This window comes from Triticum urartu, chromosome 4 (assembly GCF_003073215.2).
Source record: "Triticum urartu cultivar G1812 chromosome 4, Tu2.1, whole genome shotgun sequence".
Taxonomy (NCBI): Eukaryota; Viridiplantae; Streptophyta; class Magnoliopsida; order Poales; family Poaceae; genus Triticum; species Triticum urartu.
In genome coordinates, this window is record NC_053025.1 from 183,945,964 (window position 1) to 184,018,052 (window position 72,089).

Genomic DNA, 72,089 nt, shown 5'->3' on the forward strand with positions numbered 1-72,089 from the left:
GGTCCTCATGTAGCAGTAGCAGCAGCAGCATGAAGAATTGAAGACCGACCAACAGAGCCTGCAATGCGAACAGAGATGCACGAGGAAACTGAATCTAATCACATCAAATCAAATCGAGCTGCTGCACATTGACCTTGAGGAAAACAAACCTCATCCCATCTCAGGGAAGAATAAGAAGAAAAATATATGGCTGTTGCTCCATGACCATGACCTTGAATTGTTGCTGCTGCACCAGATCGAGGAAGAAGAAGACCTGCAAAAAAAGCAATAACTAGCAATGCACAAGTATGAATTCATGGAAGGACGGATGCAAGGACAAATATCTAGCATACTATTTCTTAATGCCCCAACTACTTAAAAACCCATGGTAGTTCTAACCATATTAAATTAAAGGACAAAGTGAAGTCATGATGAATTGATAGTTCCATCTTATAAAGCTTTCTGTTTAGCATATCCTAAATCACAGTCTATCTACCAATATATGAACTCTTTAGTTTTCAGAACCGAGGCTCGCATATTTGGGCTGATTTGTACACAGCCAAGAAAAACTTCTTACAAATAAATTCATGGAAGCATATCATCCTTTCGGTCCCTCACCCATATCTCATAGTAGTATTACAGACAAACTAAATTTTACATAGGGAGGTTCAGATTATCTTCACTGTATTTTTAGTATTTTTGTTTTACTTGAGACAAACTAAATGCTATCATCAATGACAAGACTTGAACAGAAATAGCTATTGAAGAAACACGTTTATAAGATAGAATGAAAATGATTTACACCACAACATATAGTTCACATGTACTGGAACTATCACAGCGACTACAGAACACACATAATCACACATATGCGAACATGGTACTACTCCATGGTTCCGGTTACACACTAATAAACAAAATTATACAAGCGACTAGACTAGTATCACAGATCTACAGAGTAGTACTAAACAGCTAAAAATAAGTAATAGAACTAACTAGTACAGGGAGCAAGTACTCTTAAAATCTGAATCTTACAGACTTATACAACACCGGGAAATTCAGAGAAGAAAGGGAGAAATAGAGATTGCAGGAGGAGGTCAAGGATTATGCAAATTAACTGCCATGTTCCTAATGGACCCCCGCCTGTCCCCAAATTCAGGACTCACTCACTTTCATATATACAAAAATGGGAGGTAGCTATCTATCCTGTTCCCAAGTTTGGGACTCGCTGTTCAGGCATCGTATAATACAACAATATATGCCCAGACAAGCAATTGAAAAAAAAACTTAGAAAGAACTTTCACTTAAAAAGACACCCTGCCTATAATACTAGCTATACAAGCCCAGACAATGTGTTAAAAAATTCAGAAAATGTGTTAAAAAAGACACCCTACACAGATAATGAGGCGAGAAAAAGGACGCCAACCAGCCCTTGATTTCTGAACAAGGCTCCAATGATCCCTGACTTGCACAAGTAAACTACTAGCAGCATGATGCTTGGAGATGCATGCAGTAGGCTGGTGTTGTACCTTCGAAAAGAAATGGCGCGGCGCGCATCATGCAGTAACTTTGAAAATTGAAATGCTAAGATAACAACTAGATCTGCAGGGTCGTAGTTAGGCAGCTAGCTACAGGTGGATAGATAGATCACATGCGATCGTTGTCTTTGCTGGCTGCTGCCATCTAGGCGCTGGGCGATGCATGCAATATGCATGGTGAGGGGAGGAGCAGCAGAGGCGGTAGCAGCCAGTGGGAGTCATGCGGGGCACCAGGCACGGCCGCCCCTCTGTCTGGTGGGAGGCGTGGTGTGAGGAGGCTGGTGTTGATGGCGGCGCTGGTGGAGTGGTGGGTGGAGGGGTGACGGAGGCGGGAGATGGTGGCGCTGGTGGAGTGGTTGATGGAGGGGTGACGGAGACGGCACACCTCTCCTGGCCGGAGCCGTCGTCCTCCTCAAGCATGGTGATGTGGAACTCCTTGGAGGTGAAGGGCAGCGGGCCAGTGGTGTACATGCTCTTGCGGCGCTACGGTAGACGGGTACGATGGGGCCATCGGGGAGAGGAGTTTGCGGAGGAGGACCGCTGCCATGGCGCAGAGCTCGGCGGGGGTGGCTGTCGTCGCGAGCGATGAGGAGAGGCGCAGCGCGCGGAGGCGGTGGGAGCGGCCGTCTGGTCGGCGTTGGAGGCCGACGGGTGAGCAGCGCGCCGGACGTCGTCGGGTCGCCGCCCAGTAGAACTGCATAGATGGCTCGACACGTGATGCGTCGGCCCACTCAGTGCGCCTCCAGCGCCTCTGAGGGATGGATGCGGTTGGGGGCATGCTGGATCTGATCTGGGACGGGGAAGAGGCGCGCCATGGCCGCCGGCGACAGAGCTCCCTCCCTTTCTTCTTCTCTTGTCTTGTGATGAGAGGAGGGGAGGGGAGGGTGTAGACGACTGCAGACCGGCGATGAGGGGAGAGGTGGGTGGCGGAGGCAAGGGGAGAGGTGGGCGGCGGAAGGAAGGGGAGGACGGGGCAGCAGCGGAGGGATCTGGATCGAGAAAGAGGAGTGGGGGCGGGGAGGGATCTGGATCGGCTAGGGTTCACGCGCGTGTGAGAGAGAGGCTGCAGTGGGTTGGATGGACAGATGGATGGATGTATGGGTGGACAGATGTATGGATGTTTGCCACGTCATCGATCCATGCCACAACGGATTCCACCAATCAGAATTCAGCTTATTTTTCTCTTATAGTTTTTATCCTCTTATTTAGGGTAAACATTCAACATATTAACCATGTATAGTTTGTTAAAATGAATGAATATTGTGCACGTGGGTGCATCTTGGAAATGACAAACAATGTTGTCTAAGTGAGTTTTCATTTTCTTTGGACGAAAAATCAATTTTCCATTTTTCAAGTGCCCAAAATGAGTTTTTTTGTGAAGGACCTACCATATATTTGTTGCCAAATTGGACCAACTAATTTTTCTAAAATATTAGGCCATATTTAAAGAACAATTCACCAAATGTTTGGGTGTCAAAAGATTCGATCCACCTCTGGTGAAAAAGACAAAAATTTGCCGATTCAGGTGGAAGCAGGTCAAATTTGAACTGCAGCTGCCTCATAGTTTGCTATTTATTTTCCCCAAAAATGATTTTTAGGTACAAAAGTATCTATTTAATTAGAGAAACATCAAAAGTTCTCCAAGATTCAACCACTAGCTAGGAACGGTCATGCCCGCCGTTTTGACCGCATTTTGAAACAGGCATAAAAAATTCAAAAAAATTCAAAAGATTGGAAAACCTTCGCATTGTGTCATTATATGTGACCAAGTTGCAAACAAAATTAATAAACTTGTAATACGCAATTATTTTTAAAAAGTGTTCTCAGAAATGTGCCATCATGCGTGAAGATGCATGGCTTTCAAGCCAAATGATCAATCTTATGGCCACATTCATGTTATAGTTTGTTCAAATGATCTCATATGGTGCACAAGGGTGCATCTTGGAATTCCAAACAATGTTGCCTAAGGGAGTTTTCATTTTCTTTGGACGGAAATTTCATTTTCCATTTTTTGAGTGCCCGAAATGAGTTTTTTTTGTGAAGGACCTACCATATATTTGTTGCAAAATTGGACGAAATAATATTTCTAAAATATTATGTCATATTTAATGCACAATTGACCAAATGGTTTGGTGTCAAAAGATTCGATCCACCTTTGGTGAAAAAGACAAATTTCTGCCGATTCAGTTGGAACCGGGTCAAATTTAAACTGCAGCTGCCTCATAGTTTGCTATTTATTTTTCCCAAAAATCATTTTTAGGTACAAAAGTATCTATTTAATCAGAGAAACGTCAAAAGTTCTCCAAGATTCAACCACTAGCTAGGAACGGTCATGCCCGCCGTTTTGACCGCATTCTGAAACGGACATAAAAATTCAAACAAAATAAAAAAATTGGAAAACCTCCGCATTGTGTCATTATATGTGACAAAGTTGCCAGAAAAAAATAATAAACTTGTAATACGGCAATTATTTTAAAAAAGTGTTCTCAGAAATGAGCTATCATGCGTGAAGATTCATGACTTTCAAGCCAAATGATCAATCTTATGGCCACATTCATGTTATAGTTTGTTCAAATGATCTCATATGGTGCACAAGGGTGCATCTTGGAATTACAAACAATGTTGCCTAAGGGAGTTTTCATTTTCTTTGGACATAAATTTCATTTTCCATTTTTTGAGTGCCCGAAATGAGTTTTTTTTTGTGAAGGACCTACCATATATTTGTTGCAAAATTGGAACAAGTAAATTTTTTTAAAATATTAGGCCATATTTAATGCACAATTGACCTAATGGTTGGGTGTCAAAAGATTCGATCCACCTCTGGTGAAGAAGGCAAATTTCTGCCGATTCAGATGGAAGCGGGTCAAATTTGAACTGTAGCTGCCTCATAGTTTGCTATTTACTTTTCCCAAAATTAATTTTTAGGTACGAAAGTATCTATTTAATCATAGAAACATCAAAAATTCTCCAAGATTCAACCACTAGCTAGGAACGGTCATGCCCGCCGTTTTGACCGCATTTTGAAACGGGCATAAAAAATTCCAAAAAAATCAAAAAATTGGAAAACCTTCGCATTGTGTCATTATATGTGACCAAGTTGCCAGAAAAAATAATGAACTTGTAATACGGCAAATATTTCAAAAAAGTGTTCTAAAAAATGAGCTATCATGCGTGAAGATTCATGGCTTTCAAGCCAAATGATCAATCTTATGGCCACATTCGTGTTATAGTTTGTTCAAATGATCTCATATGGTGCACAAGGGTGCATCTTGGAATTCCAAACAATGTTTCCTAAGGGAGTTTTCACTTTCTTTGGACGAAAATTTCATTTTCCATTTTTTGAGTGCCCGAAATGAGTTTTTTTTGTGAAGGACCTACCATATATTTGTTGCAAAATTGGACCAAATAATTTTTCTAAATCATAGGCCATATTTAATGCACAATTGACTTAATGGTTGGGTATCAAAAGATTCGATCCACCTCTGGTGAGAAAGACAAATTTCTGCCGATTCAGATGGAAACAGGTCAAATTTGAACTGCAGCTGCCTCATAGTTTGCTATTTATTTTTCCCAAAAATCATTTTTATGTAGGAAAGTATCTATTTAATCAGAAAAACATCAAAAATTCTCCAAGATTCAACCACTAGCTAGGAACGGTCATGCCTGTCGTTTTGACCGCATTTTGAAACGGGCATAAAAAATTTAAAAAAATCAAAAAATTGGTAAACCTTCACATTATGTCATTATATGTGACCAAGTTGCCAGAAAAAATAATAAACTTGTAATACGACAAATATTTCAAAAAAGTGTTCTCGGAAATGAGCTATAATGCGTGAAGATTCATGGCTTTCAAGCCAAATGATCAATCTTATGGCCACATTCAAGGCATAGTTTGTTCAAATGATCTCATATGGTGCACAAGGGTGCATCTTGGAATTCCATACAATGTTGCCTAAGGTAGTTTTCATTTTCTTTGCACGAATATTTCATTTTGCCCGAAATGAGTTTTTTTGTGAAGGACCTACCATATATTTGTTGCAAAATTGGACCAAATAATTTTTCTAAAATACTAGGCCATATTTAATGCACAATTGACCAAATGGTTGGGTGTCAAAAGCCTTGATCCACCTCTGGTGAAAAGACAAATTTCTGCCAATTCAGGAGGAAGCGGGTCAAATTTGAACTACAGCTGCCTCATAGTTTGTTTTTTATTTTTTCCAAAAATCATTTATAGATACATAAGGATCTATTTAATTAGAGAAACATCAAACATTTTCCAAGATTCAACCACTAGCTAGGAATGGTCAAGCCCGCCGTTTTGACCGCATTTTGAAATGGGCATAAAAAATCATGGCATAGTTTGTTCAAATGATCTCATATAGTGCACAAGGGTGCATCTTGCAATGGCGAATTCTCCTAAGGGAGTTTTTATTTTATTTGGACAAAAATCAATTTTCCATTTTTAGTGCCCAAAATGAGGTTTTTTGTGAAGAACCTACCATATATTTGTTGCAAAATTGGACCAAATCAAATTTCTAAAATACTAGGCCATATTTAATGTACAATTGACCAAATGGTTGGGTGTAAAAAGTTTTTGATCCACCTCTCATGAAAAAGACAAATTTCCCCATATTCATTTTTCCATTTTTCGAGTTCCCAAAATGAGTTTTTTTTGTGAAGAACCTAACAAATATTTTTTGTAAATAAAACTACTCCATTTTTCAAGAACATTATACCACATTTTATGAACAAATTTTTGTACACTAGAAACATTTTTTATAGATATTATACGGTTTTTAGTTAAATCATTAACATTTTTAATAAATATTTTTATGTCTAATATTTTGAACACATGTTTACAGTTTTTTAAGACACATTGTACATATTGTTTATATATGTTTAACTTTTTGCAAATACATGATTAACATATTCTCATATATTAATAACAAAAAAACATCTTTTCATACATACGTTTTGATGTCTATATTTGTTTTTACACATTGTACATTTTTGTATACATATAGAACATTGTTGATATTGGTTAGAAAAAATTAAATACATGAAAAACTTGTTATTTTCCCATTTTCGTTGGGCCAAATATTTTTTTAGTAACATGAGGGCATCCCACATTTCTTCCTGGATGGGTCGAGGCCTACATGGCACACAGATTATTTTTTAAAGAAGGTGGCCTCGTTCCACCGAGGCCCAAACCCACCTTGAGCGACACCTTAAGTACCAATGCATCCACGTTCACAACCTCGTGACCATTTATATTGGTCGTAATCACGTAGAAATAAGGTCGTTGACTACTCTTGTCTGCTTTATGACCATTTGGTGTAAAGCAGTTTCAGGGTTTGAGCCCTTCGAAGCGAAATAGCCATGGATTTATGACCAATTCAGCGGGGGTCACTGAGAGAAGTCACAAGTTGACATATTTCTTGTAGTGGACGTAGGAGTTCATGTCGTCATCTTGCCCTATGTAGAGTGGGTTGGTAGAAGTACTTGGCCTATCCATCATTCCAAGGGAAATATGTGAGTGGGAGAAAGATAAGAACATATACAAATGTACCTTGACCGATGTTGAAGATGGATCAAAGATCACTCCAATGTGGAACAAGGAAATAGCACAATTGGTACCAATTCTCGTCGGATTCTCACACCTACACAAGTAAAAGCTTATGGTGGAGCTCGGTTAGGATGGTGGCACAAAATTTGATGCAATTGTTAGTGAGCTTCAATAATGTTGGAAAAGATTCACAAATTTGCAATGCAACAAGTATACCAAACAAAATATGGTACATAGAAACACACACGTAAAGAGATAAGTGGGGTCATGCAACCAAGGATGAGCCAAAATGTGGAATCCACAAAAATGCTCTTGTTGCACAACACTAGAGAGACGCTAGCACGATTGCACAATAGGCGGATACGAAGACTTGTGCACAACCTACTAAGAAAAAATGCAACGACTTCTATCCCAATTATGCTCTATGTATGGTATTCCGAAGATATGATCCAAGGTGATCTAGTATGACAATCTTAATGTTGTATGATGCTATGGTTCTTGCTTAAAAGCTCTTTGTTTATCTTTCCCTTTTGCTTAAAAGCTTGTTTGAGCTCTTTTCTCATGCAATTCTTCATGAACCAAGATAGCAATTGTGTATGCAAGAACAACCTTGTGACACAAGAGATGATACCAAGATATGCACCAATGATATGTGTGTATGCTACGGGAAGTATGATCACTAATGTGCACAAGTCATGTTGTCGGCAATACTCAATGGCTAGTCTCAATGGGTAAGATGCGCAAAATTGGGCTATGATGGTTATCAATGTAATGGCAAGAATGATGTATCACTATACCAAAGATGAGGTTACCGTTCTTGCTTACGGTATGGTGTCAAAATGGTGGAGTGGTTGTTGTCGATGACACGTCCATGGCGAAGGTGAGCGGCGGTGATTTTGATGTCGAACCGTACCTAAATAGCCAAAACACAATAGGACACGGAACTGCAACTCAAATTCTCAAAGAAAAACGTGACAAAATTGTTGGAGTTGGTAGTGGTAAGCAATGGTGGTGTATTGGCGGTGCTATGTGGAAGTGGTGGTGGTATGCGGAAGTGTATGTGGGCACTGGAACAAAATTTGGCAAAATTTGGACAGAAAATGGGGCGGTGCATGGAAGTGATGCTGCCAGGGGCCGGATGTCCGGGCTTGATGGCCGGATGTCCGGGGTGGCCGGATGTATGGGCTGTCAGGCCGGATGTCCGGGCTCTAGATCCGTGGATGAACTCGATGAACTTCGCGTGGAGAGGTCGAATCCGGGGCAAAATTCAAGGGAATTTGTGGATGGAAATTGGGGAAAAGATGATGGAAAGCTATATCTACCCGCAACACATGAAATTCGCGGATCAGATCCAACAAAACTTCATCACACCAACAAATCACAAAAAAATTGGGCGCTATTTTTTTGGGGAATTTTTGAATTAGGGATGAAATCAACAAAACAAGGCTAGAAAACACAACAGGGAGGCTCCGAAATCGTGATCAACGTGGCTCTAGATACCAATATGATGTCGGGTGGAACCCTAGATGACCGATCTTTCATGAAAGGAGCCGATCCTGCGAAGAACACGAGGGGAAATCACAAAGGGGAACACAAGAGAAACACTCAAACCAAAAGTATGATCACACGTGTGCTAGATCCATGAACACAAAAGGAGATACAAGATCCACGATCAACAAGGGACAATACACGGTAACCGGTTCTTCTCCAAAGGAGGTCTTGATGGGGCCACCCAAAAGGGGGTCTTGAATCCAAGGGTATCTTCTCCGAAGAGGGGCCGCGGTCTCTCTCGTGGAGTAGATCCATAATGGATGAGCAAAGATCTATCTCTAATGAGCTACTACTTTGCTAACCCTAAAACATAGGTAGGAGAAGAGTATATATAGTCTAGGTGGGTGAAGGGGTACACGGGCCTCGGGCCCTTACACTGTGTGCAGACTGGGGAGGCCGGATGTCCAGGCTAGAGGGGCCGGATGTCCGGGCTGGCGGGGATGGTCTTGCTGCCTTCTGGATCGGGGGTGTCCAGATTTCCGGGCTGGTGGCCAGATTTCCGGGTCGGGGCCGGATGTCCGGGCCCTATAGACTTGGCCGCGGGTCCGTTGCTGGAGGTGACACCTCCAGGGGCCGGATGTCCGAGGTCCTGGCCGGATGTCCGGGTCCTGGGGGCTGTTCTTGGCTCCTTCCATTGGATCTCTTCATCCGTGGACTCGGGGACTTGTGCATCTTCGGGAGGGTCCTCTTGGTACCTGATCATGCACAACATCTCGGATTTAGGTAGTAGGCATGTCTTGAGAGGATCATATGTAATATCACTAAGGAAAGAAGTCACCTCGGTCTCGAGAGCTCTAGCTCTAGCTCGTGTCATAGGTCCTCTTGGGTCTTGATGAGACGATGGTAGTTCCATGGGGATGACCGTAGGATGCTCCGCATCACCAAAGTTGCTGGGGGGGATCCCCGGGAGGAAAACACCTCGTGGCAGTGGACCATCACAGAAAATGATTTTAGGCGATGTTTCATGTTTCTTCACCAGGGTCTTTGACACTGAATAGAGCGAATTTTGTAGAGTTGATGTTGGTTGCATACCACTTAGGCGTTGAAGTGGGTTGTGGGCCGTATGCACGGGTGGGCTGAGTGGCTAGTGCTTGGCCTCCGATGACTTTCCTTTTTCTAATTAAAACCGAATTTTTCCTATTTTATAAATACACCTGGAGGAAAATGCTAAAATAAAACACCTTCAATTCTAGAAAAAACAAGAAAAATTCACACTAATATATGGGCATATATAGATCCATGTGAACTTTTTCTCTGGCCTAAATGCTAGTTTTGAAAATAAACATTTTCACAATTGAGTTAATTTGAGAATTAAAGTAATTTCTCAAAAACTTTAAAAATAAAAAATCATATTCAGATGTTTTTCAACTCTTTTTATACTGAAGAAGTCATGTTATCCTCTCTCTCTCTTATTATTTTTCTTGAGTGGAAAAATTATTTGAACACTACAAAAATAAAATCCAAAAATTCACAGAAAATATGATATGCATATGAATGAATAGTAAAACATCCAAAATAAAAACTTGGATGTTGCATTTGATAAAAAGACAACAAGGTAGAATAAGGTAAATAACACTCCCTCTATAACTTTTTATAAGACGTTTTTGTAGTCTATCACAGTGTCAAAAAAATGTCTTATATTAAGTTACAAAGGGAGTAGCTTAACAATTGAACTAACAATGGTAACTAATACATCAAGCTCTGTGAGCCATCCATCTCTTATTGCTTCAATCAGGGTTGTTGCTTGTCTGAATATAAATGAACCTTTGACCGAACTTGTCACCTGGGCCTGACACATGAGACCACCGGCCGCGAGATCAGTTGTGTAAGAGAGAACAATGCAATTGCTTCTTCAAAAAAAGAAAAGGAACACTTATTCAAAAAGAGGCGACGGTGCAACCTTATCACGGACCATTGCCACAGTAAAAATTGTACCCTATGCAGGTCCAATCATGTACTGCTCGCATTTATGGTTCTTTCATTCTCGCACGACTTGTGGATGTGAATCTGAGCCTTATCGCTGTCTCAGCTTTGATACTGGGGGCTCTAGGGAAGTCAAAGAAGAGAGCACTCATCCTATGGTGGGCTTACTACTTATATGCTCTCAGCAATTATCCTCTCTGCACTTGGCGTAGCATTGAAACTGCTATATAGACTTGTTTACCGATAGTTCGAATCACTTTCTTTTCGAATTGAATAGATTATATTATGGAATTTTTAAATTATATATGCATTAGGAAGGGTGGAGTCATGCTAGATTTCAATTTTTTTTATTTATGAATATGAACAGAGTAAAATCATTATACTGTTGGGTCAGAGCGGAGGTTTGGTCTAGAAAAATTAATACATAATCGATCAAAATAATGGGCATTCCTTTGTGATGAGGATACTAAATCTGTTCGTTAACTGAATTCTCACTAGAAACATTAAAAGGAAATTAAATATTGAAAAGACAGAAATACACAATATCTTGCAAGAACAAGCAGCAGCAACAACAGCCATCGCCGCCTTTAGTCCCAAGCAAGTTGGGGTAGGCTAAACATGAAACCCATAAGATCTCGCGACCAACTCATGGTTCTGGTACATGGAGAGCAAGCTTCCACGCACTTCTATCCATGGCTAGTTCTTTTGACTTTGTTCCTTCATATCTCTCTTTACAGACTTCTCCTATGTCAAGTTCGGTCTACCTAGCCCTCTCTTGACATTATCAGCATGATTTAGCCATCCGCTATGCACTGGAGCTTCTGGAGGCCTAGGTTGAATATGTCCAAACCATCTAAGATGGTGTTGGACAAGCTTCTATTCAATTGGTGCTACCCCAACTTTATCTCGTATATCACCATTTCGGACTCGGTCCTTCGTCATGTGGCCACACATCAATCTCAGCATGTGCATCTCTACCACACCTAACTGTTGAACATGTCACCATTTAGTTGGCCAACACTCAGCGCCATACAATACCTCGAGTCGAATCATCGTCCTATAGAACTTTCCTTTTAGCTTTTGTGGCACTCTCTTGTCACAGAGAATGCCAGAAGCTTGATGCCACTTCATCCATTCAGCTTTGATTCCATGGTTCACATCTTCATTAATATCCCCATCCTTCTTCAGCATTGACCCCAAATATCGAAATGTGTCCTTCTGAGGCACCACCTGTCCATCAAGGCTAACCTCCTCCTCCTCATGCCTACTAGTACTGAAACCGCACCTCATGTACTCAATTTTAGTTCTAGTAAGTCTAAAATCTTTCGATTCCAAGGTTTGTCTCAAAAGCTCTAAATTCCTATTGACCCCCGTCCTACTATCATCGACTAGCACCACATCAGCTGCAAAGAGCATACACCATGGGATATCTCCTTGTATATTCATTTGATCACATCCATCACCAAAGCAAAAAGATAAGGACTCAAAGCTGACCCTTGGTGCAGTCCTATTTCAATCGGGAAGTCATCAGTGCTGCCATCACTTGTTTGAACACTTGTCACAACATTATTGTACATGTCCTTGATGAGGGTAAAGTACTTTGCTAGGACTTTGTGTTTCTCCAAGGCCCACCACATGACCTTTCACGGTATCTTATCATAGGCCTTCTCCAAGTCAATGAACACCATGTGCAGGTCCTTCTTTTGCTCATTGTATCTCTCCATAAGTTGCCATACCAAGAAAATGGCTTTCCTGGTCGACCTCCCAAGCATGAAACCGAACTGAGTTTTTGTCACGCTTGTCATTCTTCTTAAGCGGTGCTCAATGACTCTCTCCCATAGCTTCAGTGTATGACTCGTCATCTTAATACCATGGTAGTTAGTACAACTCTGAACATCCCCTTGTTCTTGAAGATTGGTACTAACCTACTCCATCTCCATAATTCTGGCATGTTGTTTGCCCAAAAAATGAGGTTAAAAAGCTTGGTTAGTGATAACCCACAAGTATAGGGGATCTGTAACATCCCAAATTTTAATTTGGAATGTTATACATTAGGTCATGATTGCATATCATATTTTACTGCATTTTGGCTTGATACTAGAAATTCTACGCAACTCAAGGACCCACGGAGAGAGTTGGGGATTTCGTTAATTTCATATTTGAGTTTTCTCAAATTTTGAAAAGAGGATCATTTGGTTTTTATTATTTTTCCTTCCTAATATTTCTAAAAAAAAATATATGAGAGGAGATAAAATGACTTCTCCAAGATAGATGAAATATTAGAGAAAAAAAATATTAAAATCAAATAAATGTTTTATTTGGATTTTATTGCAATTTTTTGCATTAGAAAAATTGCACGTTTTCAAAATTGCATTTTAGGGCCAAGAAAATGTTCATCTTGTTCTAAATATTTTATTTAGACGGTGAAAATTTGTTTTGGCATTTTTAGATTTTTATTTATTTTTTCTAGGATTTATTTTCGTCGAAACGTAATTAAAAATAGAAGCCCGCCGGACCAAACTGGGCCGAGGCCCAGTTGGCCCAGCCTCCCCGCGCCGCCGTCTCCCTCGCGGAAACCGCGACCGCCACGCCGCCGCTCGCCGTGGCCGAGTCGGCCACGCCTCCCCGCCCCCTCCCGCAAGCCACCTCTCCCCCTCCCTTTAAAAGCCGACCCGGGGCCCCCCTGGAGCCCCAAGCCGCAGCCGCCGCCCTGTGCCGCAGCTGCACGCCGCCGCTCGCTGATGCTGCTGCACCGCCGCCGCCGAGCCGCCCCGCGCCGCCCTCCGCCACCCCACGCCACATCCCGCCGTCGCCCGTGCCGCCGCCCCGCTCGCCGGAAGCCGCCGGAGCCGCGCCGGAGTTCACAAATCCCACCGTCCGCTTTTTCGGTTTAGGTAAAAACCGTCGATTTTCTTTAAAACCCTAGTTTCGGTTTTTTCTTAGATCGGTTCGCCGGTTTTCTCGGTTTAGTTACTTAGCGGACGTTCGTCCGTACGTTCGCTTTAACGAATGGTGTTCACTCATTAGCCGCAGACAGCGAACGTTCGTTCGTTAGCTTATTCATCAGTTTTTCTTTTTCCAGGGTTTTTCCGCGATTATTTTTGATCGTGATTTCTGATCCAATTTTCGTTTTAGTTTATCTTTTCGCTCGTTTTTCGGAATCAGACGATTCAAGCGCCTAGATCTTCGTCTCGAAGTCCTCTTTCCGTTTAACCAACTTGAACATGATTTTGGTACTGTAAAATTTGACTTCAGTCCAGTTTAGTAATCGGATCTTGTCTCTTTCGCAGTTTGGGTTTCGTTGCATAGTTTGATTTGATTCTTTTTGCAAACCGGAGTTCTTAAGTTGAACTTTTTGGTTAGATCTTCTTATTCGTGTTTTACCCGTGCTTCTTTGCTTGTTTGCTTATGTGCATTATTATTTGTTTGTGATAGAACACCCGGAGTGCGAAGCATGCTACCACGAGTCTCTAGGTTTTGCGGATCATCAGCAAGGCAAGTAACACTTTGATCATACCCCTTTATCACCCAGTTTTTATGCATTAGTTCCAATCCTCAAACATTGCATGATTAGGTTGTGATATAACATGTGGGTTTGGGAAGTAGTTGATGAGGTAGAACCTATCGCCCTGTTATTATCAAACCCTTGGGAGTTACTTCTACGTAGTGCTTATATTGCTATGCTATGCTCGTAGACGTGGTTTGGGTGAGTGAATCCATGACAGATATGAGATTGTTAATTAATGGTTCAACATAAGGTGGCAACTTTAATACACATCTGGGTGGATTGCTTGGCGGGCACCTGGAGAATCCAGTGTTGTCCTATGATATCCTAGAGTACCCGTGTGATAATCCTAAGGTTCGCCACCCAGGCTCAAAGGGAACTGACATATTTCATGCTAGAAACTTACGTGTGCAGCCACAAGCTATTATGGGTTCTAGCATAGTTGAGTAAGTTGCATGACCTCTTCAAGTGGTGGGCTATCAGATGTAGAGGGATGTAGGTTGGTACTGTCTACCCGGGGTTAGAGTTAATGCTTCTGAAAGACTGTGTCTCGGTCATCCATTTCTCAAGCACCATGTAGTGCAAGAAATCCAAGAGAGGAGATCGAGTCTTGTGGGGAAAAGTGCGCAAACCTCTGCAGAGTGTATAAACTAATCATGGTTAGTCGTGTCCCCGGTTATGGACATCTTGAGTATCTAGTACTTGGATTATCATATGTATCTCATCACTCAAATTTAATATTGTTGGGTTGATAATTACTTTTAATTGGGATTGAGTTGGAGGAACCTTCTCAATGATGTTTCAACTACCATGATAGTTAAATAAAATCTATTCCTTTATTATAGGGAAAAATTGGCTTTTCGCAAAACTTTAACCATAGAGCTTTTCCACCAGCCAAATATGCATGTAGTGATAGCATTATTCGGTTCTTGCTCTACTGTGTTATATTGCCAGCATATTCCATGTGCTGACCCGTTTTCGAGCTGCGACGTATTATGTTGCAGACTTTTCAGACGAGGAGTAAGGTTCGTTAGGTCGTTGGCGTGCAGCCCAGCTATGCTGTTGGAGTTGATGGACTCACTTTATCTTCCAAGCCTTCCGCTGTTATCGTATTAGATGGCTTTATGCCATATTTATTGTAATAAGTTCTCTTTTGAGATATTCGATGTAATAAGTGTGTGATTGCTACTCTGTTATAAATCCTTTGAGCACTATGTGTGTCAGCATTACCAATCCAGGGATGACACTGAAGCATAGAGACTTGACCATTTGAGGTCGGGTCGCTACAAGATGGTATCAGAGCACATGCTGAGTGTAGGACACGACCACTAAGCTAAAGCACTAGATCACTACTCTCTTCTCATTTCTGACTCCTCTCCATTTTCTACTCTTTAGGATGGCGGACGCAAGGAACAAGTTTGCACAACCTGATGAAGAAGCACCTTTTGGACGACACTTGAAGGAAGTCACTAAGTACCTGAACATTGGAATACCAAGCTTCACAGGGACTTACAATGCCACTTTACCATAAGAGGAGCGATGGATGATTCAAGTTCAAGTTCCAGGAAGGACATTCGCGCTAGTCACTAAGCCCATAGAGTTTTCCTTTGATGCACCAACCTGGAGTCTAGGAAAGAGTATGGCGGCTCACATCACCATGGGACGCATTGGAGAAGTTTACCATAAGGAGCTTAAGGATACTATCTATCAGATTTGTGGGCACCGAGATGAGCAATGGGAGGTGATCAACACCAGGAAGGATAGATCAATCGCAGCTTTCATCCAGGAGTTAAACCAGCACATTCGTCGCCAGGAGAACCAGCTGTGCGCAGGCATGATATATCTGAAGAAGGCGATGACAAGGATCACGGAACCGGAGGAAGAACTCAAGGCTACTCACGAAGATTATGAGGAGGAAATTGTCGTACTAGTGGAGAAGAGTGACGATCTGGAAAGGAAGCTAGGAGTCTTCATGGGAGACCCCGCCCTAGGAGGAGAAGACAATGAACCCAAGGAGATTCGTTCGGAGGACTACATCATCATCGACAACACCGACTCAGACCCCGACGATAGCGATGATGACTATGAAGACGAAGCTGGAGCAGACATCATGGAGTCTTCGACCGATCAATATTTCTAGTAGACCACCACATCAGTAGTAGTATTCCACCATGTATATAGTATAGTCCGAGCACTTTTGTAACGATAGTTAGATCGATTGTATGCCCTTGCTTGATTTATTGAGTGATATGATTGTGTTTGTCTCATGTGCATATGGTTAGTGTTTCTCTCACTAGACCTCATTCTATTCTATTCTCTTCCCTCTAAAACCCTCAGATGCCTCTGAGACGTGACCCCGGATTTACCTTTCCACCGGAGCTCACTCAGTTGATCCAGCAGCAGAATACACTGATGCAGTTGTTAGTTCAGAACCAAGGCAACAACAACAACAACCCACCGCCGCCGCCACCAGTTGATAACTTAGCCCATTTTTTGAGGTTGTAACCGCCGGTGTTTTCTAGTATCACTGAGCCGATAGTGGCAGATGATTGGCTCCGCAGGATTGGAAGGGAGTTAACCACTGCAGGATGTACAGATGCTGAGAAGGTGCGTTTTGCCACACATCAGTTGGATGGACCAGCAGCCTCATGGTGGGAGAATTACACTGTCACCTTCCCTATAGCCAATGTTACATGGGATCAGTTCCAGCAAGCATTCCACACCGCCCATGTCTCAACGGGAGCTATGAGCATGAAGAAGCGTGAGTTTCGCAACTTGCGCCAAGGGAACCGTACTGTGGGGCAGTACGCAGATGAATTTAGTAAGTTGTCTCGTTATGCCCCTGACGATGTGGCCAAAGATGCCGCGAAGCAGGAGAAGTTTATGGAAGGGCTGAATGATGAAATGAGCATGCAATTGATGGTGGAAACATTTAACAACTACCATGAGTTGGTAGACAAGGCTCTTATGATTGAAGGGAAGCAGCAGCAAATTGAGAGCCGGAAAAGGAAGTATGGACAAGGAAGGTACAACTCAGGAGCTCAGCAGAAGCCTCGTCTAACCCCGAACTCGGGAGGACTTGTTCATAACCATGGAGGTCATAACCACAACGGAGGAAGTTCGCATAACCACAATGGTTCCAAGAATGGGACTGGGAATGGAACAAGCAACAATCAGAACCGTTCCAATCCAGCCACACCCGCCAAGAGAGACCTAAGTCACATTACTTGCTTCAAGTGCGGGAAGACTGGACACTATGCCACGGAGTGCCCTGAAGCGAAGAATGGAAACGGTAATGGGAGCACTGGGAAGAAGCCCAATCCATTCAACAAAGGACAAGTGAACCACGTTAACATGGAGGAGGTTGAAGGGCAGCCAGACGCAGTTATCGGTAAGTTTTTGGTTAAGTCTTTTACCGCCCTTGTTCTTTTTGATACGGGTGCATCACATTCATACATATCAAGGGGATTCGTGGATAAGTTTAAACTACCAACCCAAGCCCTTAGGACCCCTCTGTTAGTAAGTTCACCTGGAGCAGAGTATATGGCTAGCCGATGGTGCGACTGGGTACCCTTAACCATTGGTAGCCATGTTTTTCTGTCAGACCTAATAATTTTGGAGTCACAAGGATTGGGTGTGATATTAGGCATGGACTGGATGTCAAAGTATGGAGGAAGCATTGACTGTTCTAGTAATCGATTTATCTCACCACCCCGGAGGGAAAAAGGATCAAGTATGTATCTAGGCATGCGCCTAGGAGGAGCCAAGTAAATACCCTCACGGGAGCTGTTCAGGAGGAAGTGCCTGTAGTGAAGGATTACCCAGATGTTTTTCCAGAGGAGCTACCAGGCATGCCACCGGATCGAGACATCGAGTTTTTGATAGAGCTATTGCCAGGTACAGGGCCAATATCAAAGAGACCCTACCGGATGCCTGCAAATGATCTGGAGGAGATTAAGAAGCAGATCAAGGATTTATTGGAGAAAGGTTACATCCGACGGAGTTCATCACCATGGGGAGCCTAGTGCTTTTGGTTGAGAAGAAGGATAAGTCTCTAAGAAATGGTTGTTGATTATCGTGCGTTGGATGAGGTGACGATCAAGAACAAATACCCACTGCCAATGATCAATGATTTGTTTGACCAGTTGCAAGGAGCTAAGGTGTTTTTGAAGATCGATCTGCGATCAGGATATCACCAGCTGAAGATCCGGGAGAAGGATATACCTAAAACCGCATTTACCACAAGGTACGGGTTATATGAGTATACGGTCATGTCATTTGGACTGACTAACGCCCCTGCTTATTTCATGAGCGTGATGAACAAGGTGTTCATGGAATATTTGGATAAGTTTGTTGTGGTGTTCATTGATGATATAATGGTATACTCAAAGAATGAAGAGGAGCACAAGGAGCATTTGCGTTTAGTTCTCGAGAAACTCAGGGAACATCAGTTGTATGCCAAGTTCAGCAAATGTGAGTTTTGGTTGAAGGAAGTTGGATTCCTTGGACATGTTATATCAGGAGAAGGTATAGCAGTAGACCCCACCAAGGTTCAGTCAGTCACTGAATGGTTGGCACCCACTTCATTAGCGAGATCCGCAGTTTTCTTGGACTCGCGGGATACTATCAGAGATTCATTGAGAATTTTTCCAAGATTGCGAAGCCAATGACGGAGTTAATGAAGAAGGATGCCAAATTTAAATGGATGGAAGAATGTGAGGCGAGTTTTCAGGAGTTAAAGAAACGTCTGACTACAGCCCAGTGCTGATTCTGCCGAATATACGCAAGGATTTCCAAGTGTATTGCGACGCCTCTCGCTTAGGACTTGGAGGAGTACTGATGCAGGACGGAAGAGTTGTTTCGTATGCCTCGCGACAACTAAAACCGCATGAGTTAAATTATGCCACGCATGATTTGGAGTTTGCTGCTGTAGTGCATGCGTTGAAGACTTGGAGACATTACCTTATTGGAAACCGTTGTGATGTGTACACTGATCATAAGAGTTTGAAGTACATCTTCACACATAAGGAGCTGAACCTTAGGCAGAGGAGATGGTTGGAGCTTATAAAGGATTATGACATGAAGCTTCACTATCATCCAGGCAAGGCCAATATCGTAGCAGACGCTTTGAGCCGGAAGAGTTATGCTAACACCCTCGTAAGCACATGATTGCCAAAGGAGTTAGCGGAGGATCTCAGGGAACTTCGATTGGAGATTGTCCCTAGAGGTTTTGTTGCAACAATGGAAATTTAGTCTACATTGTTAGGAAATATTCGAGAAGCTCAGAAGGATGACAAAGAGATTGCCGAGATAAAAGAGAGGATGAGCAAAGGAAAGGCCAAAGGTTTTCATGAGGATGAACACGACACCTTGTGGTTTGAGGACCGTGTTTATGTGCCCAATAACACAGAGATCGGGAAGTTAATACTTCAGGAGGCTCATGACTCACCATACTCGATACACTCCGGAAACACCAAGATGTATTTGGATTTAAAGGAGCGTTTCTGGTGGACTGGTATGAAGAAGGATATTGCCGAGTATGTAGCCGTATGTGATGTATGTCAGAGAGTGAAGGCAGAACACCAAAAGCCAGCAGGATTGTTACAGCCTATGCCGATACCCGAATGGAAGTGGGATAAGCTTGGCATGGATTTCATCACCGGATTTCCCAGGACCAAATCAGGGTATGATTCTATATGGGTAGTAGTTGATCGCTTGACCAAAGTGGATCACTTTATCCCAGTGAAAACCACCTATACAAGTGTGAAGTTGGCCAAGATATACATGACCAGGATCGTATGTTTGCATGGAGTTCCGAGGACCATTGTATAATATAGAGGAACCCAGTTTACCTCAAAGTTTTGGAATCAGTTGCATGAAACTTTGGGAACCAGACTGGATTTCAGTACAGCTTTTCACCGGCAAATAGATGGACAGACCGAGAGAGTCAACCAGATTCTAGAGGATATGTTGAGAGCTTGTGCACTAGATTATGGATCTAGTTGGGATGACAACCTGCCCTATGCGGAGTTCTCATACAGCAACAGTTACCAGGCCAGTTTGAAGATGGCACCATTCGAAGCCTTGTACGGAAGGAGGTGCAGGACACCGTTGTTGTGGGATGAAGTTGGAGATCATCAGTTGTTTGGACCAGATTTGATTAAGGAATCAGAAGAGAAGGTTAAACTGATTCGAGATAGACTGAAGGTAGCTCAATCCCGATAGAAGAGTTATGCAGATCAAAACGCAAGGAGGTAGTCTATGAAATTGGAGACATAGTGTATCTTCGAGTATCACCACTTCGAGGAGTAAAGCGCTTTGGAGTTAAGGGAAAGTTAGCGCCACGTTTTGTGGGACCATACAATGTTTTGGAACGTATGGGAGAAGTTGCTTACAAGTTGGAATGTAACACCCCGGATGTAACTTACCATATTTGTACTCCGACTCTTGCCATTTTCGGCTCTAAGTTATGAGATTTCCCTGTGGATGGGTTTTGTCTTCGTTTTGCTTTTTGTCCATGTCATGCATTGCATATCATGTCATCATGTGCATCTCATTTGCATACGTGTTCGTCTCATGCATCTGAGCATTTTCCTCGTTGTCCGTTTTGCGATCCGACACTCCTACGTCCTCCGGTGCCCCCTTTTGCCTCTTTTCGTGAGTGGGTGTTAAACATTCTCGAAATGGACCGAGACTTTCCAAGCGGCCTTGGTACACCACCGATAGACCGCTTGTCAAGTTTCGTGCCATTTGGAGTCTGTTTGATACTCCAACGGTTAACCAGGGAACCGTAAAGGCCTCATGTGTGTTGCAGCCCAACACCCCTCCAAAGTGCCCCAATAACCCATCCAAACCCCATCCATCCTCTCGGTCGTTCGATCACGATCGCGTGGCCGAAAACCGCACCCCATTTGGACTCTCCTAGCTCCCTCTACCTATAAATATGTCCTCCCAGTCCAATTTTCAGGTGCAAAAACCTTAGCCTCGCTCCTCCTGCGCCGCCAGACACGTCCGCATCCACCGAACACATGCGACCGCCGCCGCCCGGCCAATCAGGGAGCACCAAGTGGTGCCGCGCCCACTTCCCCGCCGAAGCCCGCCGGCGCGCCACCGCCTCCTCACCGAGCCCGCGGCTCCTCCCGCCGGCGCCGCCCTTCTTCCCGCCGCCGACCACCGCGTCTCCGCCCGTCGGCCGCTTCTCCTCCGTCCCCGTCGACCCCGGCAAGTCCCGCCGTCGCCCGAGACCTCCAGCTCCGGCCGGAACCCCGACAATCGTAGGAGTCTGTGCCCGAGTCCAGATCCAGATCCAACAAACCCTAGGGTTGACCTCTCTTTTTCCTCTTAAGTCATTTTCTGCAGTATTTTGAGCCCCTGTTCATCGCATCATAACTCTGTCATCCTAGCTCCGTTTCTTGAGCATAATATATCAATTTGTTCATTTGGATGTGCTCTTCATTTTATTCCATTGTGACCGGCTCATTTGAGTCCATCTTGATGCCCAAATAGTTGATGCAAGAGTGCTATAAAATGTTAGGTGCGGATTCTTAGCAGATCTTGAGCATTTGTCATTTTTGCTACATTTATTGTGTGCTGCATATGAACATGAGCTCTACATGTGTTTTGGGCTATGCCATGCCATCTTTACAGGGGTGTATGCCATGTATTTTTGTGATAAATGTGGTGACTAGCACATGCATGCAAAGTAGCTCTCGTAATATTGCTGTTTTCAGGGACTTAGAATTTCACCAAGTCATTGCTCTGCTGTTATTTTTATGCCATGTGTTCATGTTGCTACAGAGAGATCCATGCTTCTTTTGAGTATGTTCAGTAAGGATGATTTGGGCATATGGTTGTGCTCTATCCAACCATGTACCTGTTTGCATTTATGGAGTGCCCTAGAATGACTCAATCTTGCTCTACTTTTGCTATAAAATGTTCCTGGCAGATTGTTTACGTGTTAATCAAGTTTACCAAGGTTGTTGTAGTTGATCCATGCATGCTATGAGATGGTTCTTGCCATGGTTAGCTTTTTGAACATGTCTTCTTGCTGGTAGTATGCTTATCTTGTCATGCAATGCCTTGTGTTGAGTGCATCGAGCTCGCAAACATGCCTTCATAATTCTGTTTTGCCATGTCCAGTTTTCTGCTAAGTCTGAATCTGTTAACGAAACTTGCTATGTTTACATGGCACTACTAGGAAAAGGCCTACTAATGGCGCACCGTTTGCCTACTAATGGCGCATCACTGGTGCGCCATTAGTAGCACGCCACTAGTAATTTTTACTAATGGCGCACCACTGGTGCGCCATTAGTATCTGGTATACTAATGGCGCACCAACTAGTGCGCCATTAGTATGTAACAGCATGCGCCATTAGTGTGCCTCCCGGGGGGCCATACGTAAGCATGGCTTTGTCATACTAATGGCGCATTCTCTGTTGATGCGCCATTAGTATCCTTTGGCATACTAATGGCGCACCTGGTGGTGATGCGCCATTAGTATGAATATTTGGTTTTTTTTCCTTTTCTGATTTTTGCGCAGGTTATAAAAATATATTATTAGACAGAATATAAAATATATTATTAGACAGAATATAGACAGCAACATCAGATTCATCGAATACAATAGAAGATTAGTCTCCGAATACAATTCATCATATTAGTCTCCGAATTCAAAAGACCGAACAAAGATAAAACATTACAAGTCTCAAGACCGCGAGTATCGAGTTTGTCTTCACATTACAAGTCGATATCGATCATCTAAACTACCATCACATAGAAGAGAGCTGTGGTCATCACGATGAGCATCATCGCGATCAAACTGGTCTTCATCCGGTTCCTCCAACGCTCCCTCCTCTCTCCCGCTAGATAGCGGGCGTATCTAGATTCGGCCTCCGCCCTAGTGGTGTACCCTTTGTAACTATTACCGCTGAAACGGTGAACCTGTCTCCGACACTCCTCCCAGTCGTCGTAGACTCCGGGAACCTTACCCTTGTACACGACATACGACGGCATCTCTATGCACAAGCCAAACAACAGACAATACATAAGCAATATGTAAGTATGCAACAAAAGGATCGGAAGAGAAAAGCAAGACATTAATAGCACGATTCATGGTCCTACTAATAAATAGCATCGATTACATCTAAGTTGAACGACTGTCCAAACCAAAGAGACATACGAATTCATTAAAGTATAATTACAACATGAGCCAATCAATGTTTCAGAACTACACATCACTACTTTCGACTCGACTCATCGGACAGGAACGTGGATGAAGCCGCCGTCTGTCGTGATGGTCATGAAATCGCGGTCGTTGTCACCCTGCATTTGTAGCATTTCATCTATCTCACTGTTGGACGGTTGATATCTGAGGAAGAACTGCCCCGAGGTATGAAGGACATCTTGATGGATGATGTCCGCAAACTCCGACTGGATGCGAAAGAATTCTTGTCTGAGGTCCGCGTCCTGGACTGCCGACAAGCTCGCGGCCCAATCTTTGAGATTATCTGGTAGCAGAAGTTGATGATGGTCCCTTACGATCGCCCGCATGTGATGGAGGGCGTAGTAGGCATCCTTCTGACCGCCAGGCGGCTGCTTGACGCAGCAGAACTTCGTATTGTGTGAGAACATGTGCTTGCCGTACTTACGAACTGCCCTGGTGAAGGTGCCTCCAGATTTGGCGTAGGCGGGGAGAACATCATCAAGAACTTTCTTGACATTTGTGTAGTCTATCTTGGAGTTACGGTTCGGGTCTAAATACGTGGCCATGGAATATTTCGGGCTTAAGAGGATGAGTGTGCAATGTGTGTCACTGCACAGAACACGGAATGTTAGAAAAAAAGATCGAAATCTAAGAAATCATATGTTACGGGGCGGTTAAGGGATGACTTACTCGGGAAAGTAAGCCACAAGGAAGTTATCCTTATCTGGGTTTGCCAGAATGACGCCTTCGAGGTGTGAACTCGCAACTTGGCGGTCCCCAGCGCTGCTCAAGTGCTTGGCACGCATGTAGAAGGGGTCGACTATCACGATGTCCGGGGTCTTGTCTCTAATGATCCGCATCTCCATACTCAGCGAAAACAGCCGAACGAAGGTGTAGTGCAGCGGATGAAGGTTAAACATAGCAAAGATGTCATCAAACCGCAGGACGATCGTACCCCCGATGTCGCCATCCACAAAGCCCTTGCCCTCTGGCACCTTGGCCACGAAAACCGGGTATGCCACATCCTTCTCTCTGAGACGCCGCTTCTCCAAAGAAAGAACACTGTCGTGCAGACTCCGCATAGCACCGGTTGCAGCATTCAGCATATTTGGCGGTAGCATCGCCCTACCCGCCACATGCACCCTCCTCGAGATATCCTTAGGTGAAGGTGGCCCGTCCTGAGCACGGATCGAACTCGGTGCCGGCTGGCTCGCACCGGCGCCCTTGTTAGTCTTTCGTTTCCGTCCCTTCTTCTTGATCTCCTGTAATGGGACCGAGTTCTGCTCACAGACCGCCTTCTTGAGCGTGTTGGGGCTGATAATATTTCGCACCTCAGCTATCTGAGGCTCGGTGAAGGCGGGAGCTGGAGGCGTGTCCTGAGAACTGAACGCCAGACGACGCCTGTTGCAATTGGATTTCTCCGCCGTACCAGCTAGATCGCGGTCGTCTTGGTTGGGTTCTTGAGAAAGAGGCCCGCAGAACTCGTCAGCGTACCCATGTTCGGCAAAGTACTTATCAACTTTGGTAAATGTACCGTCGTCGTTGTCGTCGCCGTCCGGATCCTGTGCCATAGGGCTGTCCGGATCCTGTGCCATAGGGATGTCCGGCAGGTCCGGTAGCGTTGCGGCGTTCTTGCCATGGCTTGGCGCCGGCACGACTGGCGGTCTTGTCTGTGGGGTGGTGTCCCCCGCCCCCAAACGAATCTGGCTCTTCGGCCAAAGCAGGGGCCAGTTTACGCAGGTGCTGAGGGTCATCTCATCTTCTTCGTCGGCCCCAGCGGGTCGAATCGGAGGTAACAGCTCGTCGCAGCCTGGCAGCACCCGAACCACTTCAACCCTATACATTGTGGGTGGCATCGGATTACCGTGGAACATGGGGTTGCCCGGTTGAACGATTCTGCCCTTGGCGACATCGACCAACTCGGCGCCCACGAAGTGCAGAAGAGTGCAAGGAACGTCGGCGGTGCCCTGCGAAAACATGTACAGGGCGTCAGGGATGCCCAGTCAAAGGCAAGGAGATGAAGTCATCGGCCGAGAGGCTTGGTTACCGTGATGCCGTCGAGCTCGGCTAATGTCGAGGCACCGCCAACGGCGGGCGTGCAACTGACGGAGGGGGCGCTTGCTGGCGAGGTGCCGGCCGGCGTACACCCGGGTGCATTAAGCTCCAATGCCCGTGCCGGCGCCGGAGACACGAATACCGCCTCCGCCGGAGACACCAATGGCGCCGCCGCCGGAGACACCAATGGCGCCGCCTGCGCGCTGTGCGAGTTGCTGGCCGTGAAGCTGGGAACCGGGGGAGGCCCCTGTTGGCCGCCCGCAATCCACGTCGTCAGCCCATGAATCAACGTAGGCACCATGGCGTTGAGCGTCGTTCCAAGTTGTTGTTGCACTTGCTCTTGGACAAGCTCCGGAATCCGCGCCACTTGTGCCTTGAGTTCTTCAACCTCGCGCGTCTGGCTTTCCGAGCTGGTCTTTTTCTCCTTCCGCACACCAGCGGTATAGTATGACCCCCATTTTGTGGACAAGCCTTTGCCGGCCACACGACCAGCTGATGTCGGCTTAGTGAGCTTATCCTTGTTTTTCATTACGTTCAACGCCCTATTTAAAGGGGTGTCGAAAGGGGAGCTCTTAGACGACCCCGCGCTACTGCTTTCAGTGTCCTGCGAAAGGAACGTGAACCATTTAGAAATATTGGGGATTAATTAGAGTGCAACCATATGGAGCTAATTACGCGGGGGTGTATTCCTTACCAGAAGAAGCTCAAGCGCCCTGGTCTTCGGATCCGTGGTAAGCTCCTTTGTTATCGGGTCCTCCTTGTACCGGGCCCTGACATAGTTCCTGGTCTGCTTGTCACCGCTGTATTTCTCGAAGCGGGGCGGTAGGCCTTGCTCGGCACGCTCCGCGTCCTCCTTGTCCCATATAGGCTCCGCCACTCTGTAACCGCCGGGACCGAGTTTGTGTTCCCCTAAGTTCAACTCCCGCATTTCTTTCCCCCACTGACTTGATTCGGAGGTTGCACTGCTCTCGCACTTGATCTTGAACTCCTTGTACTCATCTTCGCTCATCAAAGGATATTTCGCCTTGATCTTCTCATAACTATCACCTTTATCAATCATTCTCTTCACCGCGCTTTTCCAAGTAGACAGGGCCGTGCTCATCTTCGTGAGGGCGGCACTGTTCACTTTATTCCCTGAGAGGCGTGTGTTTTCAAATTCGGCGGGGAACTTGTATCGTTCGTGCAGCTTCGTGAAGAGGAGGTTGCGCAAATTCCCTCGGTCCTTATGCCTAAGGTTCTCGGTGTTGATCGAGACGGTGCTCCGGAGAATGCACCCGAGCTGAAGCGAGTACCCCTTGACTATATGTTTGGGCTCCGTTGGATTCCCGTCGGAGTCCACTTGAGTGAATTCCTCCTTGAGGGTGCGGAGCGCATTCGGGCGCCGGTCCTTCCTTTGCTTCTTCGGTTGGCTGCCATCTGTGTGTGCGCCGCCATCATCAGTGGTGGCATCCTCGGCGGCACCATCAGTGGTGTCATCCCCGACGCCACTAGGGGTTGTGTAATCAGGATCGGTGTCTTCCGCGGCGTCCTCATAGCGGTGAGGTTGTTCCTCCATCTCCTGGGACAGCTCCCAGAATTTCTTGCCGCCCGAACCACCGGCCTCATCGTTGTGGGCCATGTTTCGCTCTAAATAGGAAAAAAGTTTGGTCAAAAAGTTGGTTATTGTCAAGGAACAAGATCATGGTCTCATCATTTAGGGTTTGTCGACACCGAGGCACCCTAAAAGCCTAAGCTTTCATCATTTAGGGTTTGTCGACGCCGAGGCACCCTAAAAGCCTAAGCGTACATCATTTAGGTTCTCATCGACACCGAGGCATCCGGGGCAGCCAAGTTAAGTTTTCATCATTTAGGGTTTATCGATGCGAGGCACCCTAGGTTGGGCCTAATCACTTGGCACTAATCACTTGGCTCTATTGCCACCTATGGTTTAATGCAGCAAGAATAAAGGGGCAGTTGATCCTACTTAACTAAGTACTAAGATACCCCGGCCCATGCATTAGTAGCAAGTACCTCATATGTCCGATTTTTAGCAAAGTCATGCTAAAATTCACGGAAAATTTCAGCATGACCTTTGCTGAAAATAGGACATATGGAGTACCCGAATTTGCCGGAACGGAAGTTAATCGACATTCCGGCAAACTCAAGGGCCTCTCGGGGTACCTGCAAAATCATCACGACACAATGGTCGGAGACAAAACCCAGCCACAGACCATATGGTCCTCTGCTTTCATATGGAAAAAAATCAGCTCAACTTATGTGAGCTTCCATTCCAGATATAATATGTCACCCAACAAAAAATTATAGTGTATGGATCATGGCATTTTTTATTCTACATTTTTATTCTATGGATCATGCCAGGAAATTATAGTCTATGTCATTTTCTGAAACATATTTTTGCCATGGCAATTTTGAATCAATAGACATACTTCTCAAAAGAGGCATGATCAAATTCTGGTGCCCTTGACTTACTAGTATTTATCTCTTATGACTGATGAATGTGCATTGAGTCCAGAAGCAAAGACTCTACAGTGAAATGAAAAAAACCTTGGAAATATATTTATGATAACTCTAAATGGATCAGAAGGTGCAGATGCACTTGTAAAAAAAGTATGCATTTGCAGCAGCTTTGTTCTGATTATGACACCATTCTGTTAAGAAGGAAAAATAACATTATCATCCCAATTCATGGTTGACCAGTTCAGAACTAATGCACATTGACCACATAATATTATTTTGCAACCACTCAGTTTGTCCTTGACTGGGACACTTGAAGCACAAAACAACTAATGCAGAGCTAGGTCTACTTTGGTTCTGATGCATAGGTCTACTCCTGGTGCATATGTGGGGTTTTTTACTTAGAAAATACAAAACTTCTATTATTGTTTTTATTTTTAACCAGAGCCTAACCACCTCTACAGTTTACAAACTAATTCAGATAATCACTAATCAAGAAGATTGGTGATACATATGATGGAATTGTCAGTTTAGTGTTCCACTATGATGCATTGGTTCACCTGTGATTTCCTGATGGCACTGGCCATACCTTTGGTCATTTTCGTTGTAAATATTCCAGAGTTTGACTGCAACGATGCTTAAACAGCAAGCTATTATCTTACTGATCTTGTACATATCTCCAAGTCTCTTGGGATCTTGTCCAATATTTTCTAAATGAGGCGATAGCTAAGGAAAACTAGTTCAGGCTTCTTGCTCCAGCTGGCAGACAAGTTAATGTAGAACTCTATTTTTTTCTTAGCTGGCACAAGTTTGTCTAGTGTGAACCTCAACTAATAAAATTGTTGTGTGTTAGGACCATACACTAGAAAGCCTCACTGTCTGGCTTTCAAACTGTTAACCTGTTGTACTGTAAGTATAAAAGATAACAAACTAACATATGGAGATTGTGAGAGAACCTAGAAAAATGCACTCCTCTTATAGTGATGCACAAACTAGAAACTGTATACCAAACACACAAATAGAAACCCAGCTCCGGGAACTAGAGTAGCATATTCAGTAAATCAACTTGTAGTGGGAAGTACAGCAAGTTAAATCAAGTAGTCAAAGACAATAGGATTAGTGTACTGAACCACGGAGCAGAGGTGGAGCGGAGACCGGAGTTGAGGTGGCCGGAGTTGAGGAAGACGACGGCGACCCGAGGAAGAGGACGAGGTGGATCCGGTGCTGTGCGGCTCCTCGGCGATGGCGGATCCGGTGCAGTCCCCCTCCTGGATCGGCTGCGACGCGAACAAGGACACTGTTACTGCTCTGCTCTGCTCTGCTCTATGTAGCAAATCGACAGTAGCCAAGAACAGACCTTGGGGATGGCTGCAAGGGGAGCCGGAGTGGGTGTGGAGCGGGCGCGGGGGTCGTTGGAGCGGGCGCAGGGGAGCCGGAGCGGGTGTGGAGCGGGCGCGGGGGTCGTCGGAGCGGGCGCGGGGGAGACGGAGCGGGTGTGGAGCGGGCGCGGGGGTCGTTGGAGCGGGCCGGGGCCGGCAGCGGTGGCGGCGGCTAGGAACCCTAGCTGTCGCGCTCGGGAGGGAGGTTGACGCAGGCGGGGGCGCGGGGGGAGGGGGACGGCGAGGGCGCGGGCGCAGGCGGAGGGGGGACGGTGAGGGAGGTGGTCGGGTGCGGCGAGGGAAGCGAGCACGGCCGGGGACGGCGAGCACGAGTGAAGTGGTGGGCGGTGGTGGTCAGGCACGGGTGAGACGAGGCAGGGGAGGGATTAGAGAGAAATGGAGTTTGGTGATTTTAGTGCGGGGGAGGCTTAGCAATGGCGCACCACCCAGGGGTGCGCCATAAGTAACTATTTTTTTTGTATATCAATGGCGCACCACCCAGCGGTGCGCCATTAGTAATTATTATTATTTATTTTTTTTGCATCGAATAAGTTTTTAGAAAATGAATATGAATATGAAACAGTAATAATTTTTTATAAAAATAGTAATAATTTTTAAAAAATATCATCAAATTTGTTATTTGAAAATATTTATGAATATGAAAAAATACAATCAAATTTGTTATTTGAAAATATCATCAAATTTGTTTTTTTTGGATTTTTAGTTGCATTCATTTGTGAATTGGTAAAAACATTTATGAGTATGAAAAAATATCATCAAATTTGAAAAAATATTCATGAATTCAAAACGTGCCCATGAAATTAAAAAATATTCATGCATGAGTTCAAAAAATATTACTGTTTTGCAAAAAAGTAAAAAATATAAATATATATACTAATGGCGCACCGTCTAATAGTGCGCCATTACTAGTTTAAACTAGTAATGGCGCACTGTGAAACGGTGCGCCATTAGTAGTTTTGCAAAAAAAAAGAATAAGAAAAAAATTACAGTAATGGCGCACTCTCTGCCAGGTGCGCCATTACTAGTTAGAACTAGTAATGGCGCATTGTCTACCTGATGCGCCATTAGTATGTATGGAAAAATGGAAAAAATTAATACTAGTGGCGCACCCTGTTTCTGGTGCGCCATTAGTGTCTTCCACACTAATGGCGTATCACCAACAGGTGCGCCATTAGTATATAGTAGTGGCGCACTGCTTCCCTGGTGCGCCATTAGTATCAATCCTATCTATAGCCCTCCTAGTAGTGTGGGTGCCATCATATCTTCTAATCCTTGTTGCTACAGAGTGATCCATGCCTCTTTTGAGCATGTTCAGTAAGGATGATTTTGAGATATTGTTATGCTCTATCCATCCATGTCTTCGTTTGCAATTATGGAGTATCCTAGCATGACCCAATCTTGCTCTACTTTTGCTATAAAATGTTCCTGGCAGATTGTTTACATGTTAATCAATTTTGCCGAGGTTGTTATAGTTTATCCATGCATGCTATGAGGTTGTTCTTGCCATGGTTAGCTTATTTATCAAGTCTTCTTGCTGGGTGTATGCTTAGTTTGTCATGCAATGCCTTGTGGTGAGTGCATCGAGCTCGCAAACATGCCTATGTAACTCTGTTTTTGCCATGTTCCAGTTTTCGGCTAAGTCTGAATCTGTTAACGAAACTTGCTATGTTCACATGGTTGCCATTGTATTTTCCAATCCCTTTTGGCTTATGGTCAGTAAGGGACTTTTATTATATGCTTTGTGTAGTTACATGCCATGCCTTGCTTTGCCATGATATGTCCCTGTAGCATGTTGTTATCTTGCTCTAAACATTGCTTCCTGATGTTATTTCCTGACATGTTATTTTCACCAAGTCTGTGAACCTGATATCTTTTGCACTTCTGCCATGCTTGTTTGAACCTTCTATTGTGTGTTTTAGCCGTAGCTCAGTGTTCATCTTTTATTAAGCATCTTGAGTGGATCACGACCATGTGCTTTGTTGTTATGTTAGTGCAGTAGCTTATTTTTCTTGATGCATTTAGATGGCATCGCGCTGTTACTCGCAGCTTTGTGCCATTATTGTTTTGCTTGCCATTTGCAAACCGTGCATCCGATTCCGGTGATCTTTATATCGATTTCAACCGAAATCAACTCATCTTTCCAGTGGCACTCTTGGTTTGCCAAGTTGAGGCCTGGTTCAATCTTTTCCTTCCGGAGCATGCATATGCATTGCATATCACATCCCGCATATCATGCCATGTTTTGCATCATGTTGCTTGCGCATTGCACCGTGGTTGATCGTGGTTCCCTTTGCTTGTATTCTTGCTTTGGGTAGAGCCGGGAGACGAGTACGTGATCGAGGAACCCGCTGAGTACGTTTACGAGGATCAAGCTTACATCAACTCGGAGAACTTTGCAGGCAAGATGACCATACCCTCGAAATCACTTCTATCTTCGCTTGCTAGATGCTCGCTCTATTGCTATGCCTATGCTACGATACCTACCACATGCTTTATCATGCCTCCCATATTGCCATGTCAAACCTCTAACCCACCTTGTCCTAGCAAACCGTTGTTTGGCTATGTTTCCGCTTTGCTCAACCCCTCTTATAGAGTTGCTAGTTGCAGGTGAAGATTGGAGTTTGTTCCTTGTTGGAAAATGTTTATTGTTGGGATATCATTATTATATCTTGTTTACTTTAATGCATCTATACACTTGGTAAAGGGTGGAAGGCTCGGCCTTATGCCTGGTGTTTTGTTGGACTCTTGCCGCCCTAGTTTCCGTCATACCGGTGTTATGTTCCTTGATTTTGCGTTCCTTACACGGTTGGGTTATAATGGGAACCCCTTGACAGTTCGCCTTGAATAAAACTCCTCTAGCAAGGCCCAACCTTGGTTTTACCATTTGCCACCTAGCCTTTTTCCCTTGGGTTCCGCGGACTCAAGGGTCATCTTTATTTTAAACCCCCCGGGCCAATGCTCCTCTGAGTGTTGGTCCGAAATGAGTTGACTACGGGGCCACCTCGGGGCAACTTGAGGGTTGGTTTTACTTGTAGGATGTCTCATCCGGTGTGCCCTGAGAACGAGATACGTGCGACTCCTATCGGGATTTGTCGACACATCGGGTGGCTTTGCTGGTTTAGTTTTACCATTGTCGAGATGTCTTGTAACCGGGATTCCGAGTCTGATCGGGTCGTCCTAGGAGAAGGAATATCCTTCGTTGACCATAAGAGCTTGTGATGGGCTAAGTTGGGACACCCCTGCAGGGATTTGAACTTTCGAAAGCCGTGCCCGCGGTTATGGGCAGATGGGAATTTGTTAATGTCCGGTTGTAGAAAACCTGAAACTTAACTTAATTAAAATGGATCAACATCGTGTGTAGCCGTGATGGTCTCTTTTCGGCGGAGTCCGGGAAGAGAACACGGTCTCGTGTTATGATTGTACGTAAGTATTTCTAGGATCACTTCTTGATCATAGTTTCTCGACCGTGCCTTGCCTTCTCTTCTCGCTCTCATTTGCGTATGTTAGCCACCATATATGCTAGTGCTTACTGCAGCTCCACCTCATACCTTTTACCTACCCATAAGCTTAAATAGTCTTGATCGCGAGGGTGTGAGATTGCTGAGTCCCCGTGACTCACAGATTACTTCCAAAACTAGATGCAGGTGCCGATGATACCGTTCCAGGAGATGCGACTGAGCTCAAGTGGGAGTTCGATGAGGACTCAGGACGATACTATGTTTCCTTTCCAGACGATCAATAGTGGAGCCCAGTTGGGGCGATCGGGGATCTTATGCATTTGGGGTTGTCTTTATTTTTGGTTCCGTAGTCGGACCTTTGATTGTATCTAGATGATTGTAATGCTATATTTATGTTTTTGTGTGAAGTGGCGATTGTAAGCCAACTATGTATCTCTTTCTTATTCAGTACATGGGATGTGTAAATATTACCCCTCTTGCGACATTGCCTACAATGCGGTTATGCCTCTAAGTCGTGCTCCGACATGTGGGAGATATAGCCGCATCATGGGTGTTACACCATTCATATAAGCCAAACTTGGTATTAAATGCGGTTTTCCATTCATCACTTCTATGGATGCGTATTTGATAGTAGCCACTCTTAAGATCAATCTTAGAGAAAATGGTAGCTCTGCTAAGCTCATCAAGCATATCATCTAGTCGTGGAATAGGGTAACGATAACACACGGTAATAGCATTGATAGGGCGACAATCGAAACACATGCGATATGTACCATCTTTCTTGGGAACAAGGATTACCGGTACGACACAAGGGCTCAAACTTTCTCTTACGTGGCCGTTGTCGATGAGTTGTTGTACTTGCCGTTGGATCTCCTTAGTTTCCTCGGGGTTGACGCGGTAGGGAGCCTTGTTAGGAAGAGGAGCTCTGGGGATAAGGTCGATTCGATGCTCGATGCCTTGTAGAGGAGGTAGACCCAGTGGTAGCTCGTCGGGGAAAACATCTTGGAATTCCTTCAAAAGAGAAGATAGCACTAAAGGTAGATTGTGAGAGGTGTTAGCTTTTGGTGCCTCGTCCTTGCACAAAAGGACATAGTGCATGACACTTGATGGGTTCTCGCACACTTCTCTTATCTCACTTTTGGTGGCAAATAGAACTAAGTTCTTCTTGTCGCTCATCCTGGAGGCACTCGATTTGGTCTTGTGGCGCTCACTCTCTTATTGGTGGTTCGCTCTCTCTCACTATTCTCTCCACGATGGGTGGTTTGCTTGTCGGCGATCACTTGGCTTGGAGACATAGGGAGAAGTACATACTCCTTTCCTTTCATCTTGAAGATATAGTGACTCGTACGGCCGTTGTGGATGACACCTTGATCAAATTGCCATGGTCGTCCAAGAAGAAGGTGGCAAACGGTCATTGGAACGACATCACACTCCAAAGTGTCTTCGTAAGCTCTGATTTTGAAGGAGACTTGCACTCTATGCTCAACTTGGATGGTGCCGGAGTCGCTAAGCCATTGAACTTTGTAGGGATGTGGGTGCTTAATCTTGACCAATTTGAGCTTGGAGCATAGTTCTTCACTTGCTAAGTTATACCAACTCCCTTCATCGATGATGACCTTGACGGACCTTCCATTGATGCCGACCTTGGTATGAAAGATATGGCATCTTTGGTCTTCTTATGTTGATGTTGAAGAGTCAAGACCTTGGAGACAATGAGAGCTGGGCTTGAATCTTCGTCACAAAAGACTTGTTCTTCTTCATCTTTGTTCACTTGCCGGTGCATGGCCACTTGCTCAAGGGCTTCCATTTCTCCTTCACTCATGGAGTCGTATGTGCCATCATCGTTGAGGATCATGGTGCGCTTGTTAGTACACTCAAAGGACCTGTGGCCTCGGTCTCCGCATGTGAAGCATTTAAAGGAACTTGTCTTGACGGTCTCATCGGTTGGGGTAGAGGATGATGAAGCTCTCGGCTTGAAGTTGCTTGTAGTATGAGGATGACTTGAGGTTGTCTAAGTTTTCTTGTAACTCGTCTTGTCGGCGTTGCTCATCGATGTCTTGGTAGAGGTAGAAGGTGTTGGAGTCGTTGAAGCTTGGGTGTTGGAGAAGCCATAGGACTTGGATGAGAACTTGGCATACTTGAAGACATCTTGCACTTGACGTTCCGCTTTGATAGCTTGATGCACTAGCTCGATTAGGTTCGAGTATGGTTGGAAGTCGGCGATCTTCTTGATAGGATGATTGAGTCCATTCAAGAAATGTGCCATAGTTTGCTCATCATCTTCCGTGACATTAGCTTGTATCATGGCAATCTACATTTCCTTGTAGTATTCTTCAATGCTCTTGGTTCCTTGCTTGAGGAGTTGGAGTTTCTTGAAGAGGCCGCGGTTGTAGTAGGTTGGCACGAAGCGTGCTCTCATGACATCCTTCATCTGCGCCCAAGTAGTGATGGGTGGTTCACCTCTTGCCTCTCGACGCTTAATGACTTGTTCCCACCAAATGAGGATGTAGTCTTGGAACTCAAGGGATGCCATAGCGATCTTCTTCTCTTCCTCATAGTTGTGCAAGAGGAAGATTTTGTCAACCTTCAATGCCCATGATAGGTACTCTTTGGGATCATTGCTTCCATTGAACTTGGGCATGGTGAACTTAAGCTTGACATATCTTTGCTCTTCATTGTGTTGGGGTCGGGGATGATGACGTCCTTGATGAGAAGGATCGTCTCTCTCAACTTGCTCTTGTCATGGAGGATTTCCATTGCCCTCTTGCTCTTGGTGAACTTGGGTTTCTCGACGAGGAGGTCGTGGAACTTGACAATGCTCTCGGGCTGGCAGTTCCTCTCTTGAACTTCTTCGTGAAGCGCTTCTTGTTGTTCACGAGCTTGTCGGTTGCGCGTGGCTATGGATCGACTTGATTCTCGGAGGGCTTGTCATGCCTCAAGTGCTTGAGCTTCTCGCAATTGTTGTTCTTGACGTTGTGCTTCGGCATCTTGTGCATCTTGGTGTAGTCGCGCTCGCTCTTCCTCTTCGTGTTGGCGTTGGCGTTGCCGTTCTCTGTAGCGACCAGACCTCAAACAGTCTGATCTCTGTGCTCCGTTGTCATCCCTGGATCAGTAATGCTGACACCACACAGTACTCGGAGGATTTATAGCAGAGTAGCAATCACACACTTATTACATCAAGTGTCTCAAAACAGAACTTATTACAATAAATACGGCTTAAGGCCATCTAATAACGATAACAGCGGAAGGCTTGGAAGATAAGTCAGTCCATCAACTCCAACAACATCACTGAGTATAGAACCACGACCTAAAAACTCCTCAATCATCGTCTGAAAAGTCTGCAACATTAACGTTGCAGCCCGAAAACGGGTCAGCACATGGAATATGCTGGCAAGGTAACACATAGAGAGTAATGGAATGAAACAGCTATACTACATGCATATTTGGCTGGTGGAAAGCTCTATGGTTATAGTTTTGCGCAAAGCCAATTTTTCCCTACTACAAAGGAATAAAATTTAATTACTATCATGGTGGTTGTTAAACATTGAGAATGGTTGACAGCATTCTCAATCCCAATTAAGCATCATCATTAAACATAACCCAACAAAATTAATTTAGAGTAAGATGTTGAGATTCACATGATAATCCAAGTACTAGATACTCAAGATGTCCATAACCGGGGACACGGCTAACCATGATTAGTTTATTACACTCTGTAGAGGTTTGCACACTTTTCCCCACAAGACTCGATCGCCTCCGTTTGGTTTCTCGCACTACAGGGTGTTTGAGAAAACGGATGACCGACACATAGTCTTTCAGAAGTGCTAGCACCTTACGATCGGGTAGACCGTACCACCTACATCCCCTACATCTGCTAGTCTACCATTGTAAGAGTTCGCACGACTTAGTCAACTATGCTAGAGCCCATAATAGCTTGTGGCTGCACATGGAAGTTTCTAGTATGAATAGTCTCATGATCCCTTTGAGCCTGGGTGGTGGTCCAAAAGAAAACAAGCAAGTCCTGGAATACCCAGGTGCCTCAATCCACCTAGATGTGTGTTTAAGTTGCCACCTTAGATAAACCATTAATTAACAATCTCACATCTGTCATGGATATCACTCACCCAATCCACGTCTACTAGCATAGCATGGCATAATAAGCAAACGTAGAAGTAACTCCCAAAGGTTTGATAATAAACAGGTAATAGGTACTACCTCATCTACTTCCCATCCCACAATTTAATTAGATCCTAATCATGCAATGTGTGAGGATTGATCTAATGCAATAAAACTGGGTAGTAGAAAAGGTATGATCAAAGTGTTACTTGCCTTGCTGATGATCCACGAAACCTAACGATTTGAAGTAACAGGCGGCGCACTCCGGGTATACTATCGCAGATAAACAAACAAGCATACAATAATTACTCATCTAATGCACAGGTAAAACTCAAATCAGAGATCTAACCAGAAGTTTCAACTTAAGAACTCTGGTTGGCAAAAAGAATTAAATCAAACGAAGCAACGAAAATCCAACGGCGAAAGAAAAAAACTTCGTTCTAGTAATCTGGATCTAGGGCAAATTTTACAATAGCAAAATCTTGTTTAAGTTGGTTAAACGGATAGAGGGTTTCGATATGAATCCCTAGGCGCTTGAATCGCCCGATTCCAATAAACGAGCGAAAAGTTATACTAAAACGAAAATCGGATCAGGAATCGCGATCAGAAAAATCGCGGATTTAATCCGAGAAAAAGAAAAACGACGAACGCCAATTTTTTCCTCTCTTTTTTTTACGACGGCACGGAAAACAAGGCGCGACGAACCTCAGCGGCGGCATCCGGCGGCGGACGACGGCGGCGGCGGCGGCTAGGGCGGGGCGGCGGCTGGGTTGGGGGCTGGCTAGGGTTTCCCTCGGGGTGGGCTGCCCCGGCTTATAAAGGCCCCCCCTCGGGCCGGAGTCCTAGTCGGACACGGCCCGTAGGTCGGTTCGTTTTTTTATTCCGCTCAGAAGAAAAATAAAAAGAAATACTAAACGGACTCCAAAAATTCCGAAATAAATTTTCACGGGCTTCTAAAATCAAGCCGCACAAGGTGAACATTTATTTGGGACCTAAATGCAATTTTGAAAAACGCACTTTTTTCCTAAATTCAAATAAAACACCGAGAAACTCCGAAGTAAAATCTTATTCGATTTTATTATTAAATCCTCAATATTTCTTTATTTTGGGAAAGTCATTTTATTCCCTCTCTCATATTTTTTGTAATAGAAATAATTGATGATAAAATAAATAAAATCAAATGATCCTATTCTCAAAATTTGAGAAAACTCAAATATGAAAATAACGAAATCCCCAACTCTCTCCGCGGGTCATTGAGTTGCGTAGAATTTCTAGGATCAACCAAAATGCAAAATAAAATATGATATGCATGATGCTCTAATGTATAACATTCCAAATTGAAAATTTGGGATGTTACAAACCTACCCCCCTTAAGATGAATCTCGCCCTCGAGATTCGGGTTGGCTAGAAAATAGGTGAGGGTGGTCTTTGAGCAAATCTTCCTCTCACTCCCAGGTGGCTTCATCCTCCGTGTGGTGGCTCCATTGAACTTTGCAAAACTTAATAACCTTGCTGCGAGTAACTCGGTTGGCAAACTCGAGAATCTTGACTGGTTTCTCATCGTAGGTCAAATTGTTATCCAACTGAATAGTTTCCAAAGGCACTGTGTCTCTCAACGGTATATCAGCCAACTCCGCGTGACATTTCTTTAACTGAGAAACGTGGAACACATCATGAACTCCTGACAATCCTTCGGGCAATTCCAACTTGTAGGCCACTTCTCCCATACGCTCCAAAACTCGACATGGTCCTACAAATCGTGGTGCTAACTTCCCTTTAACTCCAAAATGCTTTGTTCCTCGAAGTGGAGATACTCGAAGATAAGCTCTATCACCCACTTCGTAAACTGTCTCCTTCCGTTTAGAATCCGCATAACTCTTCTGTCTGGACTGGGCTACCTTGAGCCTATCGCGAATCAACTTCACCTTCTGTTCATACTCTTTAATCAAGTCAGGTCCAAACAACTGGCGGTCTCCAACTTCGTCCCACGACAACGGTGTCCTGCACCTCCTTCTGTACAAAGCTTCGAAAGGGGCCATCTTTAAACTGGTTTGATAATTGTTGTTGTAAGAGAACTCTGCATATGGAAAATTATCGTCCCAACTAGATCTATAATCTAGCGCACAAGCTCTCAGCATATCCTCCAAAATCTGATTGACTCTCTCGGTCTGTCCATCTGTCTGTGGATGAAAAGCTGTACTGAATTCTAGCCTGGTACCCAAAGTTTCGTGCAACTACTTCCAGAACTTTGAGGTAAACTAGGTTCCTCTATCTGATACGATACTCCTTGGAACTCCATGCAGACATACGATCCTGGTCTTGTATATCTTTGCCAACTTAGCACTGGTATAAGTGGTCTTTACTGGGATGAAATGAGCTACTTTCGTCAATCGATCAACTACAACCCAAATCGAGTCATAGCCTGAACGAGTCCTGGGCAATCCCGTGATAAAATCCATGCCTAACTTATCCCACTTCCATTCGGGTATCGGCAATGGTTGTAACAATCCTGCTGGCTTCTGATGCTCTGCCTTTACTCTCTGGCATACATCACAAACTGCTACATACTCCGCAATATCCTTCTTCATTCCGGTCCACCAGAAAATATCCTTCAAATCCAAATACATCTTGGTGTTTCCTGGGTGAATCGAATATGGTGAGTCGTGTGCCTCTTGCAGTATCAACTTCCTGATCTCCGGGTCATTGGGCACGTAAACACGGTCTTCAAACCATAGGGTGTCGTGCTCATCCTCACGAAATCCTTTAGCGTTTCCTTTGCTCAGTTTCTCCTTTATAGTGGCAATCTCTTTGTCAGCTTTCTGAGCTTCCCTGATTTTATCCATCAAAGTTGACTGAATTTCCAATGCTGCTACATAACCTCTCGGAACTATTTCCAAACATAGTTCACGAAGATTTTCGGCTAACTCCCTTGGTATTTCTCCCGTCATTAACGTATTGACATGGCTCTTGCAGCTTAATGCATCTGCTACTACATTAGCCTTTCCAGGGTGATAATGCAATTTCATATCATAATCCTTGATAAGCTCCAACCATCTCCTTTGTCTGAGATTTAACTCCTTCTGGGTGAAAATGTACTTCAAACTCTTATGATCCGTGTACACCTCACAATGATTTCCAATGAGAAAATGTCTCCATGTATTCAATGCATGCACTACAGCTGCTAACTCCAAATCATGCATGGCATAATTCAACTCATGAGGTTTCAGTTGTCTTGAGGCATATGAAACAACTCTCCCTTCCTGCATAAGCACTGCTCCAAGTCCTCGACGTGAAGCATCGCAATACACCTCATAATCCTTGGTCTGGTCTGGCAAGATCAATACTGGTGAGGTAACTAAGCGTTTCTTCAACTCCTGGAAACTAGCCTCACATTCCTCTGTCCATATGAACTTGGTATCCTTCTTCAACAACTCAGTCATAGGCTTCGCAATCTTTGAGAAATTCTCAATAAATCTTCGGTAGTATCCTGCGAGTCCAAGAAAACTCCGGATCTCTCCAACTGTTGTTGGGGCTTCCCACTTGGTCACGGTTTCAACTTTAGCGGGATCTACTGCTATACCTTCTCTAGATATAACATGTCCGAGGAATCCTACTTCCTTCAACCAAAACTCACATTTGCTGAACTTGGCATATGATTGATGTTCTCTGAGCTTTCGTAGTACCAAACGCAAATGCTCCTTATGCTCCTCTTCATTCTTTGAATAAACCAGGATATCATCAATGAACACTACAACGAACTTATCCAAAAACTCCATAAACACTTTGTTCATCATGTTCATAAAATAGGCAGGTGCGTTAGTCAGGCCAAATGACATAACAGTGTACTCATACAGCCCATACCTGGTGGTAAAAGCTGCCTTCAGAATATCCTGTTCTCGAATTTTCAACTGGTGGTATCCTGATCGCAGATCGATCTTGGAAAATACCTTAGCTCCTTGCAATCGATCAAACAGATCATTGATCATTGGTAGTGGGTACTTGTTTTTGATCATTACTTCATTCAATCCTCGATAATCAACAACCATCCTTAACGATCCATCCTTCTTCTCCACTAGAAGTACTGGCGATCCCCAAGGTGAAGAACTTGGGCGAATATATCCCTTATCCAGTAACTCCTTAATCTGCTTCTTAATTTCCACCAAATCCTTTGCTGGCATCCTATATGGTCTCTTTGATATTGGCCCTGTGCCTGGCAATAGCTCAATCAAAAACTCAATATCTCTATCCGGTGGCATGCCTGGCAACTCCTCTGGAAATACATCAGGGAAATCCCTTACCACTGGTACTTCCTCCTGCACAACTCCTGTTAAGCAATTTACTTGTGTCCTCTTTGGCACATGTCGGGATACATACTTGATCCTTCTCCCTTCTGGTGTGGTAAGAAAAATTGACTTACTAGCACATTCAATATTCCCTTCATACTTTGATAACCAACCCATGCCTAATATCAAATCCAATCCTTGAGATTCCAATACTATTAGGTCTGAGGGAAAAACATAGTTACCAATCCTTAATGGTAACCGATCACACCATAGACTAGCCACATACTCTGCTCCGGGCGAGGTTACTAACATGGGTGACCTAAGGGCTTGGGTTGATAGGTTATACTTATCCACAAATCCCCTTGAGATGTATGAATGCGATGCGCCAGTATCAAAAAGAACGAGTGCAGTAAATGACTTAACCAAAAACTTACCTATTACTGCATCGGGCTGAGCTTCAACCTCCTCCACGCCAACGTGGTTCACTTGTCCCCTGTTGAAAGGGTTCGACTTCTTCCCAGAACTTCCATTGCCATTTTGGCCTTCAGGACATTCATTGGCATAATGTCCGGTCTTTGAACACTTAAAGCAAGTGACTTGGCTCAAGTCCTTCTTGGCTGGGGTTGAGGGGTTGGTGCGGTTCTGGCCGTTGCTTCCTCCATTGCCATTACCATTCTTGGTGCCATTGTGATTGTGTGAGCTACCTCCTCCATGGGTATGCTGAAAATGTCCTCCCGGTCTAGGGGTAAAACGTGGCTTCTGCTGAGCTCCTGAATTGTACTTTCCTTGTCCATACTTCCTCTTGCGATTCTCAATTTGCTGCTGCTTCCCTTCAATCATAAGAGCATGATCTACCAACTCCTGGTAGTTGTTGAAGGTTGCTACCATCAACTGCATGCTCAACTCATCATTCAGTCCTTCCAGAAACTTCTCCTGCTTAGCTGCATCCATAGCGACGTCATCTGGGGCATAACGTGCTAGCTTACTAAATTCCTCCACATACTGGCCAACTGTCCGTCCTCCTTGGCGCAAGTTGCGAAACTCACGCTTCTTCATGGCCATAGCTCCTGCTGAAACATGGGTAGTACGAAAAGCCTGCTGAAACTGGTCCCATGTGACAGTGTCGACAGGGAAAGTGGCTGTGAAATTCTCCCACCATGATGTTGCGGGTCCTTCAAGCTGATGTGTGGCAAACTTCACCTTCTCCGCATCTGTGCATCCTGCTGTGGTCAACTCCCTAGCTGTCTTGCGGAGCCAATCATCTGCTACTATCGGCTCGGTGCTACTGGAAAACACCGGCAGATTCAACCTAAGAAAACGGGCTAAGTGGTCAACAGGTGGTGGTGGTGGTGGGTTGTTGTTGTTGTTCCCTTGATTCTGATTCTGGACTAGCAACTGCATCAATGTGTTCTGCTGCTGGATCAACTGGGTGAGCTTTGGTGGAAAGGCAAATCCGGGGTCACGTCTCGGAGGCATCTGAGGGTTTAGAAAAGATGAGATATAAGAATAGAGGGGGTCTAAAGAGAAAACACTACCCATATGCACATGAGGCAAAAGCAAACAATTCACTTCAATCAATCAAACAAAGGCATACAATCGATCTAACTATCGCAAAAGTGCTCGGACTACTATATTTACATGGTGGACTACTACTACTAATGAGGTGGTCTACTAGAAATATTCTTCGGTCGTTGACTCCATAATATCTGCTCCAGCTTCATCAACATAGTCATCATCGCTACTACCAGCTTCCGAGTCGGTGCCGTCGATGATGATGTAGTCTTCCGGGCGAATCTCCTTGGGTTCTTCGTCTTCATCTACTGGTGTAGGGTCTCCCATAAATATTCCGATCTTCTTGATCAGATCGTCATTCTTCTCCACCAATACTTCTATTTCCTCTTCATAATCTTCATGTGTAGCCTTGAGTTCTTCCTCCAGTTCCTTGATTCTTGTCTTAGCCTTCTTTAGATCTATCATGTCGGCGCACATCTGGTTCTCCTGTCGTCGAATGTGCTGGTTTAGCTCCTGGATAAAAGCTGCAATTGATCTATCCTTCCTGGTGCTGATCATCTCCCAGTGTTCATCTCGGCGCCCACAAATCTGGTAGATAGTATCCTTGAGATCCTTGCGGTAGACTTCTCCAATGCGTTCCATGGCGATGTGAGCTGCCATGCTCTTTCCTAGACTCCAAGTTGGTGCATCAAAAGAAAACTCTATGGGCTCAGTGACTGGCATGAACGTCCTTCCTGGAACTTGAACTTGAATCATCCAGCGCTCTTCTTCAGGTAAAGTGGCGTTGTAGGTTCCCGTGAAGCTTGGTACTCCTATGTTCAGGTATCTAGTGACTTCCTTCAAGTGTCGTCCAAAGGGTGTATCTTCATCCGGTTGCGTGAACTTGTTCCTTGCATCCGCCATCCTAAAGAGTAGAAAAGACGAGAGGTCAGAAGAGAAGAGAGTGAATAGTGTTCTAGGTCTTGTGCTTAGTGGTCGTGTCCTACAGTCAGCGTGTGCTCTGATACCATCTCTGTAGCGACCAGACCTCAAACAGTCTGATCTTTGTGCTCCGGTGTCATCCCTGGATCAGTAATGCTGACACCACACAGTACTCGGAGGATTTATAGCAGAGTAGCAATCACACACTTATTACATCGAGTGTCTCAAAAGAGAACTTATTACAATAAATATGGCTTAAGGCCATCTAATAACGATAACAGCGGAAGGCTTGGAAGATAAGTGAGTCCATCAACTCCAACGGCATCACTGAGTATAGAACCACGACCTAAAAACTCCTTAATCGTCGTCTAAAAAGTCTGCAACATTAACGTTGCAGCCCGAAAACGGGTCAGCACATGGAATATGTTGGCAAGGTAACACATAGAGAGTAATGGAATGAAACAGCTATACTACATGCACATTTGGCTGGTGGAAAGCTCTATGGTTACAGTTTTGCGTAAAGCCAAATTTTCCCTACTACAAAGGAATAAAATTTAATTACTATCATGGTGGTTGTTAAACATTGAGAATGGTTGACAGCATTCTCAATCCCAATTAAGCATCATCATTAAACATAACCCAACAAAATTAATTTAGAGTAACATGTTGAGATTCACATGATAATCCAAGTACTAGATACTCAAGATGTCCATAACCGGGGACACGGCTAACCATGATTAGTTTATTACACTCTGCAGAGGTTTGCGCACTTTTCCCCACAAGAATCAATCGCCTCCGTTTAGTTTCTCACACTACAGGGTGTTTGAGAAGACGGATGACCGAGACATAGTCTTTCAGAAGTGCTAGCACCTTACGATTGGGTAGACTGTACCACCTACATCCCCTACATCTGCTAGTCTACCACTGTAAGAGTTCGCACGACTTAGTCAACTATGCTAGAGCCCATAATAGCTTGTGGCTGCACACGGAAGTTTCTAGTATGAATAGTATCATGATCCCTTTGAGCCTGGGTGGCGGTCCAAAAGAAATCAGGCAAGTCCTGGAATACCCAGGTGCCTCAATCCACCCAGATTTGTGTTTAAGTTGCCACCTTAGATAAACCATTAATTAACAATCTCACATCTGTCATGGATATCACTCACCCAATCCATGTCTACTAGCATAGCATGGCATAATAAGCAAACGTAGAAGTAACTCCCAAAGGTTTGATAATAAACAGGTAATAGGTACTACCTCATCTACTTCCCATCCCACAATTTAATTAGATCCTAATCATGCAATGTGTGAGGATTGATCTAATGCAATAAAACTGGGTAGTAGAAAAGGTATGATCAAAGTGTTACTTGCCTTGCTGATGATCCGCGAAACCTAACTATTCGAAGTAACAGGTGGCGCACTCCGGGTATTCTATCGCAGACAAACAAACAAGCATACAATAAGTACTCATCTAATGCACAGGTAAAACTCAAATCAGAGATCTAACCAGAAGTTTCAACTTAAGAACTCCGGTTAGCAAAAAGAATCAAATCAAACGAAGCAACGAAAATCCAACGGCGAAAGAAAACAACTTCGTTCTAGTAATCTGGATCTAGGGCAAATTTTACAGTAGAAAAATCTTGTTTAAGTTGGTTAAACAGATAGAGGGTTTCGAGACGAATCCCTAGGCGCTTGAATCGCCTAATTCTGATAAACGAGCGAAAAGTTATACTAAAACGAAAATCGGATCAGGAATCGCGATCAGAAAAATCGCGGATTTAATCCAAGAAAAAGAAAAACGACGAACGCCGATTTTTTTCTCTCTTTTTTTACGACGGCACGGAAAACGAGGCGCGACGAACATCGGCGGCGGGATCCGGCGGCGGCGGCGGCTAGGGCGGGGCGGCGGCTGGGCTGGGGGCTGGCTAGGGTTTCCCTTGGGGTGGGCTGCCCCGGCTTATAAAGGCCCCCCCTCGGGCCGGAGTCCTAGTCGGACACGGCCCGTAGGTCGGTTCGTTTTTTTATTCCGCTCAGAAGAAAAATAAAAAGAAATACTAAACGGACTCCAAAAATTCCGAAATAAATTTTCACGGGCTTCTAAAATCAAGACGCACAAGGTGAACATTTATTTGGGACCTAAATGCAATTTTGAAAAACGCACTTTTTTCCTAAATTCAAATAAAACACCGAAAAACTCCGGTATAAAATCTTATTTGATTTTATTATTAAATCCTCAATATTTATTTATTTTGGGAAAGTCATTTTATTCCCTCTCTCATATTTTTGTAATAGAAATAATTGATGATAAAATAAATAAAATCAAATGATCCTATTCTCAAAATTTGAGAAAACTCAAATATGAAAATAACGAAATCCCCAACTCTCTCCGCGGGTGATTGAGTTGCGTAGAATTTCTAGGATCAACCAAAATGCAAAATAAAATATGATATGCATGATGCTCTAATGTATAACTTTCCAAATTGAAATTTGGGATGTTACATTCTCGTGCTTGCGCAAAAGTAGCTTGGTTTTGACGATGTCGTTGTTCTTGAGAGTTGTTATCGTGTAGAGGATTGCGGTTTGCTTGACGATCTTGGTGCACGGCACATCGAAGAGTATTCGATGTCGGTGTGCTTGAGTCGGAGATGGTGTAGTCGAAGTGTTAACTTGAACGGCTCCGTCTTGATGAGGACGAAGTGGAAGAAGAGCGGTTGAGCAACAAAGCACGAATCTCGTCCATTCTTGCGTCATTATCTTGCTTGTGGTCGTCGAGCTTGTTGTCGAAATAGTCTCTTGTACATTGCACGGAGAGTCACAAATCGGTGGCGAGGTTGTCGATGCGTTCGCTCATTGCTTGTTGCTCTTGATGCAAAGCATGTTGTGCACCAAAGAGGTGGCTCTTTGTGACGTAGGAGGACATGTCGTCGTCTTGCTCGATGAAGAGTGGGTTGGTAGAAGTACTTGGCCTATCCATCATTCCAAGCAAATATGTGAGTGGGAGAAAGAGCAGAACTTATACCAAATGTACCTTGATCGATGTTGAAGATGGACCAATGATCACTCAATGTGGAACAAGGAAATAGCACAATTGGTACCAATTCTTGTCGGTTTCTCACACCTACACAAGTAAAAGCTTATGGTGGAGCTCGGTTAGGATGGTGGCACAAAAGTTGATGCAAATGTTAGTGAGCTTCAATAAAGTTGGAAAAGATTCACAAATTTGCAATGCAAAAAGTAAACTGTCGGTGTCAAAACCGGCGGATCTCGGGTAGGGGGTCCCGAACTGTGCGTCTAGGCCGGATGGTAACAAGAGGCAGGGGACACAATGTTTTACCCAGGTTTGAGCCCTCTTGATGGAGGTAAAACCCTACGTCCTTCTTGATTAATATTGATGATATGGGTAGTACAAGAGTAGATCTACCACGAGATCGGAGAGACTAAACCCTAGAAGCTAGCCTATGGTATGATTGTATGTTGTGGTTGTTGTCCTACGGACTAAAACCCTTCAGTTTATATAGACACCGGAGAGGGTTAGGGTTACACAAGGTCGGTTACAAAGGAGGAGATATCCATATCCATATTGCCTAGCTTGCCTTCCACGCCAAGTAGAGTCCCATCCGGACACGAGACGAAGTCTTCAATCTTGTATCTTCATAGTCTAACAGTCTGGCCAATAGAGATAGTCCGGCTGCCCGGAGACCCCCTAATCCAAGACTCCCTCAGTAGCCCCTGAACCAGGCTTCAATGACGATGAGTCCGGCGCGCAGTATTGTCTTCGGCATTGCAAGGCGGGTTCCTTCTCCGAATACATCACAGAAGAATTTGAATACGAGGATAGTGTCCGACCCTGCAAAATAAGTTCCACATTCCACCGTAGAGAGAATAATATTTTCACAGATCTAGTTTGCTGGCTTGTTTTGGAAGCATGACGTTATGTCATGGCCCGGTGATTATTCGAACCGTTTCCTTTAACCAGCCCCGCACATAACGCGAGGCAGTTTTTCGACACGTCTTGTCAAAGAAGAGATCGTGTCCCCTTATTACGGGATTCTCATCAATACGGGCGTGGGTAACCCAACCGCGCCATCAATTACGACGCTTGGGGAATAAGCGAGTTTTATCAGGCAAGTGGGGACACTTAGTTTTGTCTGCCCATATAAAGGGATAAGGATTCACCTTTCTATCCACGCCTTCTTCCTCCTTCGCTCGTCCATTTTCGCACACTCGAGCTCTAGCGCCCAAGTCCGCACTTCCCACCTCAACCTTCTCCAATCATGTCCGGAACGGGAGGCAGGTGGATGGTCTCCTCCGTCACGGAGGGAGACATCAAGAAACTGAGGAGAGCCGGATACCTGCCCGACGACATCGCGCATCGGCTCCCAGATGAGGGGCAGCTCATCCCCACCCCCAAGTCCCATGAGAGGGTAGTGTTCCTCACCCATTTCCTCTGCGGACTGGGATTCCCTCTCCATCCATTTGTCTGGGGGCTCATGTTCTATTACGGCCTGGATTTCCACGATCTGGCCCCGAACTTCATCCTTAACATCTCGGTGTTTATCGTCATGTGCGAGGCCTTCCTCCGCATCAAGCCCCACTTCGGCTTATGGTTGAAGACCTTCAATATCAAGCCGAAGGTTGTGGGCGGGCGCCAGGCAGAGTGCGGAGGCGCCATGGTGGGCAAGATGCCCAACGTAACATGGCTCGAGGGCTCCTTTGTGGAAACCATAAAGGGGTGGCAATCAGGGTGGTTCTACATCACCGAGCCGCACGACCCTGCATGGGCAGCGGCCCCCGAGTTCCGATCTAGCATCCCCACGCGGCTCACTTCCTGGAAAGAGAAGGGCCTATCCTGGGGTAGTTTAGGAGAGCTGACCGGACTCCAAACATGTATTCAAAACATGGTGAACAAGAAGCTCAAACTTGTCAACATACTCCAAGTTATGCTCATCCGCCGGATCCTCCCGTGCCAACAACGGGAGTTCAACTTGTGGGAGTTCGACCCGGCGCAGCACCGAACTCTGAACAGGCTCTTCGACACGACTCATGAAGATGCCTGGAGGGTGCTGTTCAAAAGTGCCGAGGTCCCCCCTCCTATTACTCAGGATCGTGGATTCAGCGCGAAGCGCCAAGCCAGTGCGGTAAGCTGTTTTACCTTTCACAGGATACTTATTTTTTATAGATTGACTCTATGCGGGATCTAAACTCCCGTACCTTTGACAGGACTGGCAGAAGATGGCCGGACAGATCGACTGTCCGGCTCCTTTGCCCGAAGGCCCTGGAGACGCTCTTCTGGCGAAGATGTTGACTCTGGCCCCTTATACGGTGCCGGAGAAGACCAAGAAGGCCAAGGGAACCCGAAAGAGTTCCCGACGCCAGGCGTCGTCGGACTCACCGTCCGATGACTCTGCGGTGCACTCTTCCCCCGAAGACGAGGAAGAAGAAGAAGAAGATGCTCCCCCACTGACTGGGGGAGACAGGAAAAGGAAGGCCGCCCCAACTGGGGGGCCGAAGGGTCCAAGAAGGGAAGGACTCTCCTTCCGGACAGTTCTACCGCCGCTGATGAAGGCAAAGACGAGTGGTTGCCCAGGGCCAAGCCCCCGGGGAGATCGTAAGTATTCGGATACCAGAGTAACTCATAGGATTCCTTTGTCGCACTGCTTTTCCTAATGCCGAACACAACTATGCAGGCCGCCGCGAGCCAGTACCGACGTATCGTCGGACGGCTCCCTGGGCTTGTCGGACATGGATAGCGATCCAGTCCCGACTGCCACCTCCCCTCATCCTGCCGACGGCGCCGAGGTGTTGTCTCAAGAGGCACCGGATCGTGGGGAGACAGTCCCGGAGGCTCCTCAAGGCGACCTTCCGGACTCCGGGAGCCGAGGGGACAGGGCCCCTGAGAGCTCCGAGTTCGGCCCTCAGCCGAACACCGCGCCGGAACCTCCAGCGGTTCCAGGCTCGGGCAGGTGGCGTCCTTCTAAGAGGGGTAAGACGCCTGTGCTGGTGGCCTCTGTCCATCCAGAGGCGCCGGACAATCTGCTGGAAGTGCTTCGCAGCGCTTCCATCAACGAGGAGCACCGCACTATCATGAGTGCGGTGATCCAGAAGGTTTAGTCCGCCAAGAGCAGATTGACTGAAGCCTGTGCCAGCCTTCTAACAGGCTTCGAGGTAAGTGTTTTAAAATGTAGTAGGAATATTACCGCATAGACAATAGCCCCTGATGCTTTGTTCGGTGTTCACAAAGAAAAGCCTAACAGAGGATCAAATAATATCGCAAGAGTCTAATATAAGTGTGTCAATATGCATATGCAGGCTTCGCTACTGGCGTCCGCCGCACTGACTGCGGAGGTCGCCGTACTGAAGCAGGCCCTCGAGGGGTCCCGGAAAGAGCTCGGCCTTGCCAAGAGGCAGCTCGAGGAGAACAAGGGTAAGTAATACCCTGTCTATAGATATGTATATATAAAAGAGGACGCGATTGCAAAATGACAGGATCGTCGTATGTTTGCCAGGGGCCACGACCGAGGTGGCGACCCTGAAGCAAGCGCTAACCAAGGCCGAAGATAAAGCGGCCAAGGAGCGCATCGAGCGAGAGAAGCACGAGGCTCGGGTGGGCGAGGTGCAGCAAGAGTTCCAAGCTCTCGTGGCGAAGCACGAGGCGTTGGAGCTTGACTCAAAGACATGGGAGTCCGAGCTTGCCGCGACCCTCGAGAGTGCAAAAAGTGCCAAGGCCGAAGCCCAAAAGGCCCTCCAAGAGATCGACGCGATGAAGAAGATAGCGGCGGGTAAGGCTTTCTATATGCAAAGCAAGCATGTAAAAGTAAATTACCGATTACTTACCCGAATCCGGAGCTCTCCAGGAGCATTCGCAGATTTGCCCCGCAGTGTGTCCGATACCGCACAATTTTACCAGGCCGAGGATGGAAGCTCAATGGAGAAGCTGTTCTGGTCTCAGTATGCTGAGGCCGAACACCCGGTGCTAATGAGCGACCAGCTGAAGCAGATGGTCAAGCTACATAAGGCGGCCGATCGGGCCATGAAGAGCTTTATAGTCCGGCTGTGGCCTGGCGACGCCCTTCCGAACAGCTTCTTCAGCCTGGTGAGGTGATAGAGGTGAAGGTGTCCCGATCTTTCGATGAGATGATAACTATCGATTTGGTGGAGACGACTTTGACAATCCGACTACAAACGTGCACGACGTTGCGCCTTAGCAATCGCTAAACCAATCTCCCGAGGTTACTGACGATGCTGGAAGCACGATCAGCCTGACCACGAAGGTCTATTCCTGCACGCAATCAAAGAACGAGCAAGAATATGATAATGCAATATGAATATTGCGAATATAGATGAAGTATTGATAAAGTTGGGGATCCGAAAGCGGTCTTGGTCTGGTCGCTGGACACAAACGAAGTACACGAAGTTGCAATGGCTAACTTTTAACTAAACAAATCCCAAGGAAAAAGCTACTAGATGGATCTACTTATATAGGAGCAAGGGGTGGCGGCCAAGGAGGTGGGAGGACGTCCAAAGGCAGCCTAAAACTAACCCTAGGTCGTACAAGGCTCATGGGCCCAAGTGGAGGTGATGCAACACCTTTGGGCTTGTAGTTTGACTCGGATTCTGCTGCAACGTCAGATTGTTTCGTCCATAACTCAACGCTCCGGATGAATTTGAAGGTGAATCCAATTGGGTTGGAAAGAGCACGAAATCTAGTTTCCAACAAAAAAAGAATCACCCAATTCGGAGTCTGTATGAAAAAGCTGTTGACGTTTTGAGTCAGGTATGTCTGTGCAATCCGAATCTGAATCTAGAACGTGATAGACTTGGACTCTATTTTCTCTTGGCCCAAAAGTGACGTGAGAGGACTTTTTGAACAGAACCTAAACTTCTCCTTTTCCCTTATCTTCATATGTGGATTGTACAAATGTCCCATACACCTGCAATTAGACAAAACACAAAAGTGTGTGAAGTATTTTTGTTCTGTATAACATAAATAGATTATTGAATAGTTTGCATTAGAAATCACCTGACAAATATGCATGTATGCAATATTTTTGGTCATATCCAAGGTAGTCATGTCCTCATCATCCTCCCCTTTTTGAAAACAAAGCCGTCCTCGGTGTTGCTTAATCTGAAATGTGGCTAACAAAAGAGACAAGGTGTACATGTTGTATATGTATATATCATCCATTTTAACTTCCCTTGATTTTTGCACATATAACACATGTATACATGAGTAACATTCATAGTTCATAAAATCTAAAGTCAAAAAATTATCACAAGAAGTAGAAGGCATGAAAATATTGCAACTCAGTTTGCACATATAAGTGAAGCTCTTATTCATTTCAAAAGATTGGCAATGTTCATCATTAAACCATCCCAACTTTGGTGAATAAACCTTACTTGCATCAAATTTACATGCTACAACATGCTTAAATAAGCAAACATGCAATAAGTCATTGGACACAGAATCATCACCAAGATTGGTGGTCATATCAAAATGATTAAACATTGGTTCTTTTGCATCAATAGTTAATTCAACGGGCGTACTCAAAATTGTTGATATTTCAGTTGTTTGATCACATGATGCATTCATGACAGTAACAAGATTCTCTAAAATAGGTGGTGTGCTCAAATCAACAAGTAACTCAATACATGACGCATTCAAGTTAAGCATGCATCATTCTCATGTGAAGTTATATCATCAATACCTTTACTGTTACCTTGTCGCAAGGATGTAGCTGATGTAGGTACGGACGTTGACAATGTACCATACCCTTGAGATGATGCCGCACTCATAATCCGAGGTGCAATGATGGAGGAACCAACCAGCGGTGGTGAGCATGAACTGGAATAGTAGTTGTTGTAGTCACCTAATGCATCCTCCTGTATCTGTCTCTCAAAGGTACAAGCACGGACATACATACCAGTAATGCAATGAGGAATATACTGAAATCTTGCCTGAATATCATGGTTCAAACCACCAAAAAATCTATTCATAGTATCATTCTCAGATTCTTCTATGTCACAATGATGCATATAAGATTTGAACTCTTGGTAGTAAGCATGAACAGTGTTGTTGCCTTGTTTAAATTGTTCAAATTTGCGAAGCAATTCACGACGATAGTAAGGAGTGAAAAATTATTGTCTCATTACAGCTTTCAAAACTTTCCAAGTTGTGGGTTGGTTATCAATGTTTTTCTTACAATGTACACTCCACCAAACAGAAGCAAAACCAGTAAATGCTATAGTGGCTGCTCGCACTCGCTCAAGTTCAGAAAAGTCATGGTGACTAAAAACTTGTTCTACTTCAAGCTCCCAAGCTAGATAAGTAGTAGGATTAAATCTACCCTCAAATGACGGTAAAAAGATAACCTGACCATGTGCTTGTGTGTGTCGTCCCAACTCTTGTGATGGTGAAGATGTGTCCGTCATCCAAGAACTTCTATCTTCGGAACCTGTCATGATTAGTAGAAACAAGAAACAAAATTCAAGAATAATGTTCCTACGAACTACTAGGGTGTGGTGGTAAAGCGCTCACAGTAAAACAAATATCAATATCTTACAAGTTCTTACCAAGCAGCAGGTGGTGACAGGCAACCAGCGGTGTCAAATAACTCTGAAGATTGTGTAAAGCGATTGCCAGGGGAACGTACGTATACGCGGTGTAGAAATATGTGGAGCTGGGTTGGCTATATATGGTAGCAAAAGATTAGCAATAATCAATTCAGAGATGCAATGTTGAATAAACGCTCAACGACGGTACTGTGCTGGTCCTAGGCTAGACCGAACTAGAGACGCGAGCCTAGAACACTAATGAGGTCACGTCGTAGCACAAATAGCATCATTGAAGGATACTAAGTAGCTCTGGACAGCAAGATATAAGTGAAGATCACAACGGCAGTAAAGATAATGATGTGAAACAACAAGCAAGCAGGATATATCAACAACTTTGTCTCCAACTTTCCTCTGAAAAAGTTTATGCCGATTTTTTGATAATTTTTTTTCAAGAATGGTATTGACTCAAGCTTTCAAACACAAAAGGAATCACTCAATTCCGAGTTGATATGAGGAGTCAAAAAATTCAAAAACTAGCCTGAAAAACTAGAATAAGCTGTGTTCATGAACTTCGGAGGGCAAAAAGACCTATTTAGAAGCCGATTTTGAGGTGCCAAATATTGAACTAGCTTCTTCAACTATTTAGATGCGGCTCGTCGCTAGCTTTCGTTTGAGTACTCGGGGAGCCAAAACGGACTTCGTATGAGGAAGTTATGCTTGTTTTACTGAACAGTGCACAAAACAAATTCCAATCCGAATTCAACTACGAGATTGAGTCTAAAAAGATCCGAATTTTGTTTTTTTCTTCTCTTTTTTTCCCTCACACTTTTTTTCTTTCTCTCCTTTTTTCTCTGACATTTTTTTAACTTTTTTTCTCTTTTTTTTCACATTTTCTCTCGCTCTTTGTTTTTCTCCCTCTTTCCAAAACAAACTAGATAAGATGCAGATTGGATCAAGCGAAGATGTGAACGATCTCAACTATTATTATGACAATGAACGGTGGGTAGCACGTGGTGGAAATTGATGGATGGGTGGTGGACAGTGGAAGAGATAATGATGCAGTGGAGGCGTGACTAATGTGAACAGAACTCGAAACTCTAAACGAACTAGACACTAAGACCAGCAACTCGACACGATGATGCAACCGATAATTCAACTATGCAAGCAATGAAAACAAAATTGCAAAGACTCAGACTGACTTGGACCAAGGATGAATAGATCTAACTTTTTTTGTGGCTTTTTCTTGGACAATAGGTAAGAAAATAAATCTAATCTAGGAAAACTGGAAATTCTCACCGAGCAACCTAAAAACTGATACCACTTGATAGAGGCGAAGGTGTCCCGATCTTTCGATAAGATGATAACTATCGATTTGGTGGAGACGACTTTGACAATCCGACTATGAACGTGCACGACGTTGCGCCTTAGCAATCGCTAAACCAATCTCCCGAGGTTACTGACGATGCTGGAAGCACGATCAGCCTGACCACGAAGGTCTATTCCTGCACGCAATCAAAGAACGAGCAAGAATATGATAATGCAATCTGAATATTACGAATATAGATGAAGTATTGATAAAGGTGGGGATCCGAAAGCGGTCTTGGTCTGGTCGCTGGACACAAACGAAGTACACGAAGTTGCAATGGCTAACTTTTAACTAAACAAATCCCAAGGAAAAAGCTACTAGATGGATCTACTTATATAGGAGCAAGGGGTGGCAGCCAAGGAGGTGGGAGGACGTCCCAAGGCAGCCTAAAACTAACCCTAGGTCGTACAAGGCTCATGGGCCCAAGTGGAGGTGATGCAACACCTTTGGGCTTGTAGTTTGACTCGGATTCTGCTGCAACGTCAGATTGTTTCGTCCATAACTCAACGCTCCGGATGAATTTGAAGGTGATTCCAATTGGGTTGGAAAGAGCACGAAATCTAGTTTCCAACAAAAAAAGAATCACCCAATTCGGAGTCCGTATGAAAAAGTTGTTGACGTTTTGAGTTAGGTATGTCCGTGCAATCCGAATCTGAATCCAGAACGTGATAGACTTGGACTCTATCTTCTCTTGGCCCAAAAGTGACATGAGAGGACTTTTTGAACAAAACCTAAACTTCTCCTTTTCCCTTATCTTCATATGTGGATTATACAAATATCCCATACACCTGCAATTAGACAAAACACAAAAGTGTGTGAAGTATTTTTGTTCTGTATAACATAAATAGATTATTGAATAGTTTGCATTAGAAATCACCTGACAAATATGCATGTATGCAATATTTTTGGTCGTATCCAAGGTAGTCATGTCCTCATCATGAGGCGGCTTGTGGATGCCTGCCGGCGGCTGGAGGTCATCAAGTGATCTGTCTGCATTGAAGGTTCACGCCGGGCTTTTGCCCGTGTGAAATTGTAGTGGGTCAAGCTAGACGCCACGAAGCTGATCAAGGAGGGGCCGCCGGAGGGTAAGGAGCACCACCACCCCAAGATGTACTAAGAGGGTGTTCTGCCAGGTGCCCATCTCATCGCGGACGAGTGTTCAAAAGATGTAATATTTGAATGAGATTTGCTCGTTTTATCCTGTATGTATGAAAACTTGTTTCATATGCGCTATGCAACGCTTGTTTGAATTTAAAATATTACCTTCTGTTTGGCTGTTTATCCAATCTGAGAGATGGCTAGTTCTCGGCTTCTGCCCCCATGCCACGAGTGCTGGGGTGTTCGGGATAAACCTGAGCACTCTTGTTCCCATGTTTGGGTCCTTCGAGGGAGGTGCTCAGCACAACGAACAAGGCAACTAGACTAATAATGCTTTATCACTCTCACTTAGCCATAGAATTCTATAATTTTAAATTTCGGCGAAGCCCCTGGTATTCGGAAGGCCGAATTCGGGGCGCGATACACGCCTTTAAGCTGGACAGGGATAGCCCCTCGCTCTAAGCGGCATAAGTCTTTAGGGACTCGAAAACCTCGCCGAACAGTGACCAGTCTCTCGCCTTATCATGACAGTCAGTTTTAGCTTTCTCTACTGTGGTGCTGAACCCAGTAGAACTGTGGCACAATCGCAGTAGTTCTCCTAGCGCTACCTTAGCCGATAGAGCGGAACGTAAGGTACCAAAACATAGGAGTCGGGCAAACCCAACATTTGACCAAAGACATGATTCGGAGCTGATGCATATAATGCTATAAGTTCGGGGTGCCGCACTTGCGAAAGTGTTCGGACTTTTCACAATGCATTGTGGGGTACGTAAGCCCCTGGTGTATTGGCCGTACCAAAGTGTACGGTTGCAAGGCGTCATTAATGAACACAAAGATATATATATATATATTTATATAACAAGAATGCAATAATAATCGTAATGTCATGCATTGTTTATTCAAAAAATTGCGTTAAGGCAGAGTGATACAGATAGTGCGATAAGCAAAGAGTAGGACTATGTCCCTTCCAAGGGCAAGCTGAGGAATGATATTAAATCGAATATTTCGCTCATTACTGTAATCCACCTGGGAATTACGTGGTATGATGTAGCTGTCTGCCTCCTTGGTTGCTGCATCATGTGTTCGGAAATAGTGCTGTCGGACAGTGTTTCCAGAGATTAAGGTCCTGAAAAAAAGAAAAATAACCAAACGGGAAGCCCCTAGTGCGGTTTAAGCCACGCCTTGGGGCGTGCCGCAGTTGTGCCCCCCTCCCCATCTGTGCCCATGGTATTTTTAATGTGTAATTATATACACGCAGCACGAGTTTCGTCATTGGCCTGGGCTTGGGGTGGCCGCCGCATTGCTACGCGAGCTCAGATTGCGCCAGGCGGTCTATTTGCCGATTGCTCCGAGCGCGCTTGAAGGTGTCCGGGCTTTGAAGCGCCGAACTGGTTAATTGCCTTGGGAGGCTGCTTTGCGCTTTCGCTGCGAGGGCTGCGGTGTGCTCCTCTGTTTGGAGAGAGTGCTCTGTGTTTCCATTGACTGTAATAACTCCGCGAGGTCCTGACATCTCGAGCTTGAGGTATGCATAATGCGGTACCGCATTGAATCTAGCAAATGCGGTTCGCCCGAGCAGCGTGTGATAACCACTGCAGAACGGGACTATATCGAAGATCAACTCTTCGCTTCGGAAGTTATCCGGGGATCCGAAGACCACTTCCAGTGTAATTGAGCCTGTGCAATGGGCCTCTACACCTGGAATGACGCCTTTAAAGGTCATTTTTGTGGGTTTGATCCTTGAGGGGTCTATACCCATTTTGCGCACTATGTCCTGATAAAGTAGGTTCAGGCTGCTGCCGCCATCCATAAGGACTCGAGTGAGGTGAAATCCGTCAATGATTGGGTCTAGGACCAGTGCGGCGAATCCGCCATGACGGATACTAGTGGGGTGGTCCCTGCGATCGAAGGTGATCGGACAGGAGGACCAAGGGTTGAACTTTGGGGCGACTGGCTCCAACGCATATACGTCCTTGAGCGCACGCTTCCGCTCCCTCTTGGGGATGTGGGTCGCGTATATCATGTTCACCGTCCGCACTTGCGGGGGAAACCTCTTCTGTCCTCCGGTGTGCGGCTGCCGAGGCTCCTCCTCGTCATCGCTATGCAGCCCCTTGTCCTTATTTTCGGCAATTAACTTGCCGGCCTGCTTGAACACCCAACAATCCCTGTTGGTGTGATTGGCTAGCTTGTCTGGGGTGCCATGTATTTGACACGAGCGATCGAGTATACGGTCCAAGCTGGACGGACTCGGCGTACTTTATTTGAATGGCTTTTTCCGCTGACCGGGTTTAGAGCCTTTGAATCCGGCATTGACTGCCGTGTCCTCAGTATTTTCGCTGTTAATGCGGCGCTTATGTTTGTTGCGACGTGACCTGCTATTGCCGTCCTTGGTATCTGAGGTACCATGGTTCTTTGATATGTTATTACCGCGAGCCAGCCAGTTGTCTTCTCCCGCACAAAAGCGGGTCATGAGCATCGTGAGAGCTGCCATAGATTTCGGCTTTTCCTGACCAAGGTGCCGGGCTAGCCACTTGTCTCGGATGTTGTGTTTGAAAGCCGCTAAGGCCTCTGCATCCGGACAGTCGACAATCTGATTTTTCTTTGTAAGGATCCGAGTCCAGAATTGCCTGGCCGACTCTTCTGGCTGCTGAATTATGTGGCTCAAGTCATCGGCGTCTGGTGGTCGCACATAAGTGCCCTGAAAGTTGTCGAGGAATGCGGCGTCCAGATCTACCCAACAGCTAATGGAGTCCACTGGCAAGCTGTTAAGCCAATGCCGCGCTGGTCCTTTGAGCTTTAGTGGGAGGTATTTGATGGCGTGTAAGTCATCACCGCGGGCCATGTGGATGTGAAGGAGGAAATCCTCAATCCATAATGCAGGATCTGTTGTGCCGTCGTATGATTCAATATTTACAGGTTTGAAACCTTCTGGGAATTGATGTTCCATTACTTCGTCTGTGAAGCATAAGGGGTGTGCGGCGCCTTTGTATTGGGCTATGTCGCGACGCAGCTCGAATGGGTCTTGCCCGCTGTGTTTGGCCCGGCCGGATTTGCTTTTACTGTATCCGGCGTGACGTTTATCGTCTCGCAGAGTGGTGCGCCATCTGATCCATAGATCGATCTTGCATGCTTTGCTTTCTCCTCCAATATGTCTCACAGGTCTGGCGTATCTCCCCACGCCTTTTTATTTGAATGGCGTCGGGGTGGAGGCTGAGTTTTTGGCTGGAATGCCTCTCTATCGCGGCCACGAGGTGGCTGATCAGCCGTATCATACGCTTCTTCCTCCATTCGGGGTAGTAACCTGCACTTTGGGTAACTCTTGGAGGGGCGCTCGAGTTTATATTCCTCGGCCGCGAGGACTTCAGTCCATCTGTCAGCTAGCAGATCTTGATCAGCTTGAAGCTGCTGCTGCTTTTTCTTCAGGCTATTTGCCGTGGCCATAAGCCGGCGTTTGAAGCGCTCTTGTTCAACGGGATCCTCTGGCACGGGGAATTCATCGTCGCCGAGGCTTGCCTCGTCTTCGGAGGGGGGCATGTAATTGTCATCCTCCTCCTCTCCGTCTGCCGCTCTTTCAGGAGAGCTGGCTCCTCCATCCTCCTGCTCTAAATCTTGCTGGAGGGGATTGTTGTTGTCTTCGGCACTATCCGGAGTGTTATTATCTCCTGTGCCGGTATCACCACTTTTGCTTTGACGGGACTTAGAGCGGCGCCGCTGACGTCGGCGCTTGGGTTGCTTCTTGGAGGGGTCATCCTCCGCTAGCTCGTCGCCATTGCCTTCATTGGGTGTATCCACCATGTATATGTCATATGACGAGGTGGCTTTCCAGTGCCCTATAGGCGCTGGTTCATGTTCGTCTCCTACATCATCGTCCATAGCGTCGATGTCTTCGGAGTCGAAGTCGAGCATGTCGGTTAAATCATCGACAGTGGCTACGAAGTGGGTGGTGGGTGGGCGTCGAATTTCTTCGTCGTCTGCATCCCAATCCTGTTGGCCATAATCCGGCCAGGGCTCTCCTGACAAAGAGAGAGACTTTAGTGAATTTAGAATGTCGCCGAAGGGCGAGTGCTAAAAGATATCCGCGGCGGTGAATTCCATGATCGGCACCCAATCGGATTCGATTGGCAGGGGCGCGGATGGTTCGGAGTCCGAAAAAGAGTCCGGCACCTTGGAGTCACGGGCTGCGCAGAGGGTTAGGCTGGTGTTCGGCTCGATCGCTGTTGAGACTGCAGCCCCTGAGGCAGTGTCTAGCCACCCGTCCTCGATCGGCGCAGTTGGCCCCGAGCTAAGGGTCGGAGCTGATGCGGGCGCGGCCTCTGGGGTACTGTTCGGCGGCAGAGCTAGGTCATACCCATCGTGATAGTGCGGCGCGCCTGACTGTGGCTCGAATCTGTCGAAGATCAAGTCTCCGTGGATGTTGGCCGTGTAGTTCAAACTTCCAAATCTGACCTGATGGCCAGGGGCGTAGCTTTCAATCTGCTCCAGATGGCCAAGCGAATTAGCCCGCAGTGCAAAGCCGCCGAATACGAAGATCTGTCCGGGGAGAAAAGTCTCACCCTGGACCGCATCTCTATCGATGATAGTAGGAGCCATCAAGCCTAACGGCGACGACACAGAGGAACTCTCAATGAAAGCACCAATGTCGGTGTCAAAACCGGCGGATCTCGGGTAGGGGGTCCCGAACTTTGCGTCTAGGCCGGATGGTAACAGGAGGCAGGGGACACAATGTTTTACCCAGGTTCGGGCCCTCTTGATGGAGGTAAAACCCTACATCCTGCTTGATTAATATTGATGATATGGGTAGTACAAGAGTAGATCTACCACGAGATCGGAGAGGCTAAACCCTAGAAGCTAGCCTATGGTATGATTATATGTTATGGTTGTTGTCCTATGGACTAAAACCCTTCGATTTATATAGACACCGGAGAGGGTTAGGGTCATACAAGGTCGGTTACAAAGGAGGAGATATCCATATCCGTATTGCCTAGCTTGCCTTCCACGCCAAGTAGAGTCCCATCCGGACACGAGACGAACTCTTCAATCTTGTATCTTCATAGTCTAACATTCCGGCCAATAGAGATAGTCCGGCTGTTTGGAGATCCCCTAATCCAGGACTCCCTCATAGACCAATAGCAAAATATGGTACACGGAAACACACACGCAAAGAGATAAATGGGGTCGTGCAACCACGGACGAGCCAAAATTTGGAATCCACGAAAATGCTCTTGTTGCACAAGACTAGAGAGACACTAGCACAATTGCACAATAGGCGGATACGACGACTTGTGCACAACCTACTAAGCAAAAATGCAACAACTTCTATCCCAAGTATGCTCTATGTATGGTATTCCAATGATATGATCCAAGATGATCTAATATGATAATCTTAATGTAGTATGATGCTATGGTTCTTGCTTAAAAGATCTTTGCTTATCTTTCCATTTTGCTTAAAAGCTTGTTTGGCTCTTTCTCTTTTGAGCTCCTTTCTCATGCAATGCTTCACGAACCAAGATAGCAATTGTGTATGCGATGACAACTTTGTGACACAAGAGATGATACCAAGATATGCAGCAATGATATGGTATGTATGCTATGGGAAGTATGATCACTAATGTGCACAAGTGACGTTGCCGGCATTACTCAAAGGCTAGTCTCGATGGGTAAGATACGCAAAATTGGGCTATGGTGGCTATCAATGTAATGGCAAGAATGATGCATGACGATACCAAGAAGATGTTACCGTTCTTGCTTATGGTATGGTGTCAAAATGGTGGAGTGATTGTTGTCGATGACGAATCCATGGCGAAGACAAGCGGTGGTGATGTTGATGTCGAACCATACCTAAATAGCTGAAACACAATAGGACACGGAACCGCAACTCAAATTCTCAAGGCAAAACGTATCAAAATTGTCGGAGTTGATAATAGGTAAGCGATGGTGGTGTATGTGGGAAATGGTAGTGCTATGCGGAAGTGGTGGTGGTATGCGGAAGTAGATGTGGGCACCGGGACAAAATTTGGCGAGAGTTGGATGAAAAACGGGGCGGTGGATGGAAGTGATGTTGTCAGGGGCCGGATGTCCGGGGGTTCGGGCCGGATGTCTGGGCTCTGGATCCGTGGACGAACTCGAGGAACTCCGCGTGGAAGAGGCAAAATCGGGCAGAATTCGGGAGATTCTGTGGATGGAAATTGGGGAAAAGATGGGGGAAAGCTAGATCTACCTGGAACACATGAAATTCGCGGATCAAATCCAACAAAACTTCATCACACCAACAAATCACAAAAAAACATTTGGGTCCATTTTTGTGGGGAATTTTTGAATTAGGAACAAAATCAACAAAACAAGGCTAGAAAACACAACAGGGAGGCTCCAAAATCGTGATCAACGTGGCTCAGATACCAAGATGATACAGGGTAGAACCCTAGATGGCCGATCTTTCACGAAAGGAGCGGATCCCGAGAAGAACGCGAAGAACATGAGGGGAAACACGAGAGAATCACTCAAACCAACAAGAACGATCACACATATGCTAGATCCGAGTACACATAGAGATCACACGATCCGAAGTCAACACAGGATGATACAAAGGGTAACCGGCTCTTCTCCGTGAGTAGGTCTTGATGGGGGTCTTCTCCGTGAGGAGGTCTTGAATCCAACGTGGATCTTCTCCGAAGAGGGGCCGCAGTCTCTCTCAAGGAGTAGATCTGTATGGATGAGCTATGCTCTATCTCACAAATGAGCTATCACAACGCTAACCCTAGAAAGAGGGAGGATGAGGAGTATATATAGTCTAGGTGGGCGAAGGGGTACACGAGCCTCGACCCTTACACTGTGCGCAGACAGGTGAGCCTGGATGTCCGGGCGTCGGGCCGGATGTCCGGTCTGGGGGTGGCCGGATGTCCAGGCCATCGGGGATGGCCTTGACGCTCTCTGGATGGAGGGTGCCAGATTTCCGGGCTTCGGGCCAGATGTCCATGCGGGGGCCAGATGTCCGGGGCCTATAGGTACTTGGCGGCTGGGCGACTACTGTGGAAGATGCTCCAGGGGCCGGATGTCCAGGGTCATGGCTGGATGTCCGGGCCTGGAAGCTACTCTTGACTCGTTCCGTTGGTTCTCTTCATCTGTGAACTTGGGGACTTGTCCGTCTTCACGTGCATCTCCGAGAGGGTCCTCTTGGTACCTAATCATGCACAACATCTCGGACTTAGGTAGTAGCCATGTCTCGAGTGGGTCATATGTGATATCACTAAGGAAGGAAGTCACCTCGGTCTCGAGAGATCTAGCTCTAGCTTGTGTCATAGGTCCTCTTGGCACTTCGTGAGACGATGGTAGGTCCATGGGGATGACCGTAGGATGCTCCGCATCATTACTACTGCTATCATCACTGTTACACTTGCTACAAAATTACTGCTATCACTGTTACTGTTACTATTACTACTGTCACTACTATCAATACTATCAAACTACTTTGCTACTGATCACTTTGCTGCAGATAATTAATCCCCAGGTGTGGCTGAATTGAAAACTCAGCTGCTAATACCTTCAAATATTCTTTGGCTCCCCTTGTGTCGAATCTATAAATTTGGGTTGAATACTCTACCCTCGAAAACTGTTGCGATCCCCTATACTTGTGGGTTATCAAGACCTTTTTCTAGCCCCATTTCCAGGGAGCATAGCTATATTTGTTGAGTCACTTGGGATTATTATCATATTATAACTATGAAGAATCTAAAGGATGCTAAGACTAAGATATTTCCCTCAAAGATGAAGGAGGTAAGGAGCTGCCATCCACTTCTGCTTTAGATTCATCTTCTGTTATGAATAAACTTGCAACACCACCACATGCTATTAATTCTGATATGTCGCAAGTTATTGATGATGCTACTTCTACTATGAATGATGCTTATGATGATGCTAGTACCTTGCTTGATAATGATGATGTGCCACTTGGTGAATTTCTTGATAAACAAATTGCTAGAGTAATACAACATGATGTTGTTGAATCTGATGATGAGCTTGAAACTAAAACGCTTGAAACACCTGCTAGAATAGCCTTCCTAGATATGAATTGCCTAAGGTACCGGAAGGATATGTTATGAGTGAAGAAACAACTAGAGATATTCTTGCTTACAATGATAGAGATGATCTAGAGAAATTACTACACAAGTATAAAGAAAAATCTCTGAATGCTAGAATTAAATGTGATCCTAAGTTTGCTACCTCACCTATCTTTGTTGATGATAAGGATTATGAATTCTCTGTCGACCCAGAGTTAATTACTTTGGTTGAATCTGATCCTTTCCATGGTTATGAAATTGAAAGTGTTGTGGCACATCTTACTAAGTGGAATGACATAGCCACCCTTTTTACTCATGATGAGAAAACTCGCTACTACTTTATTCTCAAATTATTTCCTTTCTCATTAAAGGGTGATGCTAAAGCTTGGTACAATACTCTTGCTCCTGGTTGTGTGCGTAGTCCCCAGGATATGATTTACTACTTCTCTGAAAAATATTTTCCCGCTCATGAGAAACAAGTTGCTTACAGGAAATGTTTAACTTTGCTCAAACTAAAGAAGAGAGTATCCCACAAGCTTGGGGGAGGCTTTTCCAGTTACTTAATGCTTTGCCTAATCATCCTCTTAAGAAAAATGAAATACTTGATATCTTCTATAATGGACTAACCGATTCTTCTAGGGACTTCCTAGATAGTTGTGCTGGTTGTGTTTTCAGGGAACAAACTGTTGGACAAGCTGAAGAATTATTGAACAATATATTGAAAAATTATGATGATTGGACTCTTCCTGAACCACCGGCTAAACCCACTCCGAAGAAGAGGGGTATATTATATCTCAGTCCTGAAGATATGCAAGAGGCAAAGAAATCGATGAAGGAAAAAGGTATTAAAGCTGAGGATGTTAAAAATTTACCTCCTATTGAAGAAATACATGGGCTTAATAGACCACCACTGCCTAAGGTGGTAGAGGTAAATTCTCTTATGAAGTTTAATGATAACGATAATCCTCACAATATGCATCCTAGTCAATGCCTTTGTGAGTTTGAAAACTATATTAGAAAACAAGATCACTTCAATGCAAATGTTATGTAACAATTGAAATACAATTCTGATATGATTGCTCGCTTGAGTGACTTGTTATTTAGAATATAAAATTATGTTAGAGGTGTGGGAAAACATGCTTCTATAGTTCAAACTCAATTAGAACAAGTTGCTAAATATCAAAGAGAATTGCTTGATGAAATGAATCATAATTTGCATGACTTTGCTATTAGAGTTGCAACTAGAGGAGGTAAAATGACTCAGGAACCACTCTATCCTGAGGGACACCCAAGAAGAATTGAGCAAGATTCACAAAGAGCTAACACTAGTGCACCTAGTCCTTCTCAAAAGAAAAAGAAAAACGATAGGACTTTGCACACTTCTAGTGAACCTGAAATAGAAAAACCTCCTAATAATGAAAATGAAGTTTCTATCTCAGATGCTGAAACCCATTCTGGTAATGAACACTCACCTAGTCATAATGAAAAAGATAATGATGAGGTTCATGAAGATTCTCAACCAACCAATGATAAAGAACCAGATAATGATGTTGAGATAGAACCATCTGTTGATCTTGATAACCCACAACCTAAGAATAAAAGGTATGATAAAAGGGACTTTGTGGCTAGGAAACACGGTAAAGAAAGAGAACTCTGTGTTCTAAAACCTATGCCTTTTCCACCTATGTCAACTAAAAAGAATGATGATGAAGAATTTGAACGATTTGCTGAAATGCCGAGGCCAGTCTTTTTGCGTACTCGCTTGACTGATATCTTGAAAATGCCTCCTTACGCAAAGTATATGAAAGACATCATCACAAAAAAGAGAAAAATACCAGAAGCTGAAATCTCCACTATGCTTTATAATTACACTTTTAAAGATGGAGTGCCTAAAAAACTTGGAGATCCGAGAATACAACTATACCTTGCTCTATCAAAAAGAATTATGTGAAAACTACTTTGTGTGATTTAGGAGCTGGTGTTAGTGTTATGCCTTTCTCTTGAAATAAAAGGCTTGACTTGAATAGACTCACACCTACTGAAAATATCTTTGCAAATGGCTGGCAAATCAACTACCGTACCTATCGGTATCTGTGAGGATGTGGCCGTTGTTGTTGCTAATGTTACTATTTTGACTGACTTTATTATACTTGAGATGCCCGAGGACGACAACATGTCGATTATCCTTGGTAGACCATTCTTGAATACTGCAGGGGCTGTTATTGATTGCAATAAAAGTAAGGTCACTTTTCATATTAATGGTAATGAGTATACGGTTCACTTTCCGAAGAAACAATTCCAAGTGAATGGTATTTATGTTATTGAAAAATCTCCGAAAATCACTATTGGAAGTTTTCAAATACCTCTACCTACTGTCAAAAAGAAATATGAAATGCTTATCGTTGGGGAAATGAATATCCCCATTGAGGTAACTTAGTGATTTACGAAAGTTCTTCGGTTTCATGCTAATCGAAAGTGGTTGTTAATAAGACTTGATCAACCTTATTAATGAATCATTCTTGAATGGTATGAAGTTGATGAATTTAGTAAGCACTACCTTCTGTCCCTATTTTTTGTTTTTTGTTTTATTAGTTAAATAAAATAAAATGCCATGTTTTGTCTGTTTTCTGAATTTCCCGTGCAATAAAAAATGACCCAAAAATAAAAGTTCTCAGAATGCCCTACATGATTTTTTTTCTGAATATTTGAGAATTTTTGGTGCAATAAACATCAGAGGGAGGTGCACCAGGTGGGCACAACCCACCTGGGCGCGCCCTGGTGGGTTGTGGTCCCCATGTGGGCTCCCTCACTTACCTCTTCATCCCACATCATCAGTTACCTCCAGAAAAAAAATCCCCATTGCTCTCTCTCTCCCGTGTTCTTGAGCTCAAACCCGCGGATTTCGATCTCTTTGCTCGAAGCTCCATTTCTGAAACTGTTTCGGGGGATTGTTGCTTGGTATGTGAATCCACCATTTTTCCAATTAGTTTTTATTTTAGTGGCTTATACTTTGAATAATTAGCTACTCTTGGTGCTGCTGTAGATGTGCTTGCATGTTGAATTATTAGTGTTCTAAGTAGTTTGAATGCTTGCTATGGCTTCTATGTATCCCTATGAGTAGTTGCTATCAATTTTGTGAAGTTTTGTTGAGAAAATTTTGTGGACTAAAAATTAAGATTTTTGTTCATAGGAAAAATTGTATGCGGACATGAATATCTTTAGGAAGTTTGGCTCTAAGAAGAACTCCAAGGGTGTTATTGGGGAGTCTTCTGATAGTGATCTCCACCCTCGGAGGTTGGCGGAGGTACGACCGTGCGAATGGCGGCACACCCCGTTCCTGCAAGAGGCTGGAATTCTTGAGGAGTTCACGCAATATATTGCCAATGCCGGCCTCACCGACTTCATCACAGATGAGTGTGACCAGCACCAAATCCTCACAAACATCTTTGTTCAGAACTTTACTTTCTTGCCTAGAAATAATCCTCCTGAAGTGAGCTTTGATTTATATGCTGAAAACCATCAGATACCACTTACTGAATTTTGTGACATATGCATGATCCTTTCTGATAGGAGTTTAGCTGAGCCTAGACCGTCTGGGTTTGAGGCATTTTATCGCACTTTAACAATGGGAGACGAGAGAGGGGTGTCAGCCACTACGGCTGTTAGCTTACACTTCCCACCTGTCCATTATTTTGCTTTATTTGTTGCTAAGTGCCTGCTTGCTAGAAAGAAAGTAGGTGCACTCAGCGCACTAGACTTTGCTGTTTTACGCCGAGCACTAGAGGGTGACAACACTTATAACTTGGGAGCTATTGTGGCTCATCGCCTCCATCTTAATAAATCCCAAGGTGAAATACATGGTGGGATTTTTGCTACTCGTTTGGCGGCTCATTTCGAGGTTGCGATATGCCCTCATGATTACCCTCTTACCAAGGTTTACCTAGATCGTGCAGCCATGGAACACCATCACTTTCTTGAACATGATTGTCCTAATATTGTCATTCCTTATAACCTGGTCTTTAGCGTTAAAACTCGTGATGTTATTCCATTGCCTGCACCTGCTTTGTTTGATTCTGCTGCCAGGGGCGGATACCATATTATGCCTGCAAACATCATCGCCTATAGGAACGCTCAGGCTGCTGCGGAGGCAGCACAGGAGGAGCCTCCACAGTGGGATGAGTCGATGCCCTCTCCTCAGGATCCCTACTACCATCTAGGCTACCGATCTACTACCAAGTTAGGCCAAAATCCTAAGCTTGGGGGAGTACGTGTTTCTCACCGACATCACATTCATGTCTACATATTATTCTATTTGTCAGTGTTCACACTTTTTCATTGTATCATCCATGGTTAGATTTATTTTCTTGCTTTCTTCTTGTGTGTTTGAAAAACTTAAGAAAAACCAAAAAAAATACTTGTAGCTAGTTTACTTTCTATGCATGCTTAGTAGTAATATTAAAAAGAGAAAACCCAAAAAGATTTCCTTGTTCTTCTTTTGCTCGTTGGGAGCTTTCTCGTGTAAATAGTTCTTCTCGTTTTTGCTTTTCCCTTATTTGCTTGCTAAAGAAAACCAAAAACTCCAAAAATATTTTAGTGTGTTTCTCTGAATTTATTTTCTTTTATTCTAGTTGTACCAAGGAGAAGACCACGATGAAAATGTTGAGTGGCTCTCATTTGAATAATTGTTGAACTAATAAAGAGCCCATTTTACCTTGTCTTCTCCTATTGAATAAAATGTTTGTAGATTCTAGCTTAGTCCTTGGCACTCTTGCACTATTATTATTTTTATATCATTCGTTCGTCCAAGTGAAAGGCAATAATGACGACATCCGATGAACTGGCCATGGCAGAGAGAAGCTGGTATGAGCCCGACTTGTTCTTTTTGTATAAATATGTTTAACCTAGTATCCATGATTCAGCCCGTTATGATTAAACATGTTTGCAATGACAATTAGAGACTATAGTTTCTCATGCCATGCATAAGTAGCTGGGAGTTGATAATGATTTATCTTGGATATCAACATAGCGTTAACATGATTGTGATGTAGTATGATGATATGGTATTCTCCTCTGAATGTTCAAGTGGCTTGACTTGGTACATGTTCATGCATCTAGTTGAATCAAAACCAACATAGCCTCTATGATATTCATGTTCATGGTGTTCATATCCTACTCATGCTAGTGTCCAATGTTACTTACGCATAATGCATGGTTATGATCATTGTTGCTCTCTAGCTGGCCGCTTCTCAATCTAAATTGCTAGCCTTCGTCTGTACTAAGTGGGGATTCTGCTTGTACATCAAAAACCTTGAACCCGAAGTTATTCCAGATGAGTCCACCATACCTACCTATATACGATATTACCCTGCCATCCCAAGTAAATTTGCATGTGCCACCTCTAAAAACTTCAAAAATATATATCCGTTTTGTGTGCCTGGATCGTTCATGGAACGATAGGAGGTGGTCGATATCTTCCATGCTAAGCGGGTTATTCTCAGGTCGAGTGTTTATTCACTCGCCATCGCATGAGAAAATAGGCGGTAATAGGGATTCCCAATCCCGAACTCAAAATGCAAATAATTAAAAAAAAACTCCCCGGTACTGATGTTGGTATGGACGACACCCGTTGTTTCGGACAAGCCGTGGAGTGTGGTTGATGGTGGAGGGGGAGTAAACCTTTACTTTTATCGCTTGGGAACCACCACTAGCGTGCTTAGCATGGAAGATGTTGATAACTGATGGTCGTGAAGTGAATAAGAAAGTTGCATGTCTCAAAATATCATTTATCTCTGTTTTAAAAATTGAGCTCTGGCACCTCTACAAATCACCGCTTCCCTCTGTGAAGGGACTTTCTATTTACTTTTATGTTGTGTCACCACCTTCTAAAACAAGCGCCAGAAACTGAGTAGAGCACAACTGTCATGATTTATGCATTGTGCGTAGCTAATGTTGGGTGCATCATGACTGGATCTTTCCTACCATGAATTATAATGTTTAATCGCTGCTTGAACTTTGGAGGTGCTCTGCATTTATGTTTTGCGGTCTCTGAAAGGGCTAGAGAGATACCACTATTGTCATATTATATCATGGTTGTTTTGACAACCTGTTGCTGTTTGAGATATCTTATTATTGCTCGCTAGCTGATTATGTCATTGATATGAATCATTATAATCTTTAAGAGTTATTGTCGACATGGTTAGTTATAATGTTGGCTGAAAACATGCTGTGTAAGCTTATTTATGCAAACAAGAGCAAAAGAGTTCGTAAAAGTTTTTCTTTCTCACTTTCAGTTTTTCAACTGAATTGCTTGAGGACAAGCAAAGGTTTAAGTTTGGGGGAGTTGATACGTCTCCAATGTATCTACTTTTTCTCACGCTTTTCCTCTTGTTTTGGACTCTAATTTGCATGATTTGAATGAAACTAACCCCGGACTGACGCTGTTTTCAGCAGAACTACCATAGTGTTGTTTTTGTGCAGAAATAGAAGTTCTCGGAATGGAACGAAACTTTGCGAGGAATTTTTATATAATATATAAGAATTTCTGGAGCCAAGACCTACCAGAGAGGGCCCCCTGGGTGGGCAGAACCCACCAGGGCACGCCCCCTCTCCTGGTGTGCCCAGGTGGGTTGTCCCCACCGGGTCCCCACTGACCCTGAAACCAACGCTATAAATTCCTATTTTCAGAGAAAAAACCAGGGAGAAAGAATTATCACGACCCACAAGACGGAGCCACTGCCAAGCCCAGTTCTTCCTCGGGAGGGCAGATCTGAAGTCCGTTTGGGGCTCCGAAGAGGGGGATCTTTGTTCTTCGTCATCACTAACCCATCTCCATCGCCAATTCCATGATGTTCCCCACCGGGACTGGGTAATTCCTTCATAGGCTCGCTGGTCGGTGAGGAGTTGGATGAGATTCATCATGTAATCGAGTTAGTTTTGTTAGGGCCTGATCCCTAGTATCCACTATGTTCTTAGATTGATGTTGCTATGACTTTGCTATGCTTAATGCTTGTCACTTTGGGCCCGGGTGCCATGATTTCAGATCTGAACCGTTTATGTTATCATCATTATATCCATGTTCTAGATCCGATCTTGCAAGTTATAGTCACCTACTACGTGTTATGATCCGACAACCCCGGAGTGACAACAACCGGACCCACTCTCGGTGATGACCATAGTTTGAGGAGTTCATGTATTCACTATGTGTTAATGCTTTGTTCCGGTTCTCTATTAAAAGGAGGCCTTAATACCCCTTAGTTTCCAATATGTACCCCGCTGTCACGGGAGGGTAGGATAAAAGATGCCATGTAAGTTCTTTTAATAAAGCACGTATGACTATGTACAGAATACATGCCTACATTATATCAATGAACTGGAGCTAGTGTCGTATCGCCCTAGGTTATAACTATCACATGATGAATATCATCCAACAAGTCACCGATCCAATGCCTACGAACTTTTCCATATTGTTTCTGCTAAGTTACTTTATGTAGGGTAGAACCCTAGATGGCCGATATTCCATGAAAGGAGCAGATTCTGCGAATAACACGAGGAGAAACACGAGAGAATCACTCAAACCAACAAGAACGATCACACATATGCTAGATCCGAGTACACATAGAGATCACACGATCCGAAGTCAACACGGGATGATACAAAGGGTAACCGGTTCTTCTCCGTGAGGAGGTCTTGATGGGGGTCTTCTCCGTGAGGAGGTCTTGAATCCAACGTGGATCTTCTCCGAAGAGGGGCCGCAGTCTCTCTCAAGGAGTAGATCCGTATGGATGAGCGAGGCTCTATCTCACAAATGAGCTATCACAACGCTAACCCTAGAAAGAGGGAGGAGGAGGAGTATATATAGTCTAGGTGGGTGAAGGGGTACACGGGCCTCGGCCCTTACACTGTGCGTAGACAGGGGAGTCCGGACGTCCGGGCTTTCGCGAGGGGCCGGATGTGCGGGCTCGGGGTGGTCGGATTTCCGGGCCATCGGGGATGGCCTTGACGCTCTCTGGATGGAGGGTGCCGGATTTCTGGGCTTCGAGCCGGATGTCCGGGCTGGGGCCGGATGTCCGGGCCTGTAGGTACTTGGCGGCTGGGCGGCTATTGTGGAAGATGCTCCAGGGGCCGGATGTCCGGGGTCATGGCCGGATGCCCGGGGCCTGGAAGCTACTCTTGACTCCTTCCGTTGGTTCTCTTCATCCGTGAACTTGGGGACTTGTCCGTCTTCACGTGCATCTCCGGAAGGGTCCTCTTGGTACCTAATCATGCACAACATCTCAGACTTAGGTAGTAGCCATGTCTCGAGTGGGTCATATGTGATATCACTAAGGAAGTCACCTCGGTCTCGAGAGCTCTAGCTCTAGCTCGTGTCATAGGTCCTCTTGGCACTTCGTGAGACGATGGTAGGTCCATGGGGATGGCCGTAGGATGCTCTGCATCATCTCCCCTCCCTTGGGAAAGATCCGACCTCGGATCGATATCTTCATCACCATGGTAGGGTGAGAGATCTTTGACGTTGAAGATGTCGCTCACGAAGTACTTGTCTCGTGGAATGTCGATCTTGTA